The following is a 72089-nucleotide window of genomic DNA, read 5'->3' on the forward strand; positions in this document are numbered from 1 at the left end:
CCTCAGAATAGGACACTCAGCAATGAATCTTCTGACTGAAGGGTGAATTATATAAACCCAGAAAGCGAAACAATTATAAATAAACATTAATGTGAATCATAATTTTAACAATATTCATTTGAAGTAATTTTTGTTCCATCATTAGCATAAAGGGAAAATTTAGTAAAACCATAAATTGATTCACTTGGATTAGTAAAACAATACATAGAAAATGAATTTTGGTAAGGACTGAATAACTTGTAGACATAATTACCACACTCTTTATGAGCAAGAAAACCTTGTAGCTATGCAAGTATAGCAGGAAATTTGACCACCTATTATGTAGAGCAATAACGGATCTAATATCATGCAGACTAAATCAGTTTATCTAATGGTAGTTTGAAAAATATTTATTAAAATTAACTTTAAATTGGTATTGGATCTTGTCAAAACTAACTCTCTTTTCTCTCTTAATTCCTGTGAATCCTTAACAAAATGATTGGAAATAATATTGGGATTGGAGGAAGAAGAGAGCCCATGGATATCTTTACTGGTCAATTATCTTTCATAATCCCAGCACTTGGGAGGCAGAGGCAGGGAGATTTCTGATTTTGAGGCCAGCCTGATCTACAGAGTGAGTTACAGGACAGCCAGTGCTACACAGTGAAACTCTGACTCAGAAAAATCAGAAAAAAATCCAACCAACCAACCAACCAAACCAAAAAAACAAAAAACAAACAAAACAAACAAACCAAACCAAACAAACAAACAAAACCCAAAACAGAAACAAAAAACAACCCATAAAAAGAAAAGCAATTCATCCTGTATATGGGGAGAGAGAACTGAATGGGGGCAGGATCTCTGGGGCAAGTTAGAAACCTAGAAAAAGGTAAATTCCCAGAAACCTATGAGGGTGATCCTAGTTAAAACTCCTACCAATGGAGGATATACATCCTGAAATGGACATGTCCTGTACCCAAGTAAGTCTTCCAATCAAGGGACTGGGACACCAATCCAGGCACAAGACAGAAAGCAACAATTTCTGCTGCCAAAAAGATATACTTGAGAAAACACAAAATCGAAATTGATAGAATGCCCAAACAAAAGACTGGCCCAGCTTGAAACCCATGCTATGAGAGCGAGCCTATGCCTGACACTATTAGTGATATTCTGGTATATTCCCAGACAGGTGCTTAGCATAACAGTCACCTGAGAGGCTTCAGTCAGCATCTGATGGAAATTCTTGCAGAGACCAACAACCAAACATTAGGCAGAGTTTGGAGAATTATATGGAACAGGGGGAATGAAGGAATGAAGAAGCCAGAAAGATCAAGGAAACAAGGACTCATACCGAACCAACTTACCAAGGCATATAGGGGCCTAACAAGACTGAACCACTAAACAGCATACATGGGACAGACATAGGCCCTAGACACATATATAACAGTTGTGTAGTTTGGTCTTCAGGTGGAACTCCTAAGAGCAGGACCTGTATTGCCTGCATTTCAATCCCTTTTAACTGTGCTGCCTTGCCTAGGCACACTAAAAGATATGCTTAGTCCTACTACAACTTTATGCTAGGATGGGCTGTTATTTTTGGGAGGCCTCCCTTGAGCCTATGCTGAGGAGAAAGGGAGAACAGGATGATGACAGCCAGATGAGAAGAACCGATTAGAAGCTGTGATCAGGATTTAAAATAAAGAAATTAATAAAAATTATTATCATACAAAGAATATCAGTTTGTATACTACTTATAGATGGAAAATGGTAGGAAAGAGGTCCTTCTATGAAGTTACCAGAAACTATCAAACACTGGGACAAAATCATGAGGAATCTAATAAAACAATGTGACACAAGAGGAACACAGGGTGTCTCAAAAACATTACTTACCAAGCCTACAGTAGGATTGGGTCTGATAACTACAGCTCCATGTAGTGGGAAAAGCTGGGTTCTGAGGATCTGAAGCAACACCTCACAAAAGGCCGGGGCTCCAAACCATTCCCAGCTCTCCAAGCATAATCCTGGCTTCAGAGAAGGAGCACTTTTATTCTCAAAACATCATGGCCTTAGGGAAAGAGTCCAAAATCTAGGCTTCAGGCTGTTACTGGCTCTGGCAAGCAATTTTCTGGGTTTGAGAAGGAGCTATGTTCCTTTTCCATACATAATAGCCACATGGAAAAACATGCTCAATTAGGCCAGCCCTCAACACAAAAGTGTTTTTTCCTTTCCAAATGGTTGTCACCTGGTGTAGTCTTGTCTATGTGGTAAAACTATGCTTTTCTCAAGAAGTAAACTGACCTTTATGGCACACCAGGCTTTAATGACACTCCCTGGAACATGTTGTTAGTGGCCTGTTCTTTGATATGAGGCTAGTGGCTATTTGTAAGTCAGAGTTGCTACTTTGTTATGGCTTAGAGACAAATTTCTGATCAATCTTGGTTAAAAAAAAAAAAAAAAGAACATAGCTGTTTCCATGCAAAACCAGGAGTTCATTTAAACTAGCCCTAACTACTGTCTCTTTCAGGGCTGTGATATCACTATAAATAATTTTAGTTTTAATATATATTTTATATAAAATATTTATATATTTATAATTCTACATTATATAAATATATGCTTAATATGTAAATGTATTTATGTATAAATATATGTATAATATATTTATATGAATATATATTAAATATATAAATATATACACATACACTTTAATCATATATGCATATATTCATATGTATGTTATATTTAAACATATAAACATGTAAATATATTAAAACAATAAACATATATATATATGTATACTATTCATATTTTTGTGCATGTCTGTGTGCGTGTATGTATGTGTGCCTACAGTACCATTAAAAGCCAGAAGAATGCAGGAGATTCCTGGGACTGGAGTTAAACTGAATGTTTAGCATCTAGGTGTTTTCAGGGATGGAACAAGTGCTCTCTTTAACAACCCACATTGCTCTTAACTTGCAAGCAGTCCTCTAGCTACTTTTTTATTTAAAATTTATTTTTATATATTTTAATTAAAATATATTAATCACTTCTCTGTTCTATGCCTCTATCACTTCCCAAATTCTTCTAAACCAATTTCTTCCTTGTTATATGTCCAAATAAGTATGCTCAAATATTTGAATAAAACTTGCTGAGTCCATTTTTATTGGTTGTGTGTAAAGGGTTTCAGGACTGGCAAATTTACGTTAAATAGCCAAATATAGAACTCATCTTTGTCTGAGGCCAGTGCTCCCACTTGTAGCAGAGTTCCACTCTTTAGTGAACAATGGGATGTTAGAAAAACAAAGTTCCCTGCATCCAGAGATCACCAGAGAAACCAGAATTGTTAAACATACAGGGACATCTTCTCAATGAAGGGGATAAAATACCTGGATTCTTTTGTAAAAGCTGGGAGTGTATTTTGTTAATGACCTGTGCTATCTGTGGAAGCAGCCCTCATTTACCTTTTGCTATAGAAGCAGACCATATATAAATTCTCCAGAATGATTATCCTAGACTCTTTTCCTCCTGGATTGTTAACCAACCTTAGATGAAATGTCACATATACTTTATGGCTGGATGACTTCATACTATTGTTGAGACCACATTACATTCTTGGACTTCTAACAATCTCGTCTATAGAACCCACCCTCATGGTCATATGTACTTTGAAATACAGTTTCTATATATTCATACCTTAAGCTTTATTGTGCAACTGTAACTGGACTTACTGAACCTACTGTTGCCTGGAAGTCTTTTGTCAAACTATACTGTGTTTCAAATATGGTAGTAATGAACTGTTTAGTATTAGAATGCCCCAAGTCTGATCCATTTTGAGAAAGTCAATCTGCAACAGGTTTTTATTTTCACCAATTAGTGTGGTTTGGATCCTTGTCTGATACCTTTGGGATCCCTTAAACAGAAGTATGCACCTCTGTGACCTATAATGCCTTGTGTTGGAACATGCTAATTAAGATCAAAGTCTACCATAGCCTGGATAGCCTTTTGAGCTTAGTGCAAAATGGGAACTCCCTTTACCAGCAGGGCTTTTGCTTCTTTGACCTTGTCTGGGAATCCTGGAAGCCCTATATTTGGAATGTCATGTAGCCTTGATAAAAATTACAGATCCAACTCCCTTTCCCTGGATGAAAAACTCATCAGCAAGCACCTGAGATTCCTGGAATGCCTCTACATGCTAATGAGACAACCCAGTACCTTATTCTTTAGCTAGTGAGCTTTTGTATATTCCTACCCTCTAACTTAAAACTATATATCCCTTGGTTAACCCCAATGACATGTATATGATCAAATAAATATTCTCTAAAACCAGGAATATGCTGAGGACAGCTGGAAATGATCTTGAGACATCACCTTTGGGAGGTGTTGCTTCATATCTGAGAACACAATTCTTCCCACCACATGTGGCTGTGGTTGTCAGTACCAAGGACACTGTAGCCTTGCAAAGAAATGTTCTAGAGATACCCTGAATTCTATTTGTGCAGGACTGGTTCATTAGCTCTTTAGCTAGTGAGCTTTTGTATATTCCTACCCTCTAACTTAAAACTATATATCCCTTGGTTAACCCCAATGACATGTATGTGTTCAAATCAAACCTTAACACACAAGCTAAAATCATCACAGAGAACTTTTTCATTGTAGATATTTGAAGAAGGTCCTCCCCTAAAAGAGCTGTAACACTAAGATGCTCAGAGAAGACACCCTGCCATGTGCCTGGATACAAAGGCAGGCATTGTGACTTAGAAGTGGATGAATGTGTGTTTGATCCCTGCATGATGATGCGGTATGCCTCAATGAGAAAGGAAGACATATGTGTGTCTTTTGTATCTTCCCTCAAGAGTATTCTGATGAGAACTCAGTTGTAAATTGATGAATATGGATCCCACACATGTCTACATATTGTCGGACATCAGGATGCTGTTGTGCTTACCGCCATGTCTATGCTCCTGAACTGTTGAAGACCACTGTCAACTCAACTTTGATGAATATGCTAGTCAGCCATGTATCCATGGGGATCTATGTGTGGATGAAGGAACATCTACTACTGCGACTGCACAGATAATTGTTTCTCAGAGACTCACTGTGTGACTTTGATACTTCTTTGTTAGGCAAAGCTTTGTCACAATGATACAACAGATGAAGACACTGTTGACAGCTATGTTTGTCACTGCTGGCCTGGATACACAGGTGCCCTGTGTGGGAAGGGTATAAATGAATGCAGTAGCAACACCTGACAGTTTGCTGGGGAATATGCCAAGCGGTCCTCCAAGGATCAATTGAGACCTATTCCAGACCTGCCTTCCTCCTTCAACTTCCTTGGAGCCAGAGGCTATGTTTATATATTTTGGTCTGGATCCAAAGACAGGAGTATAGTCTAACTGTCCTCCAATAGGCTCCACCCAGCAACTGATAGAGAAACATGCAGAGGCCCTCATCCAAACATCAGACCAAGCTCAGGAAGTCTTATGGAACAGTTGGGTATGCATTGACGAACCATTGTACTACATTTGGCACATCATACAGTAGGCATATAACCAAACTATCTGAGACAAGTTACCAGGTGGAGAGGCAAAGGCCTCTCCAAAAATGCAATTTTGAAGCTTCCACTGCCTAGAACCGGATAGATAGCTGGGAAGGCTTTGCACTGTGGCAGCTGCTGACTGAAACTCAGGGTGCTGATCTCCTAAGAGATACAATCTACTCTGGAAAGCCAGCCCTCTACTTGGAAGAGAAGACTGCTTGTAATGAGGTCCACAAAGAACAGCAGCCTAGTCTGGGTCCACTGAGTCTCTAATCCACTGCCTGGTGAGAGGAACTGACCCAACCAAGCATGACAGAGCACATGGGCCAGAAACTACAGGTTGATGCCTGGGAATGAACATCTAAATGTGCACAGAAGCACTGCAAGTAGGAGAGGCCTGTCCAAAGCTGGCAAAAGGCTGATCTGAAACCCTGAGCTATCTGAAAAGTTGGAGCAGAACTAATGCAGCACAAGATAGAAGCTAAAGGTCCCTCAATAATGTATTGAGTTGAAAGAATAAAAAACAAGAGAAGCTAAAGATACAAAAATTTTAGAAATACTGAATTTAAGTGTAAGAAAATAAATTCCTTAGAGAGAAGTTTTGAAATTAAAAAAAAAAAATGTTTCCTACATTTGAAGTGGAAGGAAACAAAATGACTCAATGCATCTTGTTTCAACAAGAACTCTCTTTGCTTAGCAGCATATAAGTGGCTGTTTTTTCAATTGTTATAGGTTTTTATGTTATCTTTGGAAGAAATCTAAATAAGACTCAGAGAAAGAAGAGACTTAGAAATAAAATACTAAATTAAGGAGCAAAAAAAGACATTGAAGGAATTTTTAAAGCAAAATAAGAAACCCTCAAAGAAATCAAATCTGGAATTGACAATCACATCAAAAAAAATGTAGTTCTAAACAAAAATTTCCACAGGAGTTTGAGAAATTAGAATGGTAGCCCATAGAGGTTCAATATATTGAATTAATAATCCAGATTCTGTTTATTGATGTTAACTTAAAACGATATATACTGTGGATTGTGTTTTTCATTTTATAGAGCTAGGGGAATTGAGATATGTATACATATTAATACATCATACAATTGATACATGTTTGCAATTCCAACAGGCTTATGGGAATGATTCTAAAATTATACATTTATTAGAGTTGATAGATCTTGGAGATGCCTTAACAGTTGTATAATGATGTGTAGAAATATATGTCCATTAAAATACAACAATTTTATGGACAATTTTGCATGAAGCTTATTCTGAACATAGCTTGCAGTCCTATAGGTCAAGCCATTGTAAAAAGAACTAACAGGACATTACAAGGGAGCAGGTATGTTATTTCCCAAAGATGGTTTAAAATGTGGTTTGGTGATTTTACATTTTCTAAAAAGACAATAAGACAAATCTCACAACTGCTAATATATACTGGATTTTAGAAAGAACTGAATTAGATCAGCCTATCGATGTCCTAATTCCATAATGAAAGAAAGGAAATATGTTCAGAAGAAGGTATTGTTCTAACAGGAAAAGAGGAGCTTTATCTTCCATCCAAATTATTGAAAATGAGACTTGACTGAAAAAGACCTCTGAAGAACTTGACTACAGACACAAAGGGGGAGATTGGCAACATCCACAATACTAGGTAATGTATGCACTGATCCTGCTACTTGAGATCAGCTCTGAGACAGCCTGAGACATAAGAAAAAAATATGTCTTTACATAGCCAATAGATCTTGTTGACCACAAAATCCTCAAATCCTGGAAGCCTGTGTCAGGAATCACTATGCTCTGTACCTCCATAGTAGCTTGAACTTTATGGGGAGGTACTCCTGTCACTCAAAACACAGTGGCCAATCAGATCCTTCAGGCAGACCTGACAGTCAAAGAGGAGGAAGTTTCTGCCAGGTGCCTGCTTGAGTGGTTTGGTGTGCTATGCTCTGATCTCTGGTGCTGAGCGTTGTGAGGTGCAATCAGGCAAGCGCCAAAGTTTCAACATGGTGAGCACAGGGTCATTGCTAACAGTGTGGAGGAGCAGAGGGCTGAGCTGGGGGAGCTGGTTTTGTGAGTCTTTCCCTGGAGTAGGTGGGAACCAGCTGCCATCTGTAGGGTCCCTTTTGGTGCTACCACTCCTAATAACAAAGGTAGACTCTGAATAACTTCACTGTGGGGGCTGCATCTGCCCAGTGGCTTTTGTGTAGAAACATTCTTGGCAGGATGCAAAAATCGGGTAATCCTAGTTTCTAATATATTCTTCCCTTAATATTTTACATTAAGGTGTAAGCTCCACTTGGAGTTAATATTGTGGAAGTTGCATCTCATGTGTTAGGTAGCAATACAGTATTAAACTCTGGTGTTAAAAATAAGAACTGAAGATGTAAAGGACTTACTAGTGCTTAGTGTTGTGTCGTATAAAAATAAAGAGGAGAAGGAATATGTTTGCTGAATTTTCAGTCAGGTGTGGGGGAAGGGCGTGCCTATGCAGGCCCATGGTGAGGCATCCCTTTCCCCTTAGAGCCCAGCCACACAATAGTATAGTATAGAATAAAGTCTATTCAGGACATGGAGAGGAGAGTTGAGAGGGTTGGAGAGAGAGAGAGAGAGAGAGAGAGAGAGAGAGAGAGAGAGAGAGAGGTATAGGCTGACCATGAACATGTGGACAGAGAGGACAGAGAGGAATGGGGAGAGAGAGGGAGCAGGAACAAGAGGACACAACTAGAGCAAGAAGGCAAGAGAGAGAAGAGGGGACAAGCAGCTCCTTTTATAGTGAGTCAGGCACAACTGGCTGATGCCAGGTAACTGTGGGGCAGAGTCTAAACTAAATGCTAACACTTAGGAGATAGTAACACCAAGGAGAATTTAGCTGAGGGAGTACTGCCTGTAAAACACCCCACCGATAAGCAGTCTGCTAACCAAGTCTGTTAGAGGGATAGAGTGCTAGGATACATGTTTTTTTCACCAGGATTGTCGAGAAATATGGATCCTAACCATAAGAAATCAAACAACTCTCATTTACAAACAGTCACTAGGCCCATCCGCATGTCAGAGAACTCTAACAAGCTGCTCAATGTACCATTACAGGATCACAATCAACCTTATGGCCTAGTGTACCACAGAGGTTCAATTTTCTTCTTGAAAAAGCAATGCTCTGCTACATGGGCAAGATGACATCAGGTGACAACTATTTGAAATATTCAAAAAACAATGTTGTGTTGAGTACTGGCCTGACATGTATGGAGAATTGCATAGCTTCTTCTAAAACCCAGGAACATGCTTGGCAGATCCAGTATCTTGGGAGCTTTCCCTAAAGCCCTGAGGTAGAGAGAAAAAGCAGAGTTCATTCTCTAAAACCAGGAATATGCTGAGGACAGCTGGAAATGATCTTTGGACATCACCTTTGGGAGGTGTTGCTTCATATCTGAGAACACAATTCTTCCTACCACATGTGGCTGTGGTTGGCAGTACCAAGGACACTGTAGCCTTGCAAAGGAATGTTCTGGAGATACCCTGAATTCTATTTGTGCAGGACTGGTTCATTAGAATCCTCCTGAGTGTGTACCATTGTATGATAGTTTCTGCTGACCTCATCAAGTTATTCCATTTCCCCCATATAAGTAGTGTTGAAGATGACATTCTTCTTAAGAACCTTACATAACATAAATCATAGTTTTGCAAGACCTTTCTACCCCAGATTCTATACTCTTTGTCCTACCATCTGCCTGACTCCTTTAGGCATGTCCATTTGACCTACTCAGATAACAACTCAACTGAATGTATCTCATTCCCAGCACTGATGTCCTGCCTAACTAAAAAGGATTACCAGGTCAGACTCTATTCTCCATTAGAATGAGTCCTCACCAAGGTCATACTCTAGATTCTAGGAAGTTTCTAGTCCATTAAGTTTCTACACTAAGCTGAAATGTCCCCTAATTGCATCTGTTTCTCTCTGCACTGCACTGTCTGCCTTTATCTCCTGAGCTGATCCTCCACTCCTGTCCTCAGTCACCCTCATTCATTCACAGAATCTATTCTATTTTCCCTTTCTAGGGAGATCCATGCATTCCCCTTATAGGCCTCCTCTTTTCCCATATCCTCTTTTGGTCTGTGGACTGTAGTTCAAATATCCTTTTCCTAACAGCAAATATCATTTATAGATGAATGCATACTCTATTTGAGTTTCTAGGTCTTGGATCCCCTCTTGGGGTGATTTTTTTTTCTAGTTGCAAAATCTCTGTAATAAGCTCATCCAAGTATCCACTTCTACAATTCTTTACAAGCTCTTTTTCCAAATGCTATTTTAATAAGTCTTTCAGCTTCCCCCAGTGCTCCTTCGAAACCCTAAATTTTCTCTAAGAACATCTTCATTAAATTGCTTAGGCATGCAAAGCAAGGGGGTCAAATCAATATGTTCCATTCTTTCTAGAAGGACAATTCACTAATCCAAGGACGCCCAGTTAATGTATCTAGTTCTTCTACTCTTTCTCCTTTCTTTTTTCTTATACACTTATCTTTCAGTTTCTGTTTTGGGTTGTCCTGATGCTTTTTTTTTTCTTTTTGTATTCTGATTTTAATTCTATTTCCTCATAAGAGGTTACCCCTGACTAGAAGTCCATCATCTATTTAGGTGATCTCACGTGAACCTTGTCCCTATTTTAACTGGTCAATAAAGGCTAGAGCCTGTGCTTGGGGTGTGAAGAAGAAAACTGGGACTGGAGGTTTGAGAGTGGGCACAGATAGAGAGACAGAAGGAAATGAGAGAAGACTGAAGAGAAGGAAGCCATGATGGAACAGAACCACATGGCCAGGAGAAACCATGAATAGCAAGGGTCTTATAGCTGGTGAATAAGTTAGAGTACTATAAATCTGCCCAATCTAGGCTTACAGCTTATGGATAATAACTGGAATGTGTGTTTATTATATGGGATTATTAGGGTTATAAATTCCAGCAACAGTTTTCCACAATAATATTTCATATCCAAATTGTCTATTAATAGAGATCTCCCCTCTTGGGGGCTCTCACCATTTCTCACTAGTCCAGTAGACCCAGATTTTATTCCCCTTCATCTTATCACTTGTATTTTTATGGACATCCATGTCCTTAGTGACCCTGACCTAGTGATACTTTTCCTTGAGGCATTCAATGCTCTTAACTACTAAATTTTCAGATTTCTTAAAAACATTTCCTACTTCAAATATTTCCATATACTACTTAATCCTCATGAGTTGGTTAAAATTTCCCAGAGAACAATTAAGGCATTCATCCTCTACATGCAGAACCCCTTGTCCTATTATGCCTGGGTTGACTGTATATCTAGGGCCAGAGGAGTTTGTCCTTATATACACCAAAGCCATTTCCTTCTCTAGTAATGGATCTACCCCTTTCCCAGAAATTTTTACCAAAGTTATATTTGAAGACTAATATGATATATAAAACAACAGTCAAACATACATGAAAGAGCAACGCCATCTGTATACTAGACAGCCAGAGATGTGTATGTCATGTTGACCTTGTTCCTTCAGTCAAAATGTCATGCAGGCTCATTGGCAACTATGTCACATCTGAGAATAAGATGGCCATTTCTACTATGTTAAGCCTACCAATCCATAAGCATGGAAGATCTTTCCATCTTCTGATATCTTCTTCAGTTTCTTTCTTCAGAGACTTGAAGTACTTATTATATATACCTTTCACTAGCATGGTTAGAGTTACACCAAGGTATTTTATATTTCTTGTGGCTATTAAGAAAGGTGTTGTTTCCCTGTTGTTTCCATATCTTCTAGACCCCATTTGTCAAGTGTATAAAGGAGGGCTACTGATTGTTTTAAACTAGGTTTATATCCATCCCACTTACCTGAAGGTGTTCTTCAGCTATAAGAGTTGTCTGGTGGAACTTTGGGGTGACTTATATAAACTACCATGTCATCTGTGAGTTCTACCTAGAACTATATTGAAAAGATGCTGAGAGAATGGACAGCCTTCTGGTCCTCCATTTTAGTGGAATTGCTTTAAGTTTCTCTCCCTTTAATTTGATGTTGACTGTTGGCTAGCTGGCTCTGGTGTCCTGTGCTAGCACACTCTGTAAACATTGGGTGTGGGGTAACAGATAGTGTGGTATGTCTTTAGATAGACTTATTGGTCTTCTAGGGGTCAGGACATGTGTTTAGCAGGAATATCTGCCCTTAACATTTGTAGTAGACACAGATGAGGAAGGAAGAGAAGAGTAGACGGGGATGGTCTGTGGTATCTACAGGAGGCATGGAAAGGGGAGAGGAAAATGCCCACTAGGCACAACCTGGAATATTGGATTTCTAGTAACAGAGAATGAGGAAGGTCTTTGAGTCATCTACCTAGTCCCATAACCAACATCTTTATGCTGAGGCATCAGGTTTCCAATTATTATTTATTTACTTCTATATTTATTTAGTTTTTTGTTGTTATTAATCTGTGAAAGACTCTTATTTTTTGGATAAAAAGTACTATATGGGTTGGGCAGTTCACTCAGCAAATATTCTTATTGGGGTTGATCTGAGCTCAGACACCAACACTCTACCCAAGTTGGCAAGCTCATAACCACCTGATACTCCAGTTTCAGAGGAGCTGATGTTCTTTCCTATGGTGTATCACCCATACTCTCACAGAAACAAACATATGCTTAAAAACAAGGATAGACTTGATTCTAAAAGTGCTTATGACTTAAAAATCAATTAGTGCAAAACAAGCTATTTAGGTATACAATATAAACGCATTGTTTGTTTAAACTCTGTTGCATTTGGTTTTTAAAAGTTTGCATTCCACACACTCCACAGACTCGTATCTAATCATCCCTCACTGGAAACAAAATGGTTTCTAAGAGTTACTAGTAGACAATTTTTTTCTTTTTTTCTTTTTTAAAGACTTATTTATTCATTTATTTTATGTATATGAGTACACCATTGCTCTCTTCAGACACACCTGAAGAGGGCATCAGATCCCTCAGGACCTCTGGATGAGCAGTCAGTGCTCCTAAACTCTGAGTCTCTTCAGCCCCATATTCTTTTCTTTATCAAAAGAGAATAAGATAGTTTTATTATTCCAAATCATTTTCTCTATTGTTGAATCATTTGTATGCTTTTTTTTTTTTTAGGTGGGTGGCAGAGGTTCGACACAGGGTTTCTCTGTGTAGCCCAGACTGTCCTTGAACTCACTGTGTAGACCAGGCTGGGTTTGAACGAAACCTGCCTGTCTCTGCTTCCAAAGTGCTGAGATTAATGTGGTGTGTCACCACTACCTGAACATTTGGATGCTTTATTCAAATCTCTCCAGCTGGAATAGCCCTCCAGCTGCAATCCCTCTCCAAGCTGAGTAGGGTCCTTAACCTTTGGCTAATAACATGCCTGTTTTTTCTTTATGTTTTTGATTTATGCACCTATGGTATATCCTTTTGCACATGTCAAGCATGTGCTTTGTGCTGATCTTCATCTACATCTTGAATTTTAAAGTGTGGCAGAAAGTACATTCTGTGTCTCAGGATGTTATATATTCATGACATTAATACTACCTAAGCCTTCTGATTCATTGGATTGCAGATGTGTGTGATTCCCCTTACTTTTATGAATTTTTAAATGACTATGAATATTTTGCCTGTATTCATGAATATGCACCTCATTATGTTCCTCCCCGGTGCACACGGTAGTCATAAGATGGCCTCAGAATGGCTCAAGTTGGGATAATAGATAGTTGTCAGCTTACATGTAAGTACTGGTAATTGAGCTCAATGATTTGCAAACCAGCAAGACCTCTTCTCTGCTGAGCCATCTCTCTTGCTCTGTCTTGCTTTTTTAGGATCAACATTTACATTGGTAATGTTTTCATCTGTGTACTTGTGACTGTTTAAACATGTATTTAATTTTGTCAATAAAGTCACACTTTAAAAGATTTCTCTCCAAGTTTCTGGAATGAATACCTGTTGTGGATTATTCTTGTTCTGTTTATATTTTGATGCTATTTCTGCTTCCTCATAAAGGGTTAGCACAGAGGAGGAGTAGATCAAGTACTCAGATGATTTCAATCAAACCTTCTCTCCATTTTAACTGGCCAAACAAAGGCTAGAGCCTGTGATTTGGCAATGAAAGGAACAACTGGGACTGGAAGTTTTAGAGAGGAAGAGAGAGAAAGGAGGAGAGGAAGATGGAGGATGGGAAGGTACAGGAAGATGGAGCAGAACCACTTGGCCTGGAGGTACCACAAGTAGCAAGGGGTTTCATATCTGGGGAATAGAGTAGTGTAGTGTGATATATGCCCAATCTTGGCATGCAGCTTATAAAAATTATAACTAAATTTTATGTTCCATACATGGGCTTACTGGAGTTAGAGATTTACCACAAAAATATCAAACTGAACTGAATGTATAGTTCTTTGTAGGACCTTCAGTAAAGACCTCTAATTTTTTCTATCTTTTTTATTCATTTGATTGTTTTTTGAGTTGGAGTTAGGGTCTTCTTATATTCCTCTGACTGTCATTGAACTCATTGCATAGCCCAGACTAGCATCCAACTCAATGAGATAACACCTTCTTCTACCTCCTGAATTCTGGGATTAAAGGCATAAGCCAATATTCCAAATTTGCACACCAGTTTTCCCTACTTAACAATTGTTCATACCATATCTCTAATGTGTGTTCAGTACTGTTTTCTTCTCTCTCTGTTTCCCCTACCCCCACTCTGTGTGTGTGTGTGTGTGTGTGTGTGTGTGTTAAATGGCATTTCTCTTGCAAAGCTCTATTCTATTCAAATGCCACAGAAATGACAAAGGTGAAACTCATTATTCCTTTTCCTTCAGAAATAATTTGGTGATCACATTACTACTTCTGCATCAAGAAATCATTGCTGGAAGCACCAAAATTAGACAAATGTATTGTCAGTGAGTAATACATTATACTGATGTTGGCATCATACTTTGTGTTGTGCACATGTTTGGGATATTTTAGAATGCAGTGACCTATAATGATGTGTATGTAAACTTCACTCTGGAAGAATGGTCTTTACTGGATCCTTCACAGAAGGGTCTATACAGACATGTGATGCAGGAAACCTACAGGAATCTCAGTGCTATAGGTAAGACCATGGATTTCCTTTCACTTTTTAAGATAAAGGGACATTTTTTTTTTATTCATGCTGTACTGTAATTTTATTATTTTTATTTTTTTAATTTTTAATATTTTTATTACATATTTTCCTCAATTACATTTCCAATGCTATCCCAAAAGTCCCCCATAGCGCCCCCCACTTCCCTACCCACCCATTCCCATTCTTTTGTCCCTGGCATTCCCCTATATTGGGGCATATAAAGTTTGCAAGTCCAATGGGCCTCTCTTTCCATTGATGGCCGACTAGGTCATCTTTCGATACATGAGGTCAATGAATCAGACATGGTTCTAAGGTTAACTGCATATACGGAGTTAAATAGGACCTAATTTTCAATAATCTGTCATAAATATTCTGCTACTATATTTTAGGCTAAAACCGGGAAGATGACAATATTGAAGAACATCTTCAGAATTCTAAAAGATATGGAAGGTATTTTTCAATAGTTAGTTGATTTGAATATGCCTCTCAAATATTTTGCTGTTCCTTGGAAGATTTAAAGAAAAACAATAATGTAAAAAAGCACTGCTTTAAGTGTATCAGTGATTATGAAGTTCTTACAAAACAATGTACCTCAATGTCAGGTATCTGATTTGTATATGCAAGGCATGGTTTTAAGAAAAACTGGTGCTACTCGTATTATTGTAGTAACATTGGTAACTTTAAATGAGAAGGGGTTGTTTATGAGAATCAAAAATGTTGTTTTGGAGAAAACTTAATCCTTATACAACAGGACTATGAGTGTGGGCCTAGCCTAGGTACCAGAAGTTTTCCACGGAGACCTCTATCCAGGCCGGGTGGAAAGGCCCCAGTGAGGGAACTGGGTACAGGACGGGAGAAAATGGGAAGCCTCTGCCACTCCTTCTGCCTTCCAGGTCACTGGAGTCACTCCTAGCCTGGGTTGGCGGAAAGCCTACAATCCAGTGAGGAATGCAGTGGAACTTGGACACTGCTCTTCCCAAGTGTTACAGCTTTTGGAACAAAGGGGACAGACAAAGGAATAGTTCTTGCATTCCTTTCATTCCCAGCATGTCTCTCCTTTATACAGTTCTGGCAGTGATTTAGAGTTTGACAGCAAGCCCCTCTCATTGGCTTCTGCTGAGAGTTTGGGGGAAACCTTATTTGCATGTGAGAGAGCTTGGTGCTGTTCCTAAGTGGCTGATAGCCACGCCTCTCTGGTGGGGATTATGGGGGCGGGAACTCCAACAGGAGCCAGGGTCAAGGAAACATGAGAGAACTCCTTCCTTCCCATGTAAGTGGATTATCACTACCAGGTCCTGGGGTTCAAGATGTAGCCTTGACTGGAAACCAGGCTGTGTGCACGTAACCCATTACCCCACATATGAGAAACAAAATGTCAAACAGTGTAAAATGCAAATGTGGAACCCTTTCATTTGTTATCATCTTTTAATAAATTTATCACTTTTAACAATACAAGCCATGTGAGCATAGGGATACTGAAAGAAGCAATGTACCCCTCTCTCTCCAAGCAAAATTAGAACATATATATAGTAGCACCCACATTGAGTAGATTTTCTGAATGTGATACAAGTTTACGATTAATTGGTTTTCTAATTTCATAGGAATAATGCATAAACTCATACTGCAAATAATTCCTATAATACTAGAAATGGGGATATTCTTTGCTATTTGTCCTGGTTCACATTGTAAATGAAGTATATAAATGTATTATACATAGTATTTCTCACTAAAAGGAAACTTATGAATGCCCACAGTGTGGTAAAGCTCTGAGCTTTTTCAGTTCTCTTCAATATATGAAAAAACTCATATAGAAAAAGAGTGATATAAGTGTGAGCCATGTAACAAATGCCTTTAACGTTCTAGGTATCTTCAAAGATACTAAACAATTCATAATGAATGGAAAGACTGAGTATGTAAACAATATGATACATCCTTAATATTTGATCCCTCTTTATGATTAGACCAAATTGGAAAATTAATTTCTACAGATACTAAGATTCATCAGAGTAATGAATGTGGTACACCATTCACATGTGCCAATTATCTTTGCAGGCATGAAAGAAGTCATAGTGGAGGGAAAACATATGAATGTAATCAGTGTGGTAAAGACTTTGCCTATTAAAAAGAACTCTGAGTACATAAAAGAATACATCGTCTAGAGAACCCTATGAATGTAACCAGTGTGGAAAAGCCTTTGCATGGCATAGTAGTCTCTGAAGTCATAAAAGAATACATACTGGAGAGAAATCCTATGAGTGTAAGCAATGTAGTCATAGTCACCCTCAAAGGCATGAAAGAATGCATATTGGTGAGAAACTCTATGAATGTAACCAATGTGGTAAAGCCTTTGCACATCTCAGTGCTCTTCGAATACACAAAAGGATGCACATTAGAGAGAAACCCTAGGAATGTAAGCAAAGTAGTAAAGTCTTGGCAAGTCACAGTCATCTTCAAATACATGAAAGAATATATACTAGATAGAAACCCTAAGGATGTAACCAATGTCGTAAAGCCTTTGTATGTCATAATAGTCTCCAAATACATAAAAGAAGACATACTGGAGAGAAACCCTACAAATGTAATCAATGTGATAAAGCCTTTTAATTTCATAATAATCTCCTTGTACACAAAAGAACACATAAGAGAGAGAAGCCCTACAAATGGAATCAATCTATTAAAACTTTTGTAGGTCAGAGTCATCTCCTATTACATAAAAGAATACATACCAAAGAAAAACACTATGGGTGTAATTAATATGGTAAAATCTTTGCATGTCATTGTCATCTTCAGAGCTATAAATTCATAATAGAGAGAAACACTGAATGTATTTTAATATGAACTTTTGCACATTTTATCATCATGAAAATATTTATACTGGAGAGAAACTCTGTGTATAAGTAGTATCATAAAGCTTTTTGTATTATAGTGTCCACTGAGATTCAATATTACTAAACACAAGGTCAATACAAATGACAATTTACTTTAAACAGACTACTACTGACTGATTAGGGCAATAGATCTAACTTAGGACTTGAACTGCAACACAAATACTTGAACCCGTGAACTAGAATATACAGAACTTGTAAGCTTGAATATCAGATGTGCCTGTGTCAAGTGATACCTAAAATTTCCTATCAATCAGAATTCCAGAATAAATGTTTTCATTATGTAGTTGATCTATTGTAGCCACCTGCACCTACAGGAACCGGGTTCCTGAGAAGGAGGCCAAGGCTGTATGGGAGAGATGGTGAGAGAAGAAGGAGACCAAGACAAAGATACTGATCATGGCCCTAAGTTTACTTTTTGAGTCTGAACTTAAAAAGGGGGAAGCGATCCTCCAGCACACCGGGTTCTTGTTGCTTTGTCATCAGAATGGTGCTTAGTCAGGATCACCTCAGGAAGACAGGTTCAGCCTCTCAGAGGGTAGTGGCTTCTTGGAGAAAACCACAGATGTGGCAGAACAATAGACCTTACCTAGGTTGGAAGACTCCACCCTAGGTGGGCTAGCTGATAGTGGCAGAGCAGATTCTCAACTTTTCCTGAGAACAAAGTCCATGTCGTCTGGATTCATTAACTGAATGTTTTGCAGGCACAAAGAAGCAGAATACAATCCCATTTAGACAAGTTGGTCTTCTTGGCTGCAAGTTCCTTTTTCTCCTTATAGTAGGCATAAGCTCCCGCAGAGGTACGCCTGACACAACAGCTCCCTTTGCTGTCTATTTACAACATATAAGATACACTCACATTATCTTGAGATTTTGGCTTTGATCAAGTGTTCAACAACTATTTATTTAAAGATTTGTATAATTTTTCTCTCTTTCTCTCTCTCTCTCTCTCTCTCTCTCTCTCTCTCTCTCTGTGTGTGTGTGTGGGGTGGAGTGGTGGGGGGGTGTATATTTTTTTCCTGAATTTTGGTGGAAATTTGGGTTGGAAAATGCCTTTAAACACCAAATCTACGTTACTTTCTGAGGTTATAAACCTCATATTTCTTCTGGATTATGAGGCTGAGGTAAAGAAGAACATAGGAGCAACCATTCACACCTTATTACTATTAATAATATGCTCATGGGACTGAATAGAGGGCCTAGCCCAAAGAACAGTGGCTACTCAACCACAGGGCCTACCTTTGATTTCCAGCACAAACAGAGACAGCTCAAAACTATCTGTAACTCCAATCATGGGAGATCAGACACTTTCTTTGTCCTATTCTGACACCAGCTATGCACTTGGTATACACTGTAGAAAACCTTATCCACCTAAATCAACCCAAATTCAATTTTTAAAATTAAATGATATGTACCAGATCTTGGATTACTTCTCTGGCTCAACTCTCTGTAGCATGCCCCGGTATGGTTAACTCCACTTCACTACTGCTGTGTTCTTTGTGATCATTCCATGGTACTGATATATCTAACATTCTAGGTTATTCTGGTGCACTAGGATTCACCAATAGCCTCTGCTAGCTTCCCTTCATATTGCCAGTCCTCAAAGTCTTTGCCTGACCTGTTCAGTCCTGGGCAGTCAACTGCAACTAAGGCTATATATACCTTCACCAGTGACCTTTCCTCACCTCTCACAGCATCTAGCCTCAACTGCTTTTCATGACCCCTTCATACTATCAAAAGCAGTACCACATGGGTGATCCTTACACATTATCAAGTGTATCTGGACCATGAGGCTATCTGTAGAACATAGCATTTTTGTGTACTCTTAGAAAACCCTTCCCAAAAGATATCAACTCAGTGATGTGGGTCTCTCCTTAAATACTGCTAATTTCTTAGCTCCAGCTACACTTCACCAATAGTCCCACATAATTTTATTTTTGACTAAAAAGCCTGGTCCACACTGCTGAAGATTCCAAGTTCTGCTGTTTGCTGGGGCTGGAACATGCCCCCTTGTTCTATTATATTATTACCAGCTTTCTGTTTGCTAAGTGCTTCACTGCCTAAGCTTGGCTGTCTTGTACCTTACTCTGTATATTAAACTTGAAATCAGAGATGAGCATGTCTCTGTCTCCTGATTCTGGGACGAAAGGCATCAATCACCACACCTGCACCTAAGCTTTTTTCTAAATGGAAGAAGTGCTATCCCAGGCTGGCCAAGAACTTGAAGATCTTCTTCTCTGTGCCTCCTAGGACTAAAAGTATGTACCACCATGCCTGAGTATGAGTTTCATGGCCAGTATCCCTCAAGGTCTGAGTCTAAAGCCTGAATCTTCTAGCCACAAGATCTGTATCACAGTTATACCCCCATTTCTTGATTATAATTCATTTCAGATTAAAAGTCCAATGAAAGCAATAAGTAGGGTTTCATTGCTGTGGAGACATTCCCTGATCACAACTCCTGTAAATGTGACATTTAAATGAGGCTTGCTTACAGGTTCAGAGCATCAGTCCATTATCATTAATGTGGGAAGCATGACAGCATCAAGTCAGAAAAAACTGGAGGAACTGAAACTTCTGTCTCTTGTTCAGAAGGCAGCTAAAAGACTGATTTCCAGAAAGCTAGGAGGAAGTTTAAAAGCCCAGCCCCACAGTGACACAGTTACTACAACAAAGACACACATACTGCAACAAGGCCACACCTAGTCCAAAGAAGCAGCGATTAATATTGACACTCCTAAGCAAATCATATTCAACAAACCACACCACACTGGCATTGGTTCTTTGCCACAGGATGGGAAATGAATGTCAGTTTGGAGCATTCATTGGGAGGACATTTTTTCTATCCCTGCATATCTTGTAGACAGGGCACATTTTGGGTTGAAGGTTCTGTGGGTAGGTTTCTGTCCTTATCTCCTTACTGTAAGTCCAAATTGTCTACATCATTTGGTCACTTCAGCATCCATATCCCCCATCTCTAGGAGTCTCAGCTAGATTTAACTCAATAGATCCACAGAAACCTTCCTGATCTGAGGTGTCTGGCACATCCTCCTGATTGCCCCCTACTTACTGCTGATTTTCATTCTCTCTCCAATGCTTTCTCTACATCTGATAAAGACCCCAACCTGCTCCCCTGCCCATCTCCTTTCTCACCCAGTTCCCTCCCTTCACCTCCAATATCTCTTTTATTTCCTGTCTTAGAAAATTTCAACCATGCTCCCTTGGGCCTTCCTTTTTAATTGGGTTCTTTTGGGGAGATGTGTCTTTTATCGTAGTGTGGTTAACCTGTACTTTATGACTAATATCCACGTATAAGTGAATACATAATGCACATGAAGTATTTTTGGGTTTCAGTTACGTCTCTCAGGATTATATTTTCTTCTTCCATTCATTTGTCTGCAAAATTCATACCTGTTTTTTATAATAGCTGAATATTATTCCATTGGGTAAATGAACTACATATATACATCCATTCTTCAGTTGAGGGACATCTAGGTTGTTTTCTGTTTCTCAATATAATCAATAAAACTACTAAGTTTATGTTGAGGTCTTTGATCCAAATAGACGTGAGTTTTGTGCAGGTTGATTAATATGGTTTAATTTGCATTCTACATGCAAACATCCAGTTAGAACAGCATCAAGTTTTGAAGATGGTCTTTCTTTTCCATCGTACTGTTTTGTCTTCTTTCTCAAAAATTGTGTGTGTTGGTAGGTATGTGGGTGTAATGAGAATACCATGTATATTGTAAGGATGCCTATTTTCCTATGGCTTAGGCAGGAAATGAAAGGTGGGACATCTAGGAGGCAGAAAGAATTCTGGAGGAGATTTATGCAAGAGATTGGCCTGGAAGTTGTGAGCAGGTGGACTTATGGTGCCTGGGCACAGTGAACCAGCCTAGTGGCAGAATGTAGGTTAAAATAAATGGCCTATTTAATTTATGATTGTAGTCAGCGTGGGGGTTAGCTATAGGACCAAGATATTTATAATTATAGAAAGTCTGAATCTTATCTTTGGGAGCTTGTGGGTGAGAGACAAAACAAACCATTACTTCTATATGTAGGTTTATTTCTGGAAGTTTGATTTGATTCCATTGATCAATTTTTTTTTTCTTTGCCAAATCCATGCAGTTTTTACTACAATTGCCCTATTCTACAGCTTGAAGCCAGGGATATTGATACTTCTAGATGTTCTTTTATTGTTCAGGATTATTTTACTTATCTTGGTGTTTTGGTATTTCCATAATTACTTGAGAATTGTTCTTTCAAGATCTGTAAAGAATTGTGTTGGATTTTGATGGCAATTTCCTTAAATCTAAATTGATTTTGATAAGATGGCCGTTTTCACTAGAGCAGGCCCCTTGTGTCCCTGGTTAGAGCAGTCTTCCTGTTTCTCTGCTTAGGGTAGACCTCCTGGGAAAAACACAGGGTGTGGGTTTGGGGAGCAGGTAATCTGAATAGAGCAGACCTTCTGGGAGACAGGCAGGATGTAGGGTCTGGTGTTAAGCACACTAATCTACCCCGGGTACAGGTGGTTGTGCACCCTCAGGGTCAATTGCATTATGGTAGAGCTGGATTGATCCTACATCTACTGGGCACTTTGCGGGTGTGGTCACTGGTGTCATATTACCCTGTCTTAAAATCCATCTGTACACTTTCAAAGATACACTATCTATAACTTTAGTTACATTTATGAATATGAGGTCATTTTACAACCTCCAGGAAAAAGATCACTCCCATAATTTAGGTTCAGAGACTAAGAATTGTGACATTTTTTCCTGGATTTTACCATTTTATTAGATTAAAAAAACGAATTCGGTAGTGGTGGCGCACGCCTTTAATCCCCGCACTCAGGAGGCAGAGGCAGGTGGATTTCTGAGTTCGAGGGCAGCCTGGTCTACAGAGTGAGTTCCAGGACAGCCAGGGCTATACAGAGAAACCCTGTCTCGAAAAACCAAAAACAAAACAAAACAAAACAAAACAAACAAACAAACAAACAAAAAACGAAGAGCACAAGCAAACAAAATGAATTAGGGCGGAATTGAGGGAAACAAAGGCGAAGGTCCAGGCAGAGTGGAGAGCCAGGTCAGGAGAGAGATTGTCTGGGGATCAGGTGTCTCTATTTGATGACAATCTTCTGAGGCAAGGCTCATTGCCCAGAGTCAGGGAGTGGCTCAGGGGGTGGGGGTCCTGGGTCCAGTGCCAACGGGGTGGGTGGAAGTCCATGGGCAGTGATGTACTTTTTGTATGCCTCATGGATGATCTTGAAGGCTCTAGCAGTGGCATAGAGTATGTCTGTAACAGGGTCCCAGTACAAAGCTAGACAGTGGGTTACTGGGCAGACCTCCCACACCAGGACCATCGTGGGTCGCCCTTGGGGGAAACATTTTTCAAACGTTGCATCATCACTGAATGTGATGAAGGTGCGAGAGCAGTGAGCAGGAGGGGCGGCGGTAGCTCCAGGCCCAGTCCCAGCACGTGGAGTCAGAGCAGAGGCTGTAGGAGCAGGATCAAGGCCTTCCACGTCCACATTCTCCTCCTTGGGGCCAGGCTCCCCAGCAAGCTGCACTGTCACTGAGTGGTAGGTGATTATTGGCCCAGGGTACTTCTGCTTCTTGTGAACCTGCTTCTTTTTGTCAGCCTGCAGCCTTTCATAGGCCTCGAGTGAACATAATTGAGCTCTTCAGTGATCTTGGCCTCCCTGAGCAACTCTTCCTGGGTTAGTGGTCGCTCACATTGTGGACCCTTCCGCCTCCGGGACTGTCCTTGCCTCTCTTGAACCCGAAGGAACTTTTGTCATGTGTGCTCAGCTGTCGACTGACACATGGTTTTGTGGCTGTCAGAGCCATCGTCCTGGAGCTCCAGCGGCAGCTGAGGCAGCATCTTCTCTCTGGCCTTCTGGGAGCTGCTTGCTGGGGTGCTGACCTTGCCAGGCCTCAGGCTCTTGAGAGTTTCCTTATAGGCTTTGGTCATGACTGCGCTTTCTTCTTGGCTCTTCCGCTTTTCCATCACTGGATGGTTCATCCCCTTCATCAATGTCAAAGTCAGAGTCTTCCTCATCCTCCGTATCAGACTGGTCTCCTTGATACTCATCATCTCCAGATTCCTTGGTGAAAACCCCGTTAGTTGTCTGGTAGAACTCATCTTCCTCCTCTTCTTCCAGGAGCCCAGAAAGCAGGTTCACAGCGGTTTTCCCTGGGACCCGGCCCCCAGCCAAACTCATACCGCCTACAATGAGCCACCTGCAGCCCCTGGCCCAGCTCTGAATTGTGACCATTTTTAACAAAACAACTACATTCAGTCCCAAGTAATATGATATTTTGAGAAAGTAAGATATATGTGACATGAAATATGATATGATTAGATACTACAAGTATACATATAATTCTTTAACTCTATCCATACAATTTTATAACGAAAATATGACAATTGCTTTCTGTGTATTTAACAATGTTATAAAATCACCTTTTTTATTCTTCTACTCTAACTACCATACCATATTTAAAAAGCTAATTTAGATCTAATACTCTAAATTTTTATAATTATCTGTATGTATCTTCAGTGACAGTGTTTACTGCAGTTTTCTTTAAGTGCTTTTATTACATTTGTATTATTTGTTTTCTTTTGTTTTTGTTGTTAACGTATTAATACTAGACTTCTTTGTCAATGTTCACTGCCCATGTCAAAAGACAATATGAATATATTCAGTTTCAGAACCAATAACTTTATTTTCAGTCAAGTAAGCCTTGCTTCTACAAGACAGGAAGAAATTTTAGACTGGGTAGAAGCAGAGCTACAAGTTCTCCAAGGTGCACAACTGAGAAAACAGATGATAAGTGAGCCTTAGCTTGCTTAAGTGTATCGTTCTCCTTGAAATTATTAAATGTAGGATGACTTTCACAATTTTTCCACCTCAAATTGCCAGGGTACTTGTTGTTTTAAGGAAAGTCTTACCTGCTTTACCTTATAAAAGTACAGTTTGATATGTGGCTTTTACACTCAATTTACATGTCCGTTTTGATCTGTTCTGTCAGAGCTAATAGTGGTCAGTGCTCCATGGTCTGTCATTCACCTTGAATTACACATAAGTTCTATCATCTCATCCACAAATCTCTTAACTTTAATATATCTCAAGGTATTTTGATAGTTTTTTACTTAGATTAAAAAAACTGTTACATCTTCAGCTTCTGGTATCTTTAATCATTATTTTACTCCACAGAGATTTCTTTTTCTAGATATCTCTAGACCAACTTAGGATGGCTCAAACTCTATTTATTAGATACCCCACTTCTCTTTGTTTTTCTCTGTGTCCTTGTCTCTGTCTGTCTGTCTGTCTGTCTGTCTTTCTGTCTGTCTGTCTGTCTCTCTCTCTCTGAGACACATACATACATATGTGCATGATTTGCATGCCATTTCTATTACATTCATTAAAAAGGGAACTATGATTAATTTTAGGTGTAGGGCAGAAGATATAAAATGTTGACTGGTTTTATCTATACAAGACTTCACTCATAACTTAGTTATGGGTTTTAATGCTCCATGAACCTGTAGATGTGAAACAGATGATGAATGTTTAGTCAGATAATTGCTCCTAATGGATATGCATGTAAATATTCCCTATTTTAAATTCCTCATTCAATTTACAATTTTCATTCATGTGTAAACTTGTGATGACCTTTTTACTATGTGTTTATGTATTCTGAAAGATGTGTATGTCCTGAAGAGAAAGAGAAGAGACCGTCATCACCATAATCATCACCACCATCATCATCATCATGATTATCATGATTTATTGTGCTTTTCCATGGTTTCTTAGAGAGTTTTCATAGGAAACTGTTTACAACTGAGAAATAAATGGTAAATTCAATTTTCAAATTGTCCCTTTTCCTTCCTTATAACTTCATAAGTCATAAGAGCAGGATAAAAGTTAAAGCCCAGGAATTCCTGTAGAGATAGAACAAGGCTGCATTACTTAATTCCCTTCTGTTAGGCTACAGGTGTTAATCACCTAAACCAGGGACTTTTAACCCTCAGAATGAACAAGAAAGTTTTTAGGACTTTTTAGCAGTTATCATTATTACTATATAGACCAGGCTGGCCAAAAAACATTGCAGATGACTTCCTGCCTCTGCCTCCTGACTACTTGGATTATTAGAAAAGTGACTTATTTGTAAGCAAAGATAACAGTAAATGATACAAACTAAATAACTGAGGCTTATTTGTATATTAATTACATTGAATACTTCATACTCAAGAGAACTATAGTATTACTTTATATAGATATGCATAGAAATGACATTTAAAATTTGTATATGGAAAGATAGAAAGTGACTGGAAACTTTGAAATAAGTGATAAATATTATAATTATGACCCTTTTGGTGAACTGAGTAACCAATAACTGTGAATATCCTTCATGCTTATTATTTTTATTACTATATTGTCATAAACATATCTGATAAACTCATGTTAGTATTGTTGGTAAATTCACATACATACCTGTGTGGCAATGGATTTTTAGGAGTTAGGAAGAATCAGGTCTACATTACTAGATTATAATCATATATTTTTACCAACTTAAAAAGAATAAGTAGCTGAGCAGTGGTGGCGGAAGCCTTTAATCCCAGTACTTGGGAGGCAGAGGCAGGCCGATTGCTGAATCCCAGGCCAACCTGGTCTACAGACTGTATACCAGGACAGCCAGGGTTACACAGAGTAACCATGTCTTGAAAATCAACAACAACAAAGAAAAACAAAAAAAAAGTAAGAAAGAAAAGGAAGAATAAGTAAGTTTGATGAAATAGGTTCAAAGAATCACCTCACAACTTGCTATGCATTAGGTTTATAATATGTATTTTTTAGAAAATATCTTGTTATTCTGAACATTACATATCTAACATATTCAATATACAAAAAAACATTCTTTGTGTTCAGTGTTAGCAGACACTAAAAACCGAACAAACATTTTTTCCTAACGAATTCTTCACTTAGCAGTAACTTCTTTATAGCTCTTTTCAAGGACTCATTTCTCAGACTATAGATAACAGGGTTGAGGGTTGGGGGTAGTACTGTGTAAAAAATAGAGAACATGAGGTCTAAAGCAGTTGGTGAGTCTGAGGTTGGCTTTAGATAGGCACAACTGCCTGTTGAGAGAAAAAATGAAACAACGAAGAGATGGGGCAGGCAGGTGGAGAAGACCTTAGATCGGCCTTCAGCAGAGGGCATCCTGAGAACTGTAGAGAATATCTGGCCATAGGAGAAGGCAATCCCCATAAAGCAGGCAAAGGCCATTACAGACATGAAAGTAGACACTCCCAGTACTCCAAAGTAATCATTAGAGCAGGAGAGCTTGAGCAATTGGGGGATATCACAGAAGAACTGGTGAATAATTTTGTCCCCACAGAATCTGATATAGAGTGTACTTGCTGTGTATAGCGTTCCTGAGATACCTCCACTTAGCCACACAGCTGCCACAGCCCAAGTGCACTTTCTGGGACTCATTATGACCTCATAGTGCAGTGGGAGGCAGATGGCCACATAGCGGTCATAAGACATCACTGTGAGAGTGGCCATTTCACTCCAGGCAAAAGCTGTGAAGAAAAAAATCTGCAGCATGCACTGACAATATGTAATGTACCCACTTCGTGCCAGGGAACTGTCAACATACTGAGGAACTGTGACAGAGAGGGATGAGAGGTCCAGAATGGAAAGTTGCTTCAGAAAGTAATACATTGGAGACTGGAGCTGTGGGTCTAGTGTTGTGATGGTGATAATGATGAAGTTCCCTGCTGAGCCCAATAGGTATGTCAGCAAGAACAGCAAAGCCTGTAAGATCTGCAATTCATGGTTGTCAGAGAACCCCATGAGGAGGAATCCACTCATTGTTGTCATGTTTCTTGCAGTCATTTTGCAAATAAATTTGTGTTAACAGCTAGAAAATAAAAATGTTTATGAAATGTAATAATATATAATATATAATGTATAATATATAATACATAACACATAACATATAACATACAACATATAATGTAATATGTAATATGTAACATAACATTATATAATATATAATAATCTATAATCTATAATCTATAATATAATATATAATAATATATAATATATAATATATATAATATACAATATATAGTGTATAATGTATAATATATAATATATAATGTATAATATATAATATATAATATTATATAATATATAAAACAAATTATAAATAAATGTTCTATTTTCTCTATTCCAAATAATGTTTAAGGAATTGCAGTTCATCACACTTGAAAACTTGATAAATATACCTGCAATGGCAAGAATCAGCAGGATAAAACAGTTCTGTGATGAAGTTTACACTTTTTGATACTTAGACAGTAGTTGGAGGTGAGTGCAAGTGTCACAACTCATCATATTGTTTTGCTTTCACTAAAACATTTCAATTTCCACCAGGAAAATCTATGACTTTCAAGTCACAATAGAAATACAATTATGGGATGTTAAAGTTTTCTGTACTCACATTTTGTGACTTCTATAATACATTTTGAGTACCTCTGTATTGTAACAGATGGTTTAGTTGTAGACAGGTAATACAAATTTCCTTCCTAGCAAGCCATGTGCTCATTCCCACAGTGGTGCTAAGAGCCCGATCAAATGGGGCATCCTACTGTTTTTCTGGTTTTTTGTTTGTTTGTTTGTTTGTTTTAGTGGAGAACCAAGCACAGAGCCTTGATCTTTCACAGCAAGCACTCTAACTTTATTTCTATTTTTAAAGGGACTTTTTTTTTAGTATGCAATAAAACTTACTTTTGCAAAGAAAATATGTGTCATTCTCCGATTTGAGGTCTAACTTGATGGCCTCGTGCACAGTTGGAATCTAAAAACAAAACAAAATAAAGCAAAACATTTAAAAAAAACCCTGCTTTTGAATTGTGTGTGTGTTTGTGGGTGTGTGTTGGGGGTGTGTGCATGTGCATGTTTGTTTCTGAGTAAATCATCTGGTAGCTCTAGTTTTCGTGAGAACCATGAGTCTTGAGATTAAAACAGTTCCTCCCTATTTTAATCTCAGAGGAATAGCCATCTACTGCCTACATCTCCTGAAAGAGTACAGACTCCGGCTGCCTGTCTCACACTATTTTTGTAGAATAAACTCAATGTCGGTGTATTCCATTTCTACAGTTTTCCCTGATAAAGGCTTGTTTTAGGATTGTAATAATACATCAGTAAATTATAAGTTCTTAAATGTACTTAGCAGCCACATTGGAAAGGATCTTGGCTTTCAATGCATTAGAATGAATCAGAAATTTAATCTATCGTAAGAATCATCAGATTAAATGGTTTTCATCAAAGCCACAAGCATATAATGTAAAACCAGGAAAACTAAACACAGTAAGGATGCCTGTAACATTTTCTATATTTTTCATTTCTGCTCTGTTGTAACTGGTAAAATATTAGCAAAATTATTGTTCATTATTTTTATTTTCATTTTGTCAAACTGTACAAGGAGTTGAAGGAGACTGAGAATCTAAACAGTTAATTACATCCAGCACTGAGTTTAATAAGACAAATTCTGGTAATTTTCAGTATATTTTTTATTGGCTCTACACAAATAGTTTCATTTTTGTTAAGGTAGATATTTTAAGATCCACTTTATAGGAAGAACTTACTTCTCAAATGTTTTTTTTTTTTTTTTTTTTTTTTTTAAATAACAAACTGACATGTGAAACGGCATGAATGACTTTGGAGGAAACACAGTTTTGTTTTTTTGTTTGTTTGTTTGTTTTCTTTGTTTTGTTTTTGTTTTGTTTTGTTTTTTGATAACATGTAACACTGAAAGATTTTTCTCTACTGCTTACCTCAGAGAGTATTTTAACAATAGTTTTCCTGATTCCTGAGCTACATAGACAAATAGACAAATTACATATCAAACTTTCATTTTTGTGGTTCTTTTGCATATTATTTTAAAACTTTTACTTGGATAATATATGTGGTTTTATTAACTTTCTCATTTTCAGTAAGGTGAGCTTCCTGTCTTCCTTGATTGAATTATACCCTTGCAGTTTCAACCTTCATTTAAAGAGCAATTTAATGCAGGGATTTATAGAATATCTTCCCTGCATTCATCCTTTAGTATTGGAAAATTCACCTCAGGATTTCTTGGTGTGTAAACATCTATCCAAACTGATCACTACCTGTGATGTTACTTTTCCACAAGCATAGAGTTTTAAAACATGCTATTGAAGACAGGTTTTTTTTTTTTTTATCATTGTTTTTTCCTTTGAGGGGTGGAGTTTTAAATAGAAGCCAAACTGAATGACTGATGTGCCTCATTTTCTCTAGTCCTTTGTCACTTGGCATTTGTATCCATTGAAATGGTCAAACAGTGAGCAGGGAATTTGGTGAGACTGTAGTTTTATTGCTAGCTTAGTAGCTACTAAAGTAGCAGATCCGAGAATCTACTAGTGAGGAGGTTTCAACCTAGAGTGCAGAGCCTCAACACTTAGCAATTCTGGCTTACAAGGTCACAGTGGCACCCAGAAGGCTGTACACTTACCAGCTCCTTAGTGTTGCTGCTGGCATGTGCATCACATAGTAATCCACTTTTAGTTAAAGCATCATCTTATTTGGAGGCACTGTGAGATGGTTTGGAACATATGCTCCTTATCTAATAGACACATCATGGAAATTCATATAATTCAGTATAAGGCAGTTTGAATTTATAAATATATTACAACTAATTCTGTACCCTTTACCCAAAGAGATGAAGTGTGCAGCATTGTGGTGTCCTACATCAACATATACACAAACCGCAAAGCAATGCCTGCTAGTAATATAGGCATATAAGAAAAAGTAACATTAGTTCAGAAAACATTACCTCAAAATAATTTCTCCAATGCTTCCAATCAAATCCTTAGTCAGTATTGTAGCTTTATGTATGCAGCTCTGTGTTTCTGTTTTCCTTCTTTCTTTTGACTACATTTTGGGTTTCTTTTTGTTACACTTTTGTTTGTTTGTTTGTTTTATTTCTTCTCTTCTCTACCCAACTCAGTCTTCTTTTTCCCTGCATCAACTGTCTTCTCTAACACTAGTCTTCTGTCTCTTGACCCTACTCCTGCCTACTGCTCAGTCCCACTAGTCATTCTCTCTCTCTCTCTCTCTCTCTCCTCTCCATCTCTGCTGGCTTTTTATATCCACTACCCTGTTCCCAGAAGCACAAGAGCCAACCTACACTGTAAATATAGGATCATTTAAAGAGCTAGGCACATAAAGTATTTCATGCTACATAGGATACCAATATAAAATTGATAGCAGTTAATTATAGTAAAAAGCACATTTTATGAAATTGATTAAAAGGCCTGCAGTATGGAAACCAGTACTGCTGTGTACTCATCAACAATTATCTCCCTTTCTTCATTGTATTAATAGAACCCATATCCCATTCCACCTGTCAACCTGGGTGAGCCTTCATTTTATTTACCTATAGGTGAAGGTAGGCAGATGTGAAACACCTATTTCCAGGCAGACTCAGAGAGACCTTATGATATTTCTGTTTGAAAACCAAACACACAACTGTTATTTAATCAAATGATTGCATGAACATGAAAGTCACTAGTACACAAATTTTTAGCTCTGCTTGTTTTTAATAGCCTGAAGCTGGAAAAAAAAATCTCACTATTATTTAATGGGTAGAATGTTAAGTGATTTTAGTGCATCTCTATTACAGCATACCACTCAAGAACAGGAAGGGAAAGTTTTTATGTATACCAATGTGAAGAAAGATAAATGACAAAAAGTCAACCTCAGAAGTTCACATGATATGTGACTCTATGTACAATACAATTCCTGAAATCACAATGTATTGAAGATGGATAAAATATCTTTGATTGTTAAAGACTAGAATGTGGTAGGAAAGTAAGGTGAATATAACTATGTAAGGGGTAAAACCACAGACATCCCTGTGGTGATAAAATAGTTATGTCTCAACTGGGGTTGCAGCTGTATTGCTTCATACTTGTAAGAAAAGACTATAGCTTCATACATATAAGAAAAGACTATATATTGTAGCAATGTAATATAGATCTATAAGATAAAAGAGGCATGGCATAGATCTATACTAATTTGTAACTTCTGAGAATCTATAATAATAATAAAAATTAAATGAAAATATTCTACTGAACATTCTCATTTTCATTTCATGTTGCTCCATGTTCTACCTGAACAGAGAGGAATCTGTAAACACAATAATGGAAATACTCTACCCTTCTTTCATGGTATACTGTATAATTTTAGACATCACTGTTTTTCATAGTATATGAAGGCTGAAAAAAAGAGAATAGATATTTATTTCTTATGAATGCTGTGCTGGTTAAATTTTGTCAGTTTAACACATGCTAGTAATAACCTGAAAGAGGAAAATGCAATTGAGAGAATGCTTCCATTACATTGGCCTGTAAGGGAGTCTGTGGATGCATGTTCTTGATTAATGATTGATGTGGTATTGCACAGTTCTCTGTGGTGGAGCCACTTCTGGACAAGTGTTTCTGGGCTGTATGAGAAAGTAAGCTGGGGCTTCAACCTGCAGTCCCAGGAAAGCTCCCCTGGGTGGGCCCAGAACTCTGGCTCACCCTTTTGTGTGCTTTTGCAGCTAACAAGGATCCTAGGTACAAGAGGTCCTGGAGTGGGACAACTGAGAGCCAAATTTCTCTCTCTCTCTCTCTTTAATTAGCTACACAATTATGCTAGTACTTTATTAAATCAAAAGCACTCTACATAGACTTGATACCAAGCTCACAGATTTGAGTGTGCAAGAAAAAACAGGCTTTCAAGTTATAAAAAAATTTTTTAACCAAAACTTTAATCCCAAGAATTTTCAAAATCATATTACAAATGACAGCATGAAAAAAATGCACAGTAACTGAAAAGTTCAGCTCTACAATGTATGCTTAAACTGATAGGACACTGGCATCATTTTTATTTTTATTATATTTTATTTTATTTTTTTAAAAGATTTATTTATTTATTATATGTAAGTACACTGTAGCTGTCTTCAGACACACCAGAAGAGGGCATCAGATCTCATTTCGGGTGGTTGTGAGCCACCATGTGGTTGCTGGGATTTGAACTCTGGACCTTCAGAAGAGCAGTCGGGTGCTCTTACCCACTGAGCCATTTCACCAGCCCCTTTTATTATATTTTAATTAGATATTTTATTTATTTACATTACAAATGTTATCCCCTTTCCAATTTTTACCTCCAAAAATCCCCTATCCTCTCTCTGCCTCCCCTAACCAACCGGCTCGCACTTCTTGGCCCTGGCATTCCCCTCTGCTGGGACACAGAACCTTCACAGGATCAAGGGACTATCTTACCATTGATGACCAACTAGGCCATTCTCTGCTATATATGCAGCTAGAGACAAGAGCTCTGGGGGGTACTGATTAGATCATAATGTTGTTCCTCCTATGGGACTACAAACCCCTTCAGCTCCTTGGGTACTTTCTCTAATTCCTTCATTGCGGACCCTGTGCTTCATCCAATAGATGGCTGTGAGCATCCACTTTTGTATTTGTCAGGCACTGGCAGAGCCTCTCAGGAGACAGTTATATTAGGCTCCTGTCAGCTAGGTCTTGTTGGCATCTGCAATAGTGTCTGGGTTTGGTGGTTGTTTATGGGATGGTTCCCCAGTGGGGCACTCTCTGGATGGTCATTCCATCCATTTGTCTCTGTAATTCCTTCCAAGGCTATTTTGTTCCCCCTTCTAAGAAGGATTCTGAGCTTCTGGGCTAATATCCACTTATCAGTGAGTGCATATTATGTGTGTTCTTTAGTGATTGGGTTACCTCACTTAGGATGATATCCTCCAGATCCATCCACTTGCTCAAGAATTTCATAAATTCATGGTTTTAATAGCTGAGTAGTACTACATTGTGCAAATATACCACATTTTCTGTATCCATTCCTCTGTTGAGGGACATCTGGGTTCTTTGCAGCTTCTGGATATTATAAATAAGGCTGCTATGAACATAGTGGAGCATGTGTCCTTATTACATGTTAGAGCATCTTCTGGGTATATGCCCAGGAGTGGTATTGCTGGATCTTCTGGTACTACTATGTCCAATTTTCTGAGGAACCGCCAGACTGATTTCCAGAGTGGTTGTACCAGCTTGCAATCCCTCCAGCAATGGAGGAGTGTTCCTCTTTCTCCACATCCTCACCAGCATCTGTTGTCACCTGAGTTTTTGATCTTAGCCATTCTGACTAGTGTGAGGTAGAATCTCAGGTTGTTTTGATTTGTATTTCCCTGATGATTAGGATGTTGAACAATTGTTTAGGTGCTTCTCAGCCATTCAGTATTCTTCAGTTGAGAATTCTTGGTTTAGCTCTGTAACCCATTTTTTAATAGGGTTATTTGCTTATCTGGAGTCCAACTTCTTGAGTTCTTTTTATATATTGGATATTAGTGCTCTATCGGATTTAGGATTGGTAAAGATCTTTTCCCAGTCTGTGGTTGCCTCTTTGTCTTATTGATAGTCCTTTTCCTTATAGAAGCTTTACAATTTTATTAGGTCCCATTTGTCAATTCTTGATCTTACAGCACAAGCCTTTGGTGTTCTGCTCAGGAATTTTTCCCCTGTGCCCATATCTTAAAGGCTCTTCCCCCACTTTCTCCTCCATAAGTTTCACTGTATTTAGTTTTATTTGGAGTTCCTTGATCCACGAGGACTTGAACTTTATACAATGAGATAAGAATGGATCAATTCCCATTCTTCTACATGCTAACTGCTAGTTGAGCCAGCACCATTTGTTGAAAATGCTGTCTTTTTTTTTCACTAGATGGTTTTAGCTCCTTTGTCAAAGATCAAGTGACCATAGGTGTGTGGTTTCATTTCTGGGTCTTCAATTTTATTCCATTGATCTACCTGTCTTTTGCTGTACCAGTAACATGCAGTTTTTATCACAATTGCTCTGTAGTACAGCTTGGAGTCAGGGAGGGTGATTCCACCAGAAGTTCTTTTATTGTTGAGAATAGTTTTTGCTATCCTAGGTTTTTTGTTATTCTAGATGCATTTGGCAATTGCTCTTTCTAACTCTGTTAAGAATTCATTTGGAATTTTGATGGGAATTGCATTGAATCTGTAGATTACTTTCAGCGAAATAGCCATTTTTACTATATTAATCCTGCCAATTCATGAGCATAGGAAATCTTTCCATGTTCTGAGATCTTCTTCAATTTCTTTCTTCAGAGACTTGAAATTCTTATCATACAGATCTTTCACTTGCTTAGTTAGAGTTATACCAAGGTATTTTATATTATTTGTGACTATCGTGAAGGGTGTTGTTTCTCTAATTTCTTTCTCAGCCTGTTTTTCCTTTGTGTAGAGAAAGGGCACTGATTTGTTTGAGTTAATTTTATACCGATCTACTTCACTAGACTTTTTTTCATCAGGTTTAAGAGTTCTCCGTTGGAATTTTGGGGGTCACTTATATATATAGTATCATATTATCTGCAAATAGTTATATTTTGAATTATTCCTTTACAATTTGTAGCCTTTTGATCTCCTTTTGCTGTCTAATTGCTCTGGCTCGGACTTCAAGTACTATATTGAATAGGTTGGGAGAGACTAGGCAGCCTTGTCTAGTCCTTGATTTTAGTGGGATTGCTTTAAGGTTTTCTCCATTTAGTTTGATGTTGGCTACTGGTTTGCTGTATATTGCTTTTACTATATTTAGATACAGGCCTTGAATTCCTGATCTTTCCAAGACTTTTAACATGAAAGGATGTTGAATTTTGTGAGATGCTTTTTGAGCATCTAAAGAAATGATTGTATTGTTTTTTTTTCCTTTGAGTTTGTTTATGTAGTGGATTACATTGATGCTTTTTCTTTTTTTTTTCTTTATATATATATATATATATATATATATATATATATATATATATATATATATATATAAACATCCCTGCATTCCTGGGCTGACACACACTTGATCTTGGTTTATGCACTCTGTTGTTCTGGCATCCACCCCAAGCTGCTGTAGCCAATGCACATGAGTCACCCCAACTCAGTCCCTTCAAATTGAGGGAAGCAGATCATCTCCCAAATGGAGACATAGAGGTGACGATTCTTCCACGGAAGAGGTGCCACCAATGCCCATCTCACCAGGAGAGGACCTGCAGAGCCCAACTGCACAGAATGCCTTGTTTTCCAGCCCTCCTCAGATTCATTCTTCAGCTATTCCTTTGGACTTGGATATTAGTTAGTTCACCACTGACATATGGCACTCCCAGCTCTTGAGTGGAAGAAACCCACGAAGTGGGGTGAGATGCATACCTGTAAGGCAGAGGCCAGATCTGGGCTCAGCAAGAAAGTGTTTGCAGGTTAATCTGCAGTCTGATGGAGCAGCAACAGAAGACACAGTAGCAAGTTAACAGTATCTAGGCCAAAAACTTGTGATTTGTGAAACAGATGTGAAGGTGGCAACATGCAAAGAGAATTTTTAGAGATTCTTTCAGTGTTTTACAGATCCTCTGGCCAAAGAAGAAGAGAATGTTGGCATAGATATTACTCAACCTTTGTACCTGCAACAACTTGGAGAGATTAATATTATGGAGAAGCCATTTTTAAATGTGAACTGTGAACACAAAAATCATTTGGCAAAAATTTGTATAGACAGCTCATCTCCTAACCATAGGAGGTTTTACCAACCTTTGACATGGCTAAAAATGAGATCTTCTTTGACTGTTATCCTGACTCCATCTTAGAACATCAGATTCAAGTCAGACCTTTTATGCATTGGAGGCAAAGAGTATGAGAAACTTGAATCCAGAAGACATTGATCAGCTCATCACCGTCAGTGACATGATCATCAGAATATCACAGCTGATACTGGAGATGCAGGAGACCTTTTTCCAATGCCAAGTCTGTGCCCACACCACCCGGGTAGAGATGGACTGACACAGAATTGCTGAGCCCTTCACTTGTGTACACTGCCACACTACCCACAGCATGGCACTGATCCACAGCTGTTCATTATTCTCTGACAAGTAAATGATCAAACTTCAAGAGTCCCCTGAAGACATGTCTGCTCGGCAGACACCTCACACTGTTGTCCTCTTTGCCCAAAATGATCTTTTAGACAAGGTTCAACCAGGGCACAGAGTGAATATCACAGGCATATATCATGCAGTACCTATGAGTTAATCCAACAGTGAGCAATGTGAAGTCTGTCTATAAAATTCACATTGATGTCATTCATTATTGGAAAACAGATGTAAAACATCTACATGGCCTTGATGAAGAAGAAGAACAGAAACTTTTTTCATAGAAATGTGTGAAATTGTTTAAGGAACCCTTCAGGAAGCCAGATATTTATGAGTGGCTGGCTTCAGCCTTAGCTCCCAGCATTTATGATCATGAAGATGTAAAAAAAAAAGGAAATCTTACTTCAACTCTTTGGTGGAACAAGAAAGGATTTCAGTCACACTAGAAGGGGTAAATTCTGTGCTGAGATCAGCATTCTTCTGTGTCTTGACCCTGGTACCAGCAAGTTCTGGCTGCTACAGTATGTATACAACCTGGTCCCCAGAGGCCAGTACAAATCTGGAAAAGGCTCCAGTGTAGTTGGCCTCACAGCCTATGTGATGAAAGACCCTGAGACCTGGCAGCTTGTCCCCTAGACAGGTGCCCTTGTCTTGAGTGACAATGGTATATGTTGCATCGATAAGTTTGACAAAATGAATGAAAGCACAAGGTCCGTGCTGTATGAGGTCATGGAACAGCAGACTCTGTCTATTGCAAAGGCTGGGATCATCTGCCAGCTCAATTCGCGCACCTCTGTCCTGACAGCAGCAAATCCTATTGAGTCTCAGTGGAATCCTAAAAAAACAGCCATTGAAAATATCCAACTAAGGCACACATTGTTGTCAACGTTTGACCTCATTTTCCTCATGCTAGACCCTCAGGGTGAGATATATGACCGGAGTCTAGCTCATCACCTGGTTTCATGGTACGACCAAAGTGAGGAGCAAGTGAAGGAGGGGTTCCTGGACATGGCAGTGCTGAAAGACTACATTGCATATGCCCATAGTACCATCACGCCCCCGCTGAATGAGGAGGCCAGCCAGGCTCTCATTGAGACTTATGTAAACATGAGGAAGATCAGGAGTAGTGGGGAGATGGTTTCTGCTTTCCATCAACAGCTAGGGTCATTAATTCGCTTAGCAGAAGCCCATGCTAAAGTAAGATTTTCAAACAAAGTTGAAGCAATCAATGTGGAAGAGGCAAAATGTCTCCACCAGGAGGCTCTGAAGCAGTCTGCAACTGATCCCCATACTGGCATTGTGGATATTTCTATTCTTACTACAGGAATGAGGGCCGCTCATCTTAAACGGAAAGAAGAATTAGCTGAAGCATGGAGAGAACTTAATTTATTTAAGGGTAAAACACCAGTCCAGTACCAACAGCTGTTTGAAGATATTCAGGGACAATCTGACACAGCAATTACCAAGGACATGTTTGAAGATGCAGTGCATGCTTTGGCTGATGATGATTTCCTAACAGTGACTGGGAAGACTGCCTGCTCTGAGCTGCATGGCCCTTGGACTAGAGTCAGTCACTGTTGTTATTGATGCAAATGGAGTCTGAAAGGCAGTATTTCACTATATAAGCATCTATTCCTGGGATTTATTTTGTTGGTAAATGCATGTTTTCACCTTTGTTTAGACATTTTAGATTGTCAACATATACAGTAGATGTTATATCCTTGATATGCCATATTTTTTAAGCAGCTTGCTTCTTACCTATTTGTACATAGAAAGCCTAAGCCCAGTTTTGGAGGTTTCTTTTAATCTGGGGGCTTTGCCTTTGTTGTGTTGTAGTGCTGGGGATGAATCTAAGAGCACCATACATGCTGTGTGTATAAGCTATGTCTTTAGTGTGTGAAGAATTATGTGCTTGGCGGTAACAAACTGGTAGAGATGCGTTCTATATTGTGATATGATGGGCTAAGGACTTTTATAGCACCTAGACTTAACTTTCTTTACAAAGACTTTTTCCCATAACTATTATTAGAACAAAAATATGCTTGTAAAATTATTAGATCAAGTTGCCTTCTGTTTTTTTCCTAATATGTTAAATCATTTTCCTAAGTAAATAATAGAAAAGTAATATTTGGTTTAAAGTTATTTCTCATTAAGAACAGAACTTTGGTAAATACTATTTTTTTAAAAAAAATCATAATAGTACTTTATAGGTTATAAAAAATCAAGGTATGAATTTCATCAATTTTTTAGATCCTTAGATTATTAGTTTCAAAGCCATTGCAGCATTAAATCTTTTGTGTAAATATTACTACAATAAATCTCTAAATCATTTGAAAAAGAAAGAAAGAAAGAGTGAGAGAGAAAGAGAGAACAGAGAGAGAGAGAAAGAGAAAGAAAGAAAGAAAGAAAGAAAGAAAGAAAGAAAGAAAGAAAGAAAGAAAGAAAGAAGGAAAGAAGGAAAGAAGGAAAGAAGGAAGGAAGGAAGGAAATAAAGAAAGGTAAGAAAGAAGGAAAGAAAGAAAGGTAAGAAGGAAGGAAGGAAGGAAGGAAGAAAGGAAAGAAAGAAAGAAAGAAAGAAAGAAAGAAAGAAAGAAAGAAAGAAAGAAAAGAAAGAAAGAAAGAAAGAAAGAAAAGAAAGAAAGAATTGAAGAAGGCAAGCAAGCTGGACAAGCCCTGGAAAGCATGCCAGTAATCATCACTTCTTCATGTCTTATGCTTCAGTTTCTGCTTCCAGATTTCTTTCTTGAGCTCCTTCATTAATTTCCCTCAATTATAGGTTGTGAACTATAAGATGAAATAAAGCATTTCCTCCCTAGGTTACTTGTATTTATGGCACTTATAGAGACAACAGAAAACATGAGTTAAGTTGAGAGATTAATCTATGAAATCAGACCTTATGTGGGAAGTTTCTTTATGCACTGGATAGTGGTTAACACCTAAACACAATTTGTTACAGTACAAAGAATAAGCTATCCATGAAGTTATATAGTTGATCTCTATGACTCAGGGGCCATCACTGAAGAGGGCATGGGACGACTGTAAGAGCCTTGGAGAACCAGAAAAATAGTGTCTGTTGAACATGACAGGACCACTGTACTAATAAAATTCACAGGAGCTATGATTGCCTCCACAATCCCTACATAAGCTTAAGCTAGTCAACATGGAGGTAGAAAGGATTCATGAGCTCCCTCACCTCTTTCTTCCACTGCAAATGGAAAGCTGAATTGGGCTGAAACAGAACTGGGCCTTTTAGTTATGCACTAAGGAGAGGCTCATATTACCCCTATTCCTCTTGTTTAACTGTTTGCAACTGATGAATTCTGGGGAGTGGATGGCCATTGCCCTTCAGTTGTGTATCAAATGGTGAACTCATCATTATTCTGTGGGTAGTTCCAAATCTCTGTCTATACATCCTAGTCAAAATGAGAAGGCCACTAAGGAAAAAGAGGAACATTATGTGGAAATATAGGAAAGGGGTCTGTAGAGACGAGGGGAGAAAGAGGGACAGCAAGGATAAGAGGCAGGTGAGAGAGCATGGGTGTAAACAGAATACACTATACACATGTTTTAAATTTCAATGCACACATTTAATCAAAACAATAAAAAACAAATTAAAACATGACCTTAAAATGCTATATAAACATTCATAAAACCCTTATTAGAATGATTCTGAACTGCAGTCAATGTAGTTGTTTGCCAGCCAACAAAATAATGAACAAGATAGTCCCTGAGTAAAAGACATAACAAATCATACTACTGCAATGTAGATGCCCTATGTCTATGTGATGGAACACAATTCAGACAGAAAGAAGTGAACTATGTGGTTCAGCCTTAGAATGGCATACTCAGCAACAAACTTTCCAGCTGAAGAGTGAATGATATAAACCCAGAAAGGGAAACAACTGTGTAATGATAAAGGTGCTTTGATGGTCCCTGGGGTTAGAAGGTTGGAGCAGAAAAGATTGACTGATATGAATGTGAACACTACTTTGGTTCTGTGAGTGTTATGATTGAGGTTGGTAATTTAAATGGTGGCATTCAATGCTTAATATATTTACACTTTACATGAATGCCATTCATTTCTGATAGATAGATAGATAGATTGATAGATAGATAGATAGATAGATAGATAGATAGATAGATAGATAGATATGTCTCATTACAATTTAGATGATAAAATGCAAATTGAAATAAGTCTATATTGCATTCAAAACAGAAAGTTGGTAGGAACTATTTATCCAGTGCAGGAATCTGAGAAAATGTTTATCTACAGTGCCAGAATACCAGTGAAGATACAATCAGAACTAATTACTGACTGGTTGGTTGGGTGTAGAGAGAAGATAGCATTCAATTACATGAACAAGTGGCCAGAGGAGTCATTAACTGTGGTGGGAGAGAAGACACACACACACACACACACACCAAACACACACACACACACACACACACACACACACACACACACACAGAGAGAGAGAGAGAGAGAGAGAGAGAGAGAGAGAGAGAGAGAGAGAGAGGCAACCCTGATATTAAAAATTGAAAACTGAGAAAAGAGTGAAATGTAGAAGCTACTAATGCCCAATTATGGCCAAATCTCTGACAGTTAATTGGACAGTTAGCATTACATATTTTCCTTCCATAAACTATCAAATAGTTTCTGATTAAAGTTCAATGGGCTCACCCCTTCAATAATAGTTCAGTCTAATGATATGCAAAAATGACAAAGATCAAAGAACATTTCCTCTTAAAACTAATTATAAATTTTCACAGAGGCACACACAGGTAAACCTACAATGTTATTTATTTTTTATTTTATGTCATTGTTTTCTTTCTTGTTGGAACTTTTAAAATTCTCTCTGTGAGAAAAATGCTTAAATTATTAAATGTTATCAATTGTGATATAATTCCTAGATGATTTCCTGTATTAGAGGAATACAGTGGATAAAACAGTAGTACCCAGGAAGATGCAGCCCACTGTTGAACTCATGTAGGAGAAAGGATGAGTCACAAAAGTCAAGGAATTACTTACACACATGAATAAGTTCATTTTTTAGGTCCAGATGATCATGTTTAAAATAAAGCTAAATATTTAACATAAAAATAAACTAAATATTGCATATAATCAGTAGAATAATCTAAAAAATCTATTGTTCCAACCCTGCTCATTCCTAATGTCATTAGAATGTGTGCTCTGCTTCATTTGAACACTGAGGGTAAAAGATTATTTATATTTTAACTTTGTAAATAATGAATCTTTGGGGAAAAAGCAGATTAATAACCCAAGTGAGCAACACCATTAGCTTCTCAACACTTACAGCTCAGCGCACAGAACTCATCATAGATTTGCTTTACCTGACTGACGGTAAGGATCTTGCTGGAGTCTCTTTTTGTATCAGATAGGGAAAGACTTAACTTGAGCATTTTCACTGATGGAAAAGAAGATTCTTGGGATCTACTTCATTACTGACTTGTAATCATGTGTCCCTATTTCTATAATCATATGCACACACATAAATTATACTTGAGAACAAAGCATTTACATTGTGAGACATATAGGTAAATGCACATTATAAACAAACATTGATGTGAATCATAAGTTTATCAACTTTTATTTGAAAAAAATAGTTTTGTTCCATCATTAGTAAAAAGGGAAAATGTAGTAAAACTAGTAATTGATTCACTTGGATTAGGAAAAGAATACATAAAAAATGTGAATTTTGGTAAGGACTGAATAAGTTATAGACATAGTTACTATACACTTTATGAGCAAGAAAACCTTGTAACTATGTAAGAATAGCAGGAAACTTGACAGCATGCGATAGGGATCTAGTATCATGAAGAGAAAATCAGTTTACCTAATGGCAGTTTGAAATATACTTACTAAAATTAACTTTAAATTGATATTGGATCTTGTCAAAACTAACTCTCTTATCTCTCTTAATTTCTGGGCATCCTTTACAAAATTATCTGAAATAATATTGGGATTGGAGGAAGAAGGGAGTCCATGGATATCCTTACTGGTCAATTATCTTTCACTTGATAGAACTATCTCTGAGAAGCACATAACTAAGAGAAACACTGAAACAGAATCTTAGAAGAAATCCAATTTGTCCCTCCTCTAATCTAGGACATAGTAGCAATGCCTCTAAGTTTGCTGTCTCTTTAGAGATTGAATATAGCTTTAACATATACCATTCTCCGAGAAAATTCTTCTTTGGACAACACTTTCTTCAGAGCTGCTTTCATGGCCTCATTTCTCAAGCTGTAGATGAGTGGATTGAGTGTTGGGGGTATCACAGTGTAGAATATGGAGAATATGAGGTCCATTGCTGACAGGGAATCTGAAGGAGGTCTTAGAAATTCAAAGCCTGCAGCTGAGAGGAAGAACACGACTACAAACAAATGTGGTAGACAGGTGGAGAACACCTTAGTCCGACTATCAGCTGATGGAATTCTCATCACAGTTGAGAAGATCTGAGTATAGGAGAAGACTATGGCGATTAAACAGACAAAGGCTGTGAATGTTGTAAATGCAGCCACTGCAATCTCATTAATGAATTCATAAGAACAAGCTAGTTTTAGCATTTGGGGAATGTCACAGAAGAACTGGTGAATAATTCTCTTCCCACAAAGAGGAATTGAGAAATTAACACCTGTGTGTAGGAGCCCAGATAGTCCTCCAGCCATCCATACAGCTATCACTGCACACTTGCAGGCATGGGGATCCATAATTGTCTCATACTGCAGTGGCTGACAGATGGCAACATACCGGTCATAAGACATCACTGTGAGAATAGCTACTTCTGATGAGGCCAGAGCTATGAAGAAGAAAACCTGAAGCATACACTGACCAAGAGAAATGAAACCATTGTCCGTGAGTGAGTTTGCAATAGACTGAGGAACAGTAACAGAGATGAAGCAGAGATCCAAAAGAGAGAGGTGCTTCAAGAAATAGTACATGGGAGAATGCAGACGTTGGTCCAAGGTGATGATGATGATAATGAGCAGATTGCCCATGATGGCCAACAGGTATGTGATCAAAAAGAGCACTGCGTGTAAAATCTGAAGGTTACGCTCATCAGAGAACCCCATGAGGAGGAATCCAGTCTTGAAGCTCACATTCATTATGGTCACTCTTGAGACTCAAAGTTTAACTCTATTTAGGAAAAGCTAGAAGAAAACTACTGATAGCAAGAAGAACTTGTCATCACTGGTTTTAGTGAGCATTCAGTTCTAACAAATATTTAGCAATTTCCTGGAACTAGAAACCTTAAATGTAATCAACAAGTCTTAAGAATTTTCTGGAATAGAGCCTGACTTGTCAATATTAGAAAAAACTGAATGGCTGAAATTGCTTTACTTAAATAAAGGCAGTGGAATGAGGTCATATAGTAACCTTTGTACATAGGACCTTAGCATCAAAGTAATATATTGCAGCCTCTTCTGATGAGTATAGAAAACTCTGTTACTGGTACATACTATACATGATTAGAAACAACCCAGAATAAATGTAAGAAAGATGTCAGTCACTTCAGTGAGACAGCCGTGTACTAAGTTCTTCATTTTCTTATCTGCGCAGGAATAAAGTTCTTTCTGCCTTTTTTTCCTTTCCAAACCAGTGTTTAGTCTTTGGTCATTTGTATTCAATATCAGTGACTGCTTTGTTACAGTATGATGTTTTCTCTCTCTCTCTCTCTCTCTCTCTCTCTCTCTCTCTCTCTCTCTCTCTCTCTCTCTCTCTCTCTCTTTCTCTCTCTCTCAACTGCTCATATTGATCACTGTCTTTCCTATGTTCTCTATCTATCTATCTATCTATCTATCTATCTATCTATCTATCTATCATCTATCTCTATATATTATATAGATAGATATTACATCTCATCCATCTTAGACAAAAGCCCTTGTTCCATCCTCAGCATTCTCTTATAGTTTCCTTTCTCTTGCTTCTTTGCTCCTATTTCAGATCCTCAAATTCATGGTTAGCTATCTCCCACTGGGTCAGGTCCACCTCTACCTGTCACATCTCTCTCACCTTCTCATTCAAACAACTAATTTTTTTCTTTAGTTATTACCTCTTGTTATGTTGTTGTAGATGACTCTTTCATCTTCTGCAGTTTCATTCTTCAACTTTATGCAGTTCCAATAGTGCTTCCATGTGGTGCTGTGCTGAGCTGTGAAGCAAAACACCATGATTTTCTTAATTTCATACTTAGTCTCTGATGATTTTATTATTATAAATGTTATCCAAAAACTTTGGCATGCCAAACATTATCTTCCCCAAGATGTTTCCTGACTGACCTTCTATCTCGTCACTCATTATTACTTATCAAACCCTTTCAACAACCTGTATTTAATAATGATGATTTCTTAGACTACTCTCAAAGAATCAATCATACTGTAAGGCTATGCTGTTTTGTTTTTCCTAAATCTTAGTTTGATATTTGAAACTTCAATTTCAAAGTGAATTTTGATGTTTGGTATTTGAAAGTCTTCCTATGAGATCCCATCTACTTTACTTGCAAAAATATTTGATAATTCTAAGACAGTCATGCTATTTCTCTGGTTTAAAATTCTTCTGAGCTTAACAGGCAGTCAAAGAAGTGCGTACTCATGGTAGCCCAGATCATACGCACCGAGGTGACTATAATTCATGCAACTTTTGTAGCTTAACTCCCTGCATGTATTTTCCAGCCTATTCAAGTTATTCTGTGAGGAAGGAGATTAAGTCTTATTAGAAGTCATAGCTCTGATACCTGACATGGATACTTGCTTATGCTGCTTAAATCTCAGGTGCATCTTACAGAATTAGAAGAAGTTTCACTCACCAATGCTGATCTTAGTTGGTAGGAACAAATTTCATTGCATCCTTGAGACAGAGCATCCTTGTTCTAGTATCAAGCTGTAGGATTTTCTTATAAGGAGAAGACTAAGGAGCTTTCAAACGTGATATGAAGCAAAGGATGCTTTAACTTCTCATTAGGTTCATGGTACCTGAAGCTGCCCAGGCACCAGGGGATATGCTGTTCCTCTAGGCTGGCTCTCAGAAAAACACTGTGAGTGCAGAGTGTGGAATTTTGAGGAGCTCTTCCTCAGGGAGCTCACCCAGTGGAGACTCTTAATTATTCTCTTGATTTAACTGGATGTTGTAATCCAAGTACTAAAGGTAAGGAAAAGAAATAGTTTTTAAAATCTGCTTTCTGAAGTTTATGTTTATAGAGTTATATATGAAAAGAACCTTTTTCCTTTATTTTTTTATTTCAGTTAATTTGTCATTGATAAACTCATGCACATTTGTATAAGCTTCACACAAATAAGCAAATATTTAGTAGATGTTTGTATATATTAATTCTCAATTACAAGAATTCTTAGCATTAAACCATGTTAGCCTTTTATGAGTTCCAACCTTCCAACGAACACCACTTCTTTTTTAAAATCACTGTAAAGGTGATTCATTTCAAGTCTCCATTTTAACAAGTAATGAGCTTTCCATGTGAAATATCTCTCACAGGCTCATATGTCTGAATGCTTGGTGCCTAATGGGTGGCATTGTTCAGAAGGTTGTTGGAATTTTAGGAAGATTGTGTTTCTTTAGATTATGTTGTATGTTTGGACCAGGCATTGAGGTTTTCTAACCTGGGCTCCACTTCTTTTTTTTAATTAATTAATTAATTAATATTTATTTATTTATTTATTTATTTATTATATGTAAGTACACTGTAGCTGTCTTCAGACAGCACCAGAAGAGGGCATCAGATCTCTGTTATGGGTGGTTGTGAGCCACCATGTGGTTGCTGGGATTTGAACTTCGGACCTTTGGAAGAGCAGTCGGGTGCTCTTACCCCCTGAGCCATCTCACCAGCCCCCTGGGCTCCACTTCTTCTCTCTCTGCTTCTTCCCTATTGATGCAATATGACCAGCAGCCTCATGCTCCTGCTACCATGTCTTCCTCAGTGATCGAAGTATCTTCTGAAACTTTAAGCCAACATAAACTCTTTATTCCAAAAGTATCTTACTGGTCATTTGATCACAACAATGCAATAGCTAATAGAGAAAGTGGGACAGTCTTCAAAAGCATGTGGTCCTAGCCAGAGCAATTAGACAACAAAAGGAGATCAAAGGGATACAAATTGGAAAGGAAGAAGTCAAAATATCACTATTTACAGATGATATGATAGTGTATATATAAGGGACCCTAAAAATTCCACCAGGGAATCCCTAAGCCTGATAAACAACTTCAGTGCAGTAACTGGATATAAAATTAACTCAAACAAATCGGCCTTTCTCTACATGAAGGATAAACAGGCTGAGAAAGAAATTCTCACGTGCTGAGTTATATTGTTTGTGACTATTATGAACAGGGTTGTTTCCCTAATTTCTTTCTCAACCTGTTTATCCTTTGAGTAGAGGAAGGCTACTGATTTGAGTTAATTTTATATCCAGCTACTTTGCTAAAGTTCTTTGCCAGGTTTAGAAGTTCTCTGGTGGAATCACTTAAGTATATTATCATATCATCTGCAAATAGTGATATTTTGACTTCTTCCTTTCAAAATTGTATCCCTCTGACCTCCTTTTGTTGTCTAATTACTCTGGCTAGTACTATATTGAATAGGTAGGGAAAGAGTGGGCAGCATTGCCTAGTGCCTTACTTTAGTGGGATTGCTTCAAGTTTTTCTCCATTTAGTTTGATGTTGGCTACTGGTTTGCTATATATTGCTTTTATTATGTTTAGGTATGAGCCTTGAATTCCTGATCTTTCCAAGACTTTTATCATGACGGGGCGTTGGATTTTGTCAAATGCTTTCTCATCATCTAATGAAATGACCACACATTTTTTCCATTGAGTTTGTTTATATAGTGATATATTGATAATATATTGATGGATATCCATATATTGAACAATCCCTGTGTCCCTGGGATGAAGCCTACTTGATCATGATGTATGATCATTTTGATGTGTTGTACTTGGTTGCGATAAATTTATTGAGTATTTTTGCATTGATTTTCATAATTGAAATTGGCCTGAAGTTCTTTTTCTTTGTTGGGTCTCTGTATGGTTTAGGTATCAGAATAATTGTGACTTCATAGAACAAGTTGGGAACAGTGCCTTCTGTTTCTATTTTGTGGAATAGTTTGAGGAGTATTGTATTGGTATTAGGTCTTCCTTGAAGGTCTAATAGAACTCTACAGTAAACCCATCTGGTCCTAAGCTTTTTTTTTTTTTTTTTGATTTGGAGACTATTAATGATTATTTCTATTTCTTTAGGGAATATGGGACTGTTTCAATCATTTATCTGATCCTGATTTAACTTTAGTATCTGGTATCTGTCTGGAAAATTGTCCATTTCATCCAGATTTTTCAGTTTTGTTGGGTATAGGCATTTGTAGTAGGATCTGATGATTTTTTTGGGTTTCCTAAGTTTCTGTTGTTATATCTTCTTTTTATTTTCTGATTTTATTAATTTGGGTACTGTCTCTGTGCCCTCTGGTTAGTCTGGATAAGGATTTATCTATCTTGTTGATTTTCTCAAAGAACCATTCCTGGATTTGTTGATTCTTTGTATAGTTCTTTTTGTTTCTACTTGGTTGATTTCAGCCCTGAGTTTGATTAAGTCCTGCTGTCTGCTCCTCTGGGTGTATTTGCTTCTTTTTGTTCTAGAGCTTTCATATGTACTGTTAAGCTGCTAGCATATGCTCTCTCCAGTTTCTTTTTGGAGGCACTCAGAGCTATGAGGATTCCTCTTAACAGTGTTTTCATTGTATCCCATATGTTTGGGTATGTTGTATTTCCAGTTTCATTAAATTCTAAAAAGTCTTTAATTCCTTCCTTCCTTCCTTCCTTCCTTCCTTCCTTCCTTCCTTCCTTCCTTCCTTCCTTCCTTCCTTCCTTCCCTCCCTCCCTCCCTCCCTCCCTCCCTCCCTCCCTCCCCCCTCCTTTCTTTCTTTCTTTCTTTCTTTCTTTCTTTCTTTCTTTCTTTCTTTCTTTCTTTCTTTCATTCTTTCTTTCTTCCTTGACCAAGTCATCATTGAGTAGAGCGTTGTTCAGCTTCCATGTATATGTGAGCTTTCTGTTGTTTTTCTTGCTATTGAAGACCAGATTTAATCTGTAATGATTTGGTAGGAGGCAAAGGTTTATTTCAATCTTCTTATATATGTTGAGGTCTGGTTTGTGACTGATTATATTATATGGTCGATTTTGGAGAAGGTAACATGACATGCTGAGAAGAAAGTATATATTTAGGATGAAAATATTATATAGATATCTTTTAAACCCATTTGGTTCAAACTATTTTAGTTTCACTGTGACTCTTTAGTTTGTGTTTCCCTGATTTGTCCATTGATGAGAGTGGGGTGTTAAAGTTCCCCACAATTATTGTGTGAAGTGCAGTGAATGCTTTAACTTTAGTAAAGTTACTTTTATGAATGTGTGTACCCTTGCATTTGGAGTATAGATGTTCAGAATGGAGATTTCTTCTTGGAAGATTTTTCCTTTGATGAGTATGAAGTGTCCTTCCTTATTTTTTGATGATTTTTGGTTGAAAGTCAATTTTATGCGATATTGGAATGGCTACTCCAGCTTGTTTGTTGAGACCATTTACTTGGAAAATTGTTTTCCAACCTTTTACTCAGAGATAGTATATGTCTTTGACACTGAAGTATGTTTCCTGTATGCAGCAAAATTCTTGGTCCTATTCATGTATCCAGTATATTAATCTATGTCTTTTTATTGGGGGAATTGAGTCCGTTGATGTTAAGAGATACTTTTTTTAATTAGATATTTTCTTTATTTATATTTCAGATGTTATCCCCTTTCCTAGTTTCCCCTCTGAAAATCCCCTATCCCCTCCCCCTCCCCCTACTCCCCAAGCCACCCACTTCCATTCCCAGTCCTGGCATTCCCCTATACTGGGGCATAGAACCTTCACAGGACCTAGGGTTTCTCCTCCCCTTGATGATCCACTAGACTAGCCTCAGCTACATATACAGCTAGAGCCACATCTCCCACCATGTGTTTTCTTTTATTGGTGGTTTAGTTCCAAGGAGCTCTGGGGGAATTGATTCATTCATATTGATGTTCCTCCTATGGGGCTTCAGATCCCTTCAGCTTCTTTCGTACTTTCTCTAGCTTCTTCATTGGGGACCTTGTACTCTGTCCAATGGATGATTGTGTGCATCCACTTCTGTATTTGCCAGGCATTAGCAACGGCCCTCAGAAGACAGCTATATCAGGCTCCTGTCAGCAGGCTCTTTTTGGCATCTGCAATAGTGTCTGGGTTTGGTAGTTGTTTATGGGATGGATCCCCAAGTGGGGCAGTCTCTGGATGGTCATTCCTTCAGTCTCTTCTCTGAAATTTGTCTCTGTAACTCCTTCCATGAGTATTTTGTTTCCCCTTCTAAGAAGGATTCTGAGCATTTGGGCTGATATCCACTTATCAATGAGTGCATATCATGTGTGTTCTTTGTGATTGAGTTACCTCACTTAGGATGATATCCTTTAGCTCCACCCATTTGTGCAAGTATTTCATAAACTCATTGTTTTTAATAGCTGAGGAGTACTCCATTGTGTAAATATACCAAATTTTTTGTATTTATTTCTCTGTTGAGATACATCTGGGTTCATTGCAGCTTCTGGCAATTATAAATAAGGCTGCTATGAACATAATGGAGCATGTGTCCTTATTACATGTTGGAGCATCTTCTGGGTATGCCTAGGAGTGGTATTGCTAGATCTTCTGGTACTACTATGTCCAGTTTTCTGAGGGACCGCCAAACTGATTTCCAGAGTGGTTGTACCAGCTTGAAATCCCACCAGGCAAAGGGCACTGTCAATAAGACCAAAAGGCAACCAACAGATTAGAAAAAGATCTTTACCAATCCTAAATCTGATAGGGGGCTAACATCCAGTATATATAAAGAACTCAAGAAGTTGGACTCCAGAAAACCAAATAACCCTATTTAAAAATGAGGTATAGAGATAAACAAAGAATTCTAAACTGAGGGATACGGAATGGCAGAGAAGCACCTAAAAAATTGTTCAACATCCTCAATGATCAGTGAAATGCAAATCAAAATAACCCTGAGATTCCACCTCACACTAGTTAGAATGGCTAAGATAAAAAACTCAGGTGACAGCAGATGCTGGCGAGGATGTGGAGAAAGATGTTAAGAGATATTAAGGAATAGTGATCGTTGCTCCCTGTTATAATTGCTCTTATTTTTATGTTTGTTTTGTTATCTTCTTTTGAGTTTGTTGAAATATTACTTTCTTGCTTTTTCTAGGGTGTAGTTTTTCTCCTTGGGTTGGTGTTTTTCATCTATTATCTTTTGTATGGCTGGATTTGTGGAAAGATATTGTGTAAATTTGGTTTTGTCATGGAATATCTTGGTTTCTTCATCTATAGTAATTGACAGTTTTGCTGGGTACAGTAGTGTGGGCTGGCATTTGTATTTTCTTAGAGTCTGTATGAGTTCTGTCCAGGATCTTCTAGCTTTAATAGGCTCTGGGGAGAAGTCTGGTGATAAGTCTGCCTTTATATTTTTGACATTTTTCCCTTACTACTGTTAATATTGTCTCATTGTTTAATATATTTGGTGTTTTGATTGTTATATAACAGGAGGAATTTCTTTTCTGCTTTAATCTATTTGGTATTCTGTAGGCTTCTTGTATATTCATAGGCATCTCTTTTTTATGGTTAGGGAAGTTTTCTTTTATAATTTCATTGAAGATATTTACTGACCCTTTAATTTGGGAATCTTCACTCTCTTTTATGCCTATGATCCTTAGGTTTGGTCTTCTCATTGTCTGCTGGATTTCCTGGATATTTTGGGTTTGGAGCTTTTTGCATTTTGCATTTTCTTTGGCTTTTGTGTCAATGTTTTCTATTGTATTGTATTCTATTCTTCTGCACCTGAGATTCTCTCTTCTATCTTTTGTATTCTGTTGGCGATATTTGCATCTATGACTCCTGGTCTCTTTCCTAGATTTTCTATCTCCAGGTTTCTCTCCCTTTGTGATTTCTTCATTCTTTCTATTTCACTTTTTATATACTGGTTGGTTTTGTTCCATTCCTTCACCTATTTGGTTGTGTTTTCCTGTAATTCTTAAAGGGATTTTTGTGCTTTCTCTTTAAGGTCTTCGACCTGTTTATCTGTATTCTCTTGTATTTTCTTTAAAGGAGATATTCATGCCCTTCTTAAATACCTCTATCATCATCATGAGATCAGATTATTTCAAATCAGAGTCTTGCTTGTTTTGGGGTAACCAGGGTTTGCTGTGGTGGGAGAACATGGTTCTGATGATGCCAAGTAATCTTGGTTTCTGTTGCTTATGTTCTTGCACTTGCCTTTCGCCATCTGGGTATCTCTGGACTTAACTGGTCCTGCTGTCTCTGAGTTTGGCGTGTCCCTTTTTCAAGCCTGTGTGTCAGTATTCCTGGGAGACTAGTTCTCTCCTAGAGGAGTTTGGATATGGAGAGCTATGCTACAGTGTCAGCTCTAGAGTATAGATAGAGACCAGAAGAATTTTGTCCCCATCTGATCCTTGGTTCCTGTGTTCTGATGGTTCTGTGGGTGTCCCTCTTGGGCCAGGAATTTGAATAGAAATATTGGTCTTACCTGTGCTCACAAATGTTTAGGCACTCTTGGGCATAGAGCTCTTTCCTGGTGATATTTGTGTATGTAGTTCTGTGGTACAGGATCAGCTCTGGGAGCAGAAAGAGACTGGAAGACTCTTGTCCCAGGCATCCCCTTGCTCCCTGTGTCCTGAGGGTTCTGGAAGAGTTCCTTTGAGCAGCAGTGGTGATCCTACCTATACTCACAGGCCTGTTAGCACTCCTGGGATGCTCACTCCCTGCTGACGCTTTTTGGGTATGGAGTCCTGTGGCAGAGGATCTTCTATAGGCAGTGATGTTACATATTCTTTAATGCACTTAACCTTGTATTTAGATACATTAAATTCCTTTTAGTGTGGGGACATCATAGCCAGCCCTAACCTCATGTCACTGTGCTACTGGTGTTATTGCCTGCTCTATTCCAGTCAATTAGTGACATTTCCCCCATAGTGCTTATCCCTATGTAATACTTACACATGACTTTCAAGGGGTCACTAAAGAAAATTAAAATGTCATCAGGCATCCATTAAGGGTCATTGACCTTTGCTCTGGAATGCCTAAGATATTTTAGTGTCCTGCTTGTGAGATAAGAATAAGATAATGCTGTTCCTGCTTCCTTCTTTTGTAATCTTTGCTTTGTGTATAGGATTGAAATAGTCTTTTTATTACTATATAGCAGGAAAGAGAAAGAACTGAGGAAGTAAAACAATTTCTTGTTCAGCTATGAATTCCATAGATAGTAGTAATGTAAACTTTACATACTCATCTTCATAAATTATTTTTTTAGCTCCTTACAGCACAGTATGTTTGGTTCTAAGGCTGCTGTTATTTTGCTAGCATTAAGAATAAATTCATTCAATCTACATTTGAGTCAAGTCTAAGTCTTTGGTCTTTTTCATTGGTTTCTAATGGTATAACACTAGGATATATTCATGTAGAAATATGAACTGTATTTATATGGTCAAAAATTCAAGGTGATTTTTTTTTACATCCAATCTCTGAAATACTTCTGGCAAGTGTGTGATGTGCATAGAATCAAATAGACCTTTTGTATTGTAAGTCTGGTGGTCCACCAGCCAAGTTTCAGCATCTCAGCACCATCTTATCTTACCTGTGGGAACTTACACCATCACCTGTCACTGCCAGGTGTGGTATAGTTCTGCTGTGGCTGTGAGTTGCATATTTTTCTACGTGACATTCACACTCTTTAAAAGGTCCCTCTCAACATCACAAATGTTTCTGTTTCCCTGTGTCTCAGTCTCCCTGTGTGTTTTTCTCTCTGTCTGTCTGTCTGTCTATCTGTCTGTATCTCTTTTTCCCATGTCCCAACTCCAAGGTTGCCTTCTGCTTCCCCTTCCTCCAATAATTCTCCTTTGTTAGACTGTTGCATAGTATGATCCATATAGCATACCTTGGCCTGGATCAGCAAAGGTCCAGTTGCTGCCTAATCCCAAAGTCAGTACTGAAGACTTGATAGGATATCCTGGTGCCTGTGTGCTCCTGTCTTGTGGGTCTGAGCTACTCTAGAACCCTATCTCTTATCCCCAGTCTGCATACAATGGCACTCCATCCATCAACTGGTGACTGATCCATCTCAGTTAGTGTAAATGCTTCTCTGAATCTCTGGTGGAGTTATCTACCTAGGAATCTTGGATGTGGCTTCATGTTTTCACTGGTTTTCACCTTCATGCTTCGTTGGTTAGTCCTGGTACCAGGGATCTACATATGCTTGTGCTTTTAGCCTTGACCCTTGGACTGTGAAGTGACAACTCACTGTCCAACTTGTGCCTTTCTTTTTTTACCTGATCTTCCCTAAATCCTTAGGATGCCTTGGACTTCAGGGTTTGGATCACCCTCTCTACCTCACCCATGGGAACTGCTTCATCCACCTCCTTGTTCCCCTTTGGGATTTTTCTGACCTCTGGTCAGAGGGCTCTCCAAGGTGAGGGGATATGCAGGTGTGGTGGCATCCTCTCAGAGTTGGTCAGGTGGGTTGATAGGGGGAAAAATCTATGAGGTGGGACTGGGACAGGCAACAGTTGGGGTGTAAATAAATAAAATAACCAATATAAAAAGAAAAGAATACCATAGATGTGCTATCGGGACTCTATAAGAGTCCTGCACCCAGTGCCCAACTTAAGAGCTTCTAAACTTATCTTCCCCTTTCAGTCAAGTTTGCCCTCCATACCCCTTAAATAATCAAAATAAAAATTGCTCATTCCCTATTTCTTTTTTCTTCACTCTGAGCCCTGTTTGTTTGTTTTGTCTCCCTACTCCTCCCACTGTGTTAAGGTGGGAGTAGGGGAAGAAAAAACAAAGGAGAAGGCCAGGTGTGGTATGTTCAGCACACACCTGTTGTCCTCTGCAGAGCCTGCTGAAAATAATCCTCTTAAGATATGCAGATCATTTGTGAATTTGATTCTAAATTCTAGATTTTTAAGCTACTGCTTTCCTCTAGCCCACCTTGTAATCATATGACTCTGGTCTTAGATCCCCCTCCCCCACCTCCAAATTCCTCACCCCTGGACCCCACACCAAATATTTTAAGATTATGCTTGCTGTGAACTCTTATCTCAAGATTTGTAAATTGCTCATTGGGTATGGTTTAAAATCTATATAATCTGTAACATAATGTGGCTTTAAATTTATAACAAAAGGTTTATTCTGTACCCTTTCTGGCCCATCTTCCTTCCCTCCTGCTCTCTCCTGGGTATCTCTGTCTCTCAGCTGAAGTCCTGCAGCTTCAGCTTACACTTCACTCTTGGAACTTATAGGAATAGTATTCTGCTTTGCAACTTCCTCTCTGTGTTCCTCCACTGACTCAGATTTTATTACAACAACCAATGGCCAAAAATTGGCAAACTTGATTTTGAAGTTCCCACAAATCATTAACAACTTCTGTTGCCACAAACAAATGATCCTCAAATATTTTAAATTTAAACTTGCTCTAGTTTACACTTCCAAAAGTCCCTTAACTCTGAGGTTATACTTCCCATTCTTAGAAATCTTTTATCTTTATGATTTTTTTTTTTGCACTCTACTCTCAAAAAAGTGTCTTAAGATTATTCTGTAAATTCTTTTCTCAGGATTTGTAAGTTATTGTAGATAATAATATATATCTATATCTATCTATCTATCTATCTATCTATCTATCTATCTATCTATAATTTTAACCACAAGCCTTTTATATAACATATCTTAATATTTGTATAGGTAGTAAAATAGTTGTTTTTAAATGATAACCATGTGGCTCTCTTCTATCTTTGCTGGTGATCTTATCAGGATTTAAGCAGTCACATGGCTGGCAACTGTCTTTACTAAGTTAAAGAGTACATGATATGTGACCTCACCATCTTAAGATGACCACATTGCATAAAGCAACAATTGTAAAACTTCTTAGTCCTCCTTCCAGTCTGGGCCGATGCCCTGAGTAGACCTTGGGCACATACTCTGCAACCAGTCCCACTATACCCAAAGGAAGATCCACTCTCAGGTGCTTCAACACACCCAGGATCATAGGATCACAAGATTCCAGGAGCTTGGTCACACCAGGATATCAGGGTCCCAGAGGCAGCTTGACTCCCAGGAGCTCTTACACATGCAGGAACTTAGGATCATAGTATTCCAGCATCACAGAATCACAGAAACAGCTGAACTCTGAGGAGTTATGACACAACCACAATCACAAGAAGGACAGGCTCCAGTCAGATATAACAAGCATAAGAATATAAGCGACAAAACCAACGTTACTTGGCATCATCAGGATCCAATTCTCTCACCATAATAAGTCCTGGATACACCATCACATCTGAAAAGGCAAGATTTGAATCTAAAATCACTTTTCATAATGGTGATAGAGGACTTTAAGAAGGACATATATAACTCCTTTAAAGAAATACAGGAGAACACAGGTGAACAGCAAGAAGCCCTTAAAGAGGAAAGTCAAAAATCCCTTAAAGAATTACAGGAAAAAAATAATCAAACAGGTGAAGGAAATTAACAAAACCATCCAAGATCTAAAAATGGAAATAGGAACAATAAAGAAATCACAAAGTGAGACAACCTTGGAGTTAGTAAACCTAGGAAAGAGATCAGGAGTCATAGATGAAAGCATCATGAACAGAATACAAGAGATAGAAGAGAGAATCTCAGGTGCAGAAGATACAGTAGAAAACGTCACATCAGTCAAAGAAAATGCAAAAAAGCAAAAAGCTCCTAACCCAAAACATTCAGGAAATCCAGCACACAATGAGAAGGCCAAACATAAGGATAATAGGTATAGAAGAGAGTGAAAGTTCTCAAATTAAAGGGCCAGTAATTGTCTTCAACAAAAATATAGAAGATAACTTCCCTAGCCATAAAAAAGAGATGCCTATGAACATACAAGAAGCCTACAGAATACCAAATAGGTTGAAGCAGAAAAGAAATTCCTCCCATTACATAATAATCAAAACACCAAATGTATTAAGCAAAGAAAGAATATTAAAAGCAGTAAGGGAAAAAGGTAAAGTAACATATAAAGGCAAGCCTATCAGAATTACACCAGACTTCTCCCCAGAGACTATTAAAGCTAGAAGGTCCTGGGCAGAACTCATGCAGACTCTAAAAGAATTCAAATGCCAGCCCAGACTACTATACCTAACAAAACTGTCAATTACCATAGACAGAGAATCCACTGACATGGATCCAATCCACAACAAAACCAAATTTAAATAATATCTTTCCATAAATCCAGTCCTACAAAGGATAATAGATGAAAAACACCAACACAAGGAGGAAAACTATACCTTAGAAAAAGCAAGAAATTAATCTTTCAACAAACCCAAAAGAAGATAGCCACACATAGTTCCACCTCTAACAACAAAAATAACAGGAAGTAACAATCACTTTTCCTTAATATCTCGTAACATCAATTGACTCAATTACCCCCAAAAGACATAGACTACCAGACTGGATATGTAAACAATATCCAGCATTTTGCTGCATACAGGAAATGCAACTGAGTGACAAAGACAGACACTACCTCAGAGTAAAAGTTTGGAAAACAATTTTCCAAGCAAATGGTCCCAACAAAAAGCTGGAGTAGCCATTCTAATATAGAATAAAATCAACTTTCAACCAAAAGTTATCAAAAACGATAAGGAAGCACACTTCATTCTGGTCAAAGGAAAAATCTATGAAGATGAACTATCAATTCTGAACATCTATGCTCCAAATGCAAGGGCACCCACATTCATAAAAGAAACTTTACTAAACCTCAAAGCACACATTCCACCCTATACATTAATAGTGGGAGACTTCAACACCCCACTCTCAGCAATGGACAGATCATGGAAATAGAAACTGAACAGAGATACAGTAAAACAAACAGAGGTTATGAATCAAATTAATCTAACAGATATTTATAGAACATTTCATCCTAAACCAAAAGAATATACCTTCTTCTCAGCACTTCATGGTACCTTCTCCAAAATTGTTCACAAAACAGGCCTCAACAAATACAAGAAGATTGAAATAATCCCATGTACCCTATTTGATACCCAAGGACTAAGGCTGGTATTAAATATCAATAAAAAGAACTAAAGGATATGAAAGACCTCAATTACTGATCAATGAATATGATGCTTTGCTTTGATCTGCTTGTGAACTTGGAAGAAGACTGCCCTCAGCACACCACAGGCAAGTTAGTGACATAACCATGCTAGATGTCCCCATGAGTGTTTTACAGCTAGGTTTTCAAGGGGGTAATGTCTCTTGTATTCATACAAATTAGTAGTGATTTCTTTTTCTGGAATATGAACTGCCTGCTACCAATATGCATCTGGGATTTCTTTCCAATACATTGCTTTAACTGAGGAGGTCCAGCAGTGTCTGTACATGTGGATACTCATCTATGACTCACAGCTCTGATGGGGTAGTCTCAGCCAAGCCACTCTCAACTGAATGTAGACATTAAACTGCTCCTTCAAAGACTTGGCTTCAGAATACTCTCAATACATCCAGTCACTTGGTATAAATATTACAATGAATAAAGTTAGCAAAAGTTGTTTTGAATTCGGGTGATTTTATAATAAATTAGGAATAGAAATAAATTTGAAAGCTACTCTAAACATGCAGGAGTAGAGGAGCATGTTTCTCAACTCTCAAACATGAAGTTAAATATTTTTCTGTATGAATTGTACTAATAAAACATCACATCACAATAAAGAATTTTTTAAAAAGAAAAAATATTCCTAGTCCTAATGAGCTCTCCATTTCTCATTGTATCTCCTTTTATTCTAAGGAAGCAACAAGGCTCAAATATTTTGAATTGGTACAAACTCATTTATGATGCTAGAAATTATATTTAATTTTAATTAAAATTATTTATAATTTTATTAATTATATTTGCTACAACATATTGTATATGATGATGACTTTTTGAGGCTATAAATGTCTATTCAGATTAATAAAAGGTAATTTACAATGTATGCCTAATGACTTATATCTTTGGTAACTGGTTAACACCAAGCTGCTAGAAAATTTGGAAAAGTAATAACATATGTTTGATAATCAAGATTTATAAATTTCTAAGGTCTATTCATGTTCACAGTAATAATTGATCTGCTTCCTTTTTATTTTAAGCTTTTACTATTTGGATAAACTAAGCCATTAACGCCCCCCCCCCAAATGCAATAACCTTTAATGGTGCAATATAAAAGGATCAGCAAAGTTGCAACTCCCTCTAAGGACTGTGTATGAAAGTTTTCTTTTGATACTAAAAGATCTTCAATTCAAAATTGTTATTTTTAAGCCTAAATGTAACAGATATGGAATATAAAGTCCTAGTCTTTTAAAGTAATTCGTAGACTTACTAAATTATTTTAAACTGTTAAGGATAATTAAGAAATGCAAGTTAATATTGTCAGTCATCTTATAAATGAAAAAAGTCTTTAATGTGTTCAGAACAATACTTGTCATGCTAATTAACTAAAGGAATAAGTCTTAGTCAGTTTTCAAAGTTAAGTAAGTAAAGCAAGAAATTAAATTAGGTGTACTTAATAGATGGTCATCAAACTCTTCAGAGATTTACAGAAAATTACATTTATAACATTCATTTAAAAAGCTTTGTATGATAGAGAGACATGCCATCTCCTGGCAGCATCTCTGATCTCCTCCAAAGAAGATGGGCACAGAAGAAAGTCCACCTGGAACTTGCTTTAAATGTATCAAAGCCAGCTACTGGGTGAAAAACTGCCCTTCACCTTGACTGCTCCCAGAGCACTGCCCAAACTGTGAACAAGCAGGAATTGAATTGCCTACTTTGCCTAAAAAGGTAGACCAGTTGACCCAAGCTCCTACCCTACAGGAAAATCTATGAGATTTCTGGGCCTGGCAACCAAAGACTGATATTGCACTAGGACCTCTGCCCAAATACCATGGAGGAACCTAGGATGACTATCCGGGTGACAGGGCAAGTCTCTGTCACTTTTAAAATTAACATATGTTCATTGATTCTTTATGAATTGCATATCATGTACCCTAATCTCACCCATTTTCCAGCCCTTCCATATCTGTCCTCCACCCTTGTAACCAGCACCCCCGAAAGAAAATTAAAAATAAAGAACAAAACAAACAAAAACTGAAATAAATCCATCTTTCTGTGGAAGCTTCAGTTTGTCTTGATGTGTCACACAGTATACACTTTTGCTCAAACAGCTTTACTTGCAAAGACTAATTGCAATGAGTCATCATTGATCTGGTTTGGAGCCTCTGGCTTCTGCTAACACATCAATACTAGACCCTCACCAAGAATCCTCTCAGATTTCCTGCTATTGTTCTGAGTCATGGAGATTCTTTAGGAAGTTCATTCATACATTCCAGGAGCTCATAAATGGTTTAGATGTTGGAATGGGCCAGCTCAAAGCCCTGGATCTAGGCCTGGGTAGTTGCTGAGTTGAACATCATGCCAGCTCTCCCACACCTACATCACCGGGGCCAGTTTTCATGTGAAAGGTGGAGCCAACTCTCTTTGGTACCATAGCCATCAAGGGGAGGAGACAGCTCCCATGTTGCCCATGCTAGATATTCAATTCTTTCCAAGATGAGGGGTGTGGACAGCTATCTCTATTGCCACAGCCAGTAAGGGGTAAAATCTGCTCAGGAAGCCCTCAGACATCAACATGGCTTCAGGCAGCAGATCTGAATGTCTGTGTGTCCTTTAGTGGTAACATAGGCCAAGCACATTGATACAAATCCCTGGTGAAACGGAACCATAAACCCAGGCATGGCAGCATGGGCACAGACATCACAATGATCTCAAGTGACAGCTTAGGCTTCTAATGTCAGGCTGTACCTCAAGATGTTTAAGTCTACAGTTCTGTCAAACTTCTCTGCTTCTCTTTCTCTCTCTCTCATCTCTCCACCATATACTGCATCAAAATGGCCCCCAGCCCAGGTAGTGGGTAGGCCTCTGGTTGTCTTCTGGCTGCCTGCCCTCTGCCATTCTTAATAGTTTCAGGAGTTGTTTGGTCTATACTTTCTATTTACTCAGGCAAAATCTACCCTTCTCAGATCTTTGATAGTGCTGATGATGAGGCTAGAGACATATTTATCAGAAAAACAGCAGCAAACAAGGCTTCAGATGCATTCTCAGCAATACTCCTAGAAGTCTATACACAATATATACTAGGTCTATATACAATATACCGTGTTACCAGACTCAGAAAAGAGATAAACTCACAAAACAGATTTCAATATAATGCTTTACTATTCCTTTATTTAAAGGAACTCATTTTACAATGATTATTCTCAGTAATCAACTATATGTGTCCTGTGATGAATAACAGGATAAAAAATTATAAAGTTTATTTTTGATCTAAAGATACAAGGGCTTATGTGAGGGAATATAAGGAAATGTTTTAAGGTCTAAGAGGGTGTTTTAACATATGTAAATGCTAATTATAAAGATTAGACAATATGAAAGCTTAAATTATGATGAAGTGATTTAAGGTATATAAACAGAATGAAAAATGCTTCAGATTTATTTCTCTCACTATGAAACTGTTATATTAAATCTTCAAAAGTTGGGCTGGTGAGATAGCTCAGCAGGTAAGAGCACTGACTGCTCTTCTCAAGGTCTGAAGTTCAAATCCCAACAACCACATGGTGGCTCACAACCACCTGTAATGAGATCTGACGGCCTCTTCCAGTGCTTCAGAGACAGCTACAGTGTACTTACATATAATAAAAAAGAAATCTTTTTTTAAAAAGTACATTTCATGTTTAAAAAAACTTCAGAAATTCAGGCTTTTAACATTAATCAATGGAGTTCTGATAAGATATTAACATAGCTCTGGTAAAGTACTAATAGTACTATTATTATCATTGTCACAAACTCAAGTTTATTTGTCTATCTATCTATCTATCTATCTATCTATCTATCTATCTATCTATTTATCTATCTACTTGGCTTTCTTCTTAGTATAGATTTAGAAGTGCTTCTCCTTGTGCAAAAAAAAAAAAAAAAGTCTTTCTAATCTATGTACATCCAGGCTTCTGGATAGAGGGGAATAGCCCCTCTTTCAAGGTTTATAGTCATACAGAAAATCAAGATCACAAATGAGCTTTTGTCCTTTTGCTTCATGGGAGGTTTCTGCCCATCCTAAGCTCCCCTTAAATAGAGTTCATGCTTTTAACACAAAATAATTTCCCAAGATTCTACCATGACACAAAAATGTAACTCCTCGATCTTTTCTACAATGTGGATTTTAGTACAAATTACAAACAATGCTATTGCTAACCTGTCTAAAACATCTCTACAGTGTTGGATTTCTGTACTTATTACAAACAGTGGTGTTGCTAACATATCTAAAACTGATCTTTTCCACTAGATGGTTTTAGCTCCCTTGTCAAAAATCAAGTGACCATAGCTGTGTGGATTCATTTCTGGGTCTTCAATTCTATTCCATTGATCTACCTGTCTGTCACTGTACCAGTACCATGCAGTTTTTATCACAATTGCTCTTTGAAATGTATATAAAGAAAATATCTAATAATAATAAATAAATAAATATAAAAAAACTGATCTTTTCTTATAAACATAAAATGTCCTTGTAAAGATAAGGGAATTTCCTTGAATCCACCTTTCATGGGTCAAATGGACTCCAGAAAAATATTCCTGTCAATCAAACCTGTTCCTGCCATCTGCTTATTCTTATGGATAGGATCCCTTCTCCCTTTTCTGATGTCTTGGGATTCACCTCACCCAACTCCCAGTACCATGGGCCAAAGAAAAAAAGTTTCCTGTAAACTCCTTAACTTTATCATCTGCCTCTAATTCATTCCAGCATCCTGCAAGGTCCAAATGTTACTTCCAAATCTGCATTCCAGACAGCTTCAACGTGCTAGCCCCAGACAGTTCATCCTCTCAGATTGTTTTGCCCAGGCCTGTACTTTCTGAGCCCCAGATCATCCCACAGAACCTAGACAGTGAACTAGCCCGCATTCCTAGGACTATGCATCTCCAAAGATATTATCAACTTCAGACAACAGGAAGCAGTATAAAGAGTACAGTAGCCTCATTCCTGCCTCACCATCACCCCTTTCAATTTTCTCACCCTTTTAAACAAACAAAATGGAAGAATGTTGTAAATCAGGAAGCCTAACTTTCAGGGACTTATGGCCAGCAGCTTGCATTATTACCTGCTGTTGCCAGATGTGGCATACTTTCATTGTCATTGTGAGCTCCATCTTTTCCTATGCAACAGGCACATCCTTTAAATGTCCCTCTAGATATCATGACTCTCATTTTCTCTGTCTCCCTATCTCTCTGCTTGCCTGTTTTAACTTCTCTTTTATGTCCCCACTCTAAGACAGCCTCTATCTCCCCCTTCCTTAATAAGCCTCTCCTGCTAGATCTGTTGCATCAGGTGTGGTCTATGCAGTTGGACCAGACTCACCAAGGTACCTTTTGCTGCTTAATCCTAACATGATGGGCTTGGGGAATTACATGAACATCTCCCAACAGCAAATCATTTCTTTGGTGATTTTGTTTAGAAATTCATACTACTGTTATAACTAAATGTATATGCTTATTCCAATATAAAATAAAAGTTTTAATATTTAATGCTTGAGTTTTATCTAGACTCTAAGGAAAACCTAAGAAAACTAAGATGTAATTTTTTCATTTACTCTCAACATCACATGGCCTCTGAGAATTAACACTGCTTGAAGAATGAACATTAATACTATGCACATGTTTGTTAATATAAGTTAGCATATATTTTCTGTTGTATTTTTGTGAGTCCCACATAATAAAAGGCAATAGTTTGTGAGAAATGCTGAGATACAAAGCTTTGTAGACTTGGGATTCTTTTTCAGATAATACTTAGCTGAGGAAATGGACTCTTTTTTTTTTTTTTTTTTTTTTTGTATAACAATGAGCTCCAGCTTCATTTGCAGTACCAATTGGAACCACAGGAAAAAGAAAAGCTACCCTGGCATCAGTGACAGGAAATGCAGCATTGTATTGCTTGTTTTAAAGATGGAAATATTGTAGTAGTCCTTGTACTGTAGTTCAATCATCCTTGTTCCGTTTCTGAGCACTTAGGTCTATAGCATGATACTGAGATGCACAAGGCTATGTGGGTACTCTGTAGGTTAACGAAGTACAGAATAAGTAAAAGACTCAAATAGGACTAATCTGTCCATCTGAAGAAAGACTCATCACATAGTTTCGGTTAATCAGTGTTGCTGAAAGAAGCAACTATAAAATATTTTTAAGTATGTTGCCTGGTAAACAAACAGAATTCACATACAAAAAAGAAAAGTCTCATGGATTTTAGCATCTCAATTGGCTGGAGTACTTTAAGTTATGGATGAGATTTTTGGACGTATTCTGTATTAGATGATATCTTCATGGATTTAATTCCACGTTTCCATAATTTTGGAAATATAGACCACTAATGTTGCTAATCACAAACCCATTTAATTTAAATTTCAGAATCTACAGTCTAGAACATTTGCTCCACAAAATTAAAAACCAGACGAAATAAAACAGTAAAACTAGAAGGGTTTTCAGAACACTTTAAAACATTTAATCAAGACCTTAGTCTATTACTTAGAAATAGTGACAGAAGTCTGGGAGAGATGGCTCATTGGTTAAGAGCACTGACTGTTCTTCCAGAGGTCCTGAGTTTAATTCTGAGCAAACACATGGTGGCTCACAAACATCTGTAATGGGATATGATGCCTTCTTCTGGTGTGTCTGAAGATAGCTAGAGTGTACTCATAAAAAACAAACAAATAAAAAAACAAAAAACCACAATGACAGTTACATTAAAAAAAAAGAAATAGTGATAGAAAAAAGAAGTAATATTTATTAGGTGCATGTTTAGACATTCACACCTTGTACTTTATAGTATATGATATATGTAAAGAAAACCTATAAATGTATACTCACAGTATGAAAATGACATTATTCATAATGAGCATATGTTCATGATTTTATAAATTATCATGCAGAAATTTGTGTAGATTAAATAAATGAGAAATAACTTTTTTTTCACTTAGGCACAGTAAGAACCAAATTCAACCTGTAAGCCCTACCTGCCCAAGGACCAGGTAACTTCCTAGAATGCTGGGAATTGTAGTTCTTGAAAAATAACAAAGCCACATGGAAATATGTTTGGAAATATGTTGGCTGTATGATTTTGTCCTTTAAAAGTCCCTGTGTCATATGAGTCATTGCCACTTTCTTGGATTCCAGAGAGTAGACCTGACCAGAGTCCATCATGGTCAGTATTTAATTCACGTATGCTTCAAGATTGACTCCAAATTGTGGAACTTGTTTTTCTCTTGTGAATCTTAGTATTAAAAACACATCTATGATTTCTTTTACTACTTCAATTTTTAAGTATTAAATTCAGTGTCCTTTTAGAAAAGTTCAAAGTACTTTCAAATATTACCTAGATGCCTTCACCCCATCTCTCTGCCCCCTTTTCTCTCCGTCATACACATTGAATTAAGCAAAAGTGTTGCTGCACACATTTGTTGATAAGAGTGACAAAAAATTATCTTACACATACAACTTAAACTGGTTGAAGAAATCATGTTTATGATTCAATATGATTTTTACTCCTATTAAGGCATCAGTGCTGGTATTTGCTGAACTCAATTCTCCCTTACAGTTTTACCCAATATGTATTTGTTAATCAGCCAAAAAGCAAATAGTTATAAAATATATAAAATATATCAATATAGACCAAAGTTTTTAATTTAATATTATTATTCTCACAACCATACATGGAAATAGAATATACATGCCTTGAATGCCTTTTCAAGTGTTTAAATTTCATGTGATTTAACCTTCTTCAGTTAGAACATTTTCAACATTCTAATTAGTTTTTCTTGTACAAATCATCACACTGTTCTGCCTTTTTTTTCCCCAAACTAGACATTTTTAAACCATGGCCTATTTATTGAGTAACAACTCCAAATTGTGTTGGGTATGGGATGAAATATTAAATAAGGTATACTTCAAAATAATTTATATTTAAAATTGTGATCTAAAATTTTCTTGCAGATTTTTTAAGTGCTTCAACATTAGTGTCTTTGCTGTGACTCAGAATCACAAATGTTATGGCTATGTGGTGTTGTATGAATCCTTCAATCACAGTGCTCAGTCTTGCTGCAGCTCAAGCATCCCATAAGGTTATTGCCACAATGAAAGATCTATTGCACTTTTATAAGTATGTAAATGCAGTATATGTTTAACCAATAGTTTACTGTTTCCTTCTTGGCCCAGTTACTCTTGTGATCTCTGTGGCATTTGATTGATGGTTCCCTCATGAATTCCAAGTCCAGAATTGTCTTTGAGAAGCAAATCTGTTAATTCTTGCTTCTTTGATCTTTCTCTAGCTACTGCCTTGTCTTGACCCAAAACTCCTTTGTTAGTGCCCTCCTCAGGGCAGCCTTAACATCCTTATTCCTCAAAGTATAGATGAATGGGTTGAGGGTAGGTGTGACAATTCCATAGAACAGAGCCATGATCTTGCCCCTTTCATGAGAGTAGCTTGAGGGAGGCTGAACATACATACTGATAGCTGTGAAGTAGAAGAGGGAAACCACCAGCAGATGTGAAGCACAGGTATTAAATGCCTTCCAGCGACTCTCAGCAGAACGGAGTTTGAGCACTGCCTGAGCAATGAACACATAGGTACCCAGGATGAGGCTGAGAGGCACCAAGAGCAGCAAAGCTCCAAGAACATTAAGCTCAGCTTCATTCACACTTGTGTCAGTGCAAGCTAGTTTCAAAAGGGCTGGGACTTCACAGAAGAAATGGTCTATTACCCTCTGTCCACACCTGGGGGCTACCACAGTGAGGGTGGACTGCACAAGAGAGTTTGCAAATCCACTAATCCAGGTCCCTGTGGCCATATGAATGCACCGTTTCTGGTTCATGATGATAGGATAGTGAAGGGGCCTGCAAATGGCAGCAAAGCGGTCAAAGGCCATGATGGCCAGAAGGATGCATTCAGTTGAGCCCAAAGCCAAGAAAATATAGAGCTGGGCCACACAGCCACCATAGCTGATGGTCTTTTCAGGCCCTCTAAGGTTGACCAACATCTGAGGGACAGTGCTTGTAGTATAGCAGAGGTCCAGAAGAGAAAGGTTGGAGACAAAAAAGTACATGGGGCTGTCAAGCTGGGGGTCTAGGCGGGAAACCAGGATAATGGAGATATTACCAAATAAGGCAAAGATGTAGGCCACCAGAAAAATTACAAAGAGAGGTGTCTCCAGCCAAGGCTGGTCAGAAAATCCCAATAAGATGAAGTCATCTACTGAGCTCTGATTATTGATCCACATATTAGTATTAACAGCTAAAATTCTAGCTTTAGAATATCCTGTAAAATATCCAATTTCAGGGATAGTCACAATGGAGGAAACAATAGCAAATTAGAAGTAATACAGAGACATGGTTCTTGTTTTCTCTCCATATAATGTTGTCTCAGCATGGTTGTAGTATTGAAAGATTAGCAGTGTACCTAGGGAATGTTGCTTAATTAATGGCTGGTTAATTCAGGTTAGCTATTCTCTGTATTTTGGTATATTTACTTTTAAAATGCTTCAGCAGTAATACAATTGGCTTGACATGATGTGGGTATTTAGTAGCAACAACATAGTATATAGTATAGATTAACACCAATTTGGAGAAAACAGAGTTCCTCCAAACCACTTGAACAAAGTAGCACAGGCAGAGTGCAGTAGGTCTGTGCTTTAGACAGGGCTGAGGCACTTTGATACATCTATCTTTCTCACACTGAGAATAAGACCAGGAATCTCATGTAACCTGGAACATTTCACAAAACCTGGGTGATAAGATGTCATGTCAGGACTTCTTTTGTTGTTTCCAAGTTCTCCAGCCCATCCTATGGCAAGATAAAAAGCATCATAGAAGAACAAGGCAGAGGTTTAAGTAAGTTCTTAGAATTTCAGGCCTAAGATATTTGTAGATTGTGAACATGCTGTTTAAAAATATCTATATAAAGGACTTTTCATCTTAGAGAAACACCAGAGTTCCAAATGTTTAAATCCTTGTAGAATATGTGTATCAATTTCTAATTGCTCAGTGTTATCAGCACACACAAATGTACACATTTCCCTTCTGCCTCCTTTATTCTGAAATATGACTCACTAGTTCTACTGTCTATCATCTCAGCTGCCCCATTCAAATCTTGAAATTCCTTTATATTATCACTTATGAAAAGTAACCTCAATGGCCAATTCTTCTAATTCTTGTCTTAAATTTGTTTTTGTTGGGCTGGGAAACAACTCAGTTGGTAAAAGGCTTGTGACCCAAGCCATATAGCCCAAGGTTTATCACTGGAGCCTATATAATTAAAAACGCAATAAGGCCACATGTGGGGATAGTGGGCCATATCTGTAATCCCAATACTCCTCCAGTAAGATGGGAGACATGAGAATTTGCCAGAAGTTCATATGTTCATCACAGCAGCAGAAAAATAAGATACCTTGCTTTAAAACAATTTTAAGAAATGATTCCTGACATTTTCTAATCTTCCTCTCACAAGCCTTCACATGCAAATACCCACATTTATGTACAAACATGTATACATACAATAAATAAACACATGCTTAAATTCATTTTGTTTAATCCTTGTATTTGTATAAATTTGAACTATATTTCTTTTTGGTTATTTTATAAAAGGCATTTTTTTACTTCTTTGTTCATATCACAGTCATTCTGCTTACTAACTGTAATTTTGAGTATCATTAATTGTTTCATGTTTCAATATTCTTCTTCTTTAAAACAAGCATAGCAACATGTATATAAGTAAACATATTCAGTAATATAATGTAAATTGCAAGCTTACTTTCATTTTGTTTATCCTAATTATTTTGGTATATAGAAGTGATAATTCCCTTTGAATTTTATTTTCCTGTATCATCAAAATTGTCATCTGGACCAATTCTTATTTGTCTATTCATTAAATCTGTAGTGATGAAGAAAGACTAAAGCAGACCCATGGAATTTACATTAATGACCCATGATCTGTAGCTTTCCAAATATTGTAATTTTCTTACTTTAGTCAAGAAATTACAGTTCAAAACCCAATTCCTACTATATTTAGGTGTGTGTGTATGTGTGTATCTATGTATGTGTGTGTATAATTAATTATATATGGATATCATATATGTGGTATATACATATACCCATATATAAAATATATACCATATATATATATACATATATATATATATATATATAATCTCTTCTTGATATGATAAATGTGGTATTCATCTTGAGAGAACTTCAAATTGGGTATTCTTTATGGGTAACTATAAAACTTTATGAGCAAGAGCATGTATTAGACTATATACTATATAATAGGTGACTATTTCATAATATTTAATTTAGAATTAAAAAAAATTCTGATAGATTACATTAGTATCTTGCTATCACTACTTTTTCTTCTCTTTAATCTTAATAAGTTCCTTTAATATTTTTCTCCAGAAAAACATTTTACTTTTTCATTCCATGCCTGAGGCATAGTAAGAAATATTATATATGTATCCTTCTACCTCTATTTATAAAATTCCTGTAAATAACCAATAAATATATTTATTTTACTTCATAAGAATCAGTGGGCTTTGAGTGTATCACTTCATAACTTTTAAGGAGTCTACCAGTTAAAACAAATCAAAGTACTTGAATATAAACTCTGTATTGTTTTCACAACCATTGAAAATTGAAATTCATTTATTTTGTAATTAAAGATATACAGCGGTACCATTTGATATATGATATAAATTGTAATGTAAGAAACAGCAACAATATTAATAACTTATACAGTAAAATTGTTATGAAATTGCTCTAGAAATTTCCAGATGCCTATGACCATCTATGGAAAATTAAGTTGATTATTGAGACTTCTACCTTATAGAATTAGTTCTTTTTTACCACATTAATTCCATTCCTCATTTCAAAATTGTCCCATATAATTCCACTCTTTTTCCACTTCTTTTCCAGGGACTGTGTCTTTAGAAATATTGTTTCCAAAACATGCTAATTTCTTGTATTAAATTCCCAAGGAGATGGGACAGGCAGCATTTCCTGTAGAATAGAAGAATAAAGTTTTATTTGGCATTAAGAACAACCTTTATTTTTCTCTGTAATCATGACCCAAATTTTGCTTTGAGAACAAATGAAGTTTTCTCTTGGGTTGCAGATTCAGTCATGGATGGTACTCAGCATTCCTGTAACTTCTGAACAATCAGAATCTCTAAAAAGCCAGCTGCAGAATGTTGCCTTTGTCCTCTGTGGATGAGTGCTTTGCAAAGGCTGCATTCAGAATATCATTTTTGAGGTTCTGAAAATTTCATAGTATTTTTCTAAACTGTAAATAAAAGCCAAGGTTATTGTACTGTGTTTCACAGTGATTATCATACCATTTTCCCATCATTTCTCTCCAAATAGGTATAGGCTTTTGTTTCTGTTTATAATTGCTATTGAGTGTCTGAGATAAGCATGGGCTATTTCCAATAATTTCAAATTATATAATTATATTTTATAAAACTGGTTTTAATGTTATATAATAGTATATATAAATAATTCATAGGATATCTATTATATAATCATAAAAATATATGAATAAAATATAATAAAATGTATTTCATAATTATCTATGTATATAATTTATGATAATATAGCACATTTAATATATGTATACCATAAGTACACAAATAATTTATACATATATTACATATAATAATACTATATTATATATACTTATATATTATATAATATTAAATTTTTAGTAAAATATACTGTTTATTGTTTTGAAATATGTGAGAATGTAGGATCATAATCAATGCATTTTTTTCTGAGATTTTAAGTAAAACTCGTACAACCACATTTTGTGGAAGAGATTTTTCTCCCTCATAATGTGAGATTCATCCATGATATATTTAATATAATTTTAAAGTATTTAATAAATATTAAATATATAACATTTATTTGTAATATATTGTATAATAAAATGTATTATAAGTATAATAAATTAATAAGAGTAGTCAACATTACAGTTTTTAATATATGGATAATAGCATATTTCTACAGTTTTAAGTACTTGATACAGTCTTAAATATTAAATATTTATAGGAATATAGAAGAAAAATGAATAGTGATAAAAGACCAATTCATAAATTTTAAGGTAGAGTTGAGAGAAAAAAGAGAAGAAACAAAGAGTGGGAGGGAAAGACTCATATGAAGAACGTACTATTTTTGCACTGACTCACAGAAGATGCTTAAATCAGTGCTTGCCATAGAGAAGCACAGAAAGAACAAAACTGCAAAATGAGGGAGACAATTAAGGCTAACTAAGGCAACCCAGTTGATTTGCCTTGAAAGGACTTTGGGGAAGGGAGTGGTTGCCTTTCTGATATATAAAATAATTATGGTGTTTAGGGAAACTTAATTTACGTAAATCAGAAGTAAAAATATGCTGTGGTCCCCATGAAGGGAGGAATTATATATGTAAAATGTATCTAATTGATCTTATAAAATTGTGCAAAGGAATGGAGGGTCCTGAGTTTGAAGACAGTCATTAGGACTTAAGGCAGGTAGCTAACGATGGATCTCAGATGTTTAAATTTTTCTGTGCTCTTCAACTTCTACACTGGCCCAGGTATATGCCAATAAGCCAAATTTGCTTAGCTACTGTTATAGTTGTAACTTCCTGACCTGGTTATTAGATACCCTTATTTTTAATTGTCAAATTTAAACAGCTTCAACGTTAATGATATGTTTGGGCTTTGAGTACTAAATAGATTTGTACACAAAATTCTCTATTTTAGTACCAACAAACATTGAAATGCAAAAAACAGTCACTCTGAAAATGCTAAAAAAGTTTATTTACAGATATTAAATGAGGATACAAGGTTCTGATTGTAAATAACATGAGCAGTGACTAAAATGCACATATCAGGTTTTTTCTAAACATGAATATATATGTATTATGCATATATAACTTGCACATATATATATAAGAAGACCATAAATCTCTAAATAAATATTATCTTGAACAGAAGAAACAAGTACAAAGAGATTACATTCAGCACCTGCTCAAGTTGCACAAAATTCAAAAACAAGGATTGACTAATGTTAGGCTTCAAATCCGGTATCAGTACAGTTTCCATACTTTTAAAAATGAAAATGAAGATGAATAGAGAGAACTAATCTTTCAGTTTAAAATTATTGCTTTATACATTTATTAGTTTATATAGTTTTCCATCCCATTCCTGGGAGCCATAGCAAAATGAAATAAATGACTGACTTGACTCACCTTCCCTCTCCAGATCCCTCCCATGTTTTCCTGGTGCTGGGTCTATAGAGTTTGTGCATAATGATCAGGAGTGGAATGAGACTGACCTGTGGCTTAGAAATG

The 72089-nt window shown here is 37.3% G+C and overlaps 2 protein-coding genes and 4 pseudogenes across 2 annotated transcripts; 2 read left to right on the forward strand and 4 right to left on the reverse strand.

Moving 5' to 3' along the window:
• Positions 1-13684: 13684 nt before the first annotated feature.
• On the forward strand, positions 13685-17376 carry LOC110312239 (uncharacterized; annotated as a pseudogene).
• A 5244-nt stretch (positions 17377-22620) lies between these two features.
• LOC110284333 (vacuolar protein sorting-associated protein 72 homolog pseudogene) lies at positions 22621-23724 on the reverse strand (annotated as a pseudogene).
• A 2711-nt stretch (positions 23725-26435) lies between these two features.
• Positions 26436-27405, reverse strand: LOC110284195 (olfactory receptor 14J1-like; annotated as a pseudogene).
• Positions 27406-28784: 1379 nt separating this feature from the next.
• LOC110312238 (DNA replication licensing factor MCM4 pseudogene) lies at positions 28785-38119 on the forward strand (annotated as a pseudogene).
• A 4575-nt stretch (positions 38120-42694) lies between these two features.
• LOC110284161 (olfactory receptor 14J1-like) lies at positions 42695-45445 on the reverse strand. Its single transcript, XM_021149849.2, has 3 exons — positions 45358-45445; positions 44605-44703; positions 42695-43702 (listed from the first exon to the last, which is right to left on the reverse strand). The coding sequence occupies exon 3, from the start codon at positions 43655-43657 to the stop codon at positions 42695-42697; it is 963 nt and encodes a 320-aa protein (XP_021005508.1). The 5' UTR covers positions 43658-43702; positions 44605-44703; positions 45358-45445.
• Positions 45446-64277: 18832 nt separating this feature from the next.
• On the reverse strand, positions 64278-66993 carry LOC110284049 (olfactory receptor 2B2-like). The gene has a single exon (XM_021149635.2). The coding sequence runs from the start codon at positions 66985-66987 to the stop codon at positions 66040-66042; it is 948 nt and encodes a 315-aa protein (XP_021005294.1). The 5' UTR covers positions 66988-66993; the 3' UTR covers positions 64278-66039.
• Positions 66994-72089: the final 5096 nt, after the last annotated feature.

The sequence above is a fragment of the Mus caroli genome, unplaced genomic scaffold (assembly GCF_978045245.1).
Source record: "Mus caroli unplaced genomic scaffold, Mus_caroli_1 scaffold_18, whole genome shotgun sequence".
In the NCBI taxonomy this organism is placed as follows: Eukaryota; Metazoa; Chordata; class Mammalia; order Rodentia; family Muridae; genus Mus; species Mus caroli.

Bases quoted from the DNA above. Each gene is read 5' to 3' on its own strand.
- LOC110284161 (XM_021149849.2), bottom strand. From the start codon at position 43,657: ATGAATGTGAGCTTCAAGACTGGATTCCTCCTCATGGGGTTCTCTGAT.
- LOC110284049 (XM_021149635.2), bottom strand. From the start codon at position 66,987: ATGTGGATCAATAATCAGAGCTCAGTAGATGACTTCATCTTATTGGGA.